At 36.9% G+C, this 72,089-nt stretch overlaps 4 protein-coding genes across 9 annotated transcripts in view; 3 read left to right on the forward strand and 1 right to left on the reverse strand.

Annotated features, from left to right (window-relative positions):
• Positions 1–8,853: 8,853 nt before the first annotated feature.
• LOC117343586 (cell division cycle-associated protein 7-like) lies at positions 8,854–21,081 on the reverse strand. Its single transcript, XM_033906014.1, has 10 exons — positions 20,983–21,081; positions 19,646–19,712; positions 17,454–17,516; positions 16,214–16,423; positions 15,582–15,671; positions 14,575–14,706; positions 14,266–14,352; positions 12,856–12,918; positions 12,078–12,214; positions 8,854–11,719 (listed from the first exon to the last, which is right to left on the reverse strand). Exons 2-10 carry the CDS (start codon positions 19,700–19,702, stop codon positions 11,707–11,709), a joined length of 852 nt encoding a protein of 283 aa, XP_033761905.1. The 5' UTR covers positions 19,703–19,712; positions 20,983–21,081; the 3' UTR covers positions 8,854–11,706.
• A 171-nt stretch (positions 21,082–21,252) lies between these two features.
• LOC117344134 (pyridoxine-5'-phosphate oxidase-like) lies at positions 21,253–37,011 on the forward strand. The gene is made up of 8 exons (XM_033906781.1): positions 21,253–21,422; positions 24,320–24,476; positions 25,179–25,278; positions 25,605–25,658; positions 26,523–26,651; positions 27,644–27,720; positions 30,281–30,437; positions 33,997–37,011. Exons 1-8 carry the CDS (start codon positions 21,407–21,409, stop codon positions 34,174–34,176), a joined length of 870 nt encoding a protein of 289 aa, XP_033762672.1. The 5' UTR covers positions 21,253–21,406; the 3' UTR covers positions 34,177–37,011.
• Positions 37,012–47,891: 10,880 nt separating this feature from the next.
• LOC117343933 (sodium-dependent glucose transporter 1A-like) lies at positions 47,892–59,301 on the forward strand. Of its 6 annotated transcripts, XM_033906499.1 has the most exons (6): positions 47,909–48,076; positions 50,684–50,963; positions 51,431–52,630; positions 55,159–55,349; positions 57,131–57,416; positions 58,079–59,301. In XM_033906499.1, the coding sequence occupies exons 4-6, from the start codon at positions 55,161–55,163 to the stop codon at positions 59,194–59,196; spliced, it is 1,593 nt and encodes a 530-aa protein (XP_033762390.1). In that variant the 5' UTR covers positions 47,909–48,076; positions 50,684–50,963; positions 51,431–52,630; positions 55,159–55,160; the 3' UTR covers positions 59,197–59,301. The 6 variants fall into 6 exon arrangements, with proteins under 6 accessions (XP_033762388.1, XP_033762390.1, XP_033762393.1 ...); XM_033906497.1 differs by lacking the exons at positions 57,131–57,416; positions 58,079–59,301 and having other exon boundaries at positions 47,892–48,076; positions 55,159–55,310; XM_033906502.1 differs by lacking the exons at positions 47,909–48,076; positions 50,684–50,963; positions 51,431–52,630 and adding an exon at positions 57,745–57,790 and having other exon boundaries at positions 52,662–55,349; positions 58,079–58,206.
• Positions 59,302–70,337: 11,036 nt separating this feature from the next.
• The window catches only part of LOC117344135 (sodium-dependent glucose transporter 1A-like), a 1,848-nt gene continuing 96 nt past the window's right edge, over positions 70,338–72,089 (forward strand). The window contains exons 1-3 of the mRNA XM_033906783.1: positions 70,338–70,526; positions 71,197–71,482; positions 71,938–72,089. The exon at positions 71,938–72,089 is cut by the window's right edge and continues 96 nt beyond it. Coding sequence (XP_033762674.1) covers positions 70,338–70,526; positions 71,197–71,482; positions 71,938–72,089 — 627 coding nt within the window. The remainder of the gene's footprint in view (positions 70,527–71,196; positions 71,483–71,937) is intronic.

Genomic DNA, 72,089 nt, shown 5'->3' on the forward strand with positions numbered 1-72,089 from the left:
TATCATAGACAAGTCTTAGAATGAAGTATGATGTAATCGTATATTAATTATTCGGCATAATAACGAGTAGTTACTACATTTACATATATATGCGCTATCCATGTGTATCCTACAGTCTAAACACTGTGAAACGTTTAGTGCCGAACAATCTTATTTATATTGTCTATGTTTTCCGTAGCATATTCAACCCCTCTGCGTTCCTCCTCAAATCTCTTTTTTACAATATAGTTTTATATATGGCTCCTTTCCATGGGTGTTATTTCATTGTTCTTATTTCGCTGTTCTACTCACTACAGTATGATGATCCCTTGATCCACAGTGGCATTGTTGATTGATTAAAACCATTGGTGGTTCTTAACATGCAGTGCAAGTGAGCGTGAAGATGTATTGTCTCAAAAAGCCCTTCACTATGCATTCGCTCTCTATTGTTATCTTTGTTCAATGATAACAGCAATGTAATAAGCAAGTCACACAATAGACCCAGATTTTAGGTTATGAAAATTGTCTTCATATATTGTACTTATAATGCAGGTATAAAAATAAATCATGACGACATTTTAAAACTGATACCTATGGGGTAATGGTAAGCAAGCCAGTAGTGAAGTCTTTATCAATAGCTATGGACGTACAAAACAAAAGCAGAATTACACAAAATATTGTGTATATGAAATCAACATTGTCTCATCTCGACCCAATCATTGATAGATTAATAGAGGGTGGTATTTTTGGTCTGAGTGACCGGAACAGGATCGAGGCAGAATCTGCACCGTACAAACAGTTCAATATTTGTATTGATATACTGGTGACTTCTCCGGAGACAAATGCATACAAGATTTTCAGAAAAGCCCTCAAGTCAGAGGGATATGCTGTCCTCGCCGACAAATTGGATGAAACATCTCCCCGGTCACGTAAGTTTATCAAAAGAACTTATAACTTATATGTTGGAGTGTTTCACTATTATTTCAAATATTTTCGGTCATAATTAATCTAGTTCGGCTGATTCGTGTTTTGTATCATGTTGACAAATGCTATAACTTTACATGTTTAGTTTCTTTATATTGGCTATATTTACTTTGTCAAATCTAAGCTCGTCACTTTATTTTACTGGTAAATAACGAACACAGTGTTTATGAAAAGATATTTTCTATCTAAAAGAAATGACAAACGAATTACAGTGTATTCCTCAATATTGTTAAGACAATATTTTGAGGGGGGGAAACAAACAAACAAAAAACAAACACGTTTTAAATCAGTCTATTCATTAACAAAATGATCTCTATTTCTTTAATATTTGATATCCGTCTTGCTCATTATTTTGACTCCATTCATATGTTGATATTAAAACAGCCAACCGTTCGCGAATTCGAATTCAGTCGGAATATGTGCTGTAGGCTTTATGAAGCCTGTTCCAGTTATGTGTTTATTGTCACGCTTAGTATTGTGTAATTGTTTCTTGTTTTGGCAGCTGCGCCACGAAGTGCGTCAAGTCGACAGTCCACGAGACGTGTCAGCATTGTAAGTGATGTAAGTACTATATCTATATCATCATTTAGTACAATAAGATAAGTAACGAGCCAAACATAATCAGACACCAACATATTGTTTGGTTTGTTTTGTTTAATGTCCTATTAACAGCCAGGGTTATTTAAGAACGTGCCAGGTTTTAAAGGTGGAGGAAAGCCCGAGTACCCGAAGAAAAACCACCGGCCTGCGGTCAGTACCTGGCAACTGCCCCACGTAGGTTTCGAACTCGCAACCCAGAGGTGGAGGGCTAGTGTTAAAGTATCGGGACACCTTAACCACTCGGCCACCGCGGCCCCGACACCAACATAACCACTGTTTATCCATTCGTAATCATTAAGGAAAAACTTGGAACACAGTGGCCGACGGATTTGCAGAAAATTGTGTTCAGAAAAGAATGAAAGAGAAAACGTGAATAGGATCGATATTCGACATACCATTTAATTTGCACATTGCAGAAGACGTTTATCCTTTCGGAACATTTGGTTTTATTTCCAGTATATTCTTTAAATGGGAATCTCCATGTTGTTAGTTTTTTTAGCTAAAATTTTAAATATTCGTTGATATTCCTCCTTTCAGGGGACTGTTCCTGATTCTGCTGGTGCCTCAGGAAAAAGTTCACCCAGTAACAGGTCTAACGACTACCTGACAGATGGTTCGACTGTAAGGAATGCCCTAGAATGTTTCAATAGAAACCAACAGACATTTATGACCGAATTACAGCGACTACGTGAAATAGATTGGGCAAAGATGGAAGAACAGCGCCGACAAGACAAGGAGGAAATGCATCGTCAGATGGGGACGTTAAAAAACTCATATGATCAGGAACATGACGCCACCGTGATAACAAACCGATATCTGGCATTACAGGAAAAATACGACCATCTCAAAGAAGTACAGAAAGGCATGAGAGTAGTAGATTCGGAACGACGCGACAAACTCGCGACACTGAATAAAGATTACGTCGTACTCAACACAAAATATCAACAGCTTCAACAGGCTTACGCGGGTATGGAAAAGGAAATGGGCAACATGCAAGATCTGCTGAGTAACGCAGCTTTCGACAAGGCGGGGGATGTCGGGCTACATACTTGCGAAAATATAATGCTGGTTGAACAGCTGAAGACGGAAAAGCACGATCTGATGCTGCAACTCGAAAAAAAGCTAGCTGAAATAGCAAACCTTCAAAACCAAATTCATGAACAAACTGAACTGATCGAACAAAATAAATCTGGGCATGAAAACATGCGATCAACCAAAGAAATCGAGCGAGAACAGAAATTCGACAAAATGTATGAAATGGTGGAGACAATGGTGAAGGAAAGGACGGTAGTTGTTGAAGATACTCGGAAGCCAGAACAACGCCTAAAAGCATATCCTGCATTGAATACTTCGAGGATGCAACTTAAAGAGCGCCAAGGGGCTAGAACCAAAATGCCAGGTACCAAACCATTTAAAGTTCAACTTGGTATGGACGAGTGTAATTAACAATATGTACTTTAGGTTAACATGTTTAATCTTTGTGCTTTTTCCGCTAAAGGTCACGGATACTGCGATACGGACACAATACTTGTATTTATTGCTACTGCTTTTCCAACTAAAGACCCCGGATATTGGTATTTGGGTTATTTTCAAGAAGAACTTTTGGAACAATTATCTCATTTAGATACGTTTCCGCCTTGTGTACAGTTCCCTCCACACAGCTGGTATCCCATGACAGAACAGCCAAGAGATCTACTTTTATTTCATTTCCTGTTAAATCGGAATTATTAATTTAAACAGACTGCTATATTTCTGACAGCAATCTGCTAAAACTTCATTTTCGATTGATCGTGATGGAGAAAAGCCATTTGGTCAAAGGTGATGAACACGTTCGTTAGTCAATGATTAACTTTGGCATAATATGTAGGTATATAGAAAGGTAAAGAACTTCGTCAGTGTGTAAAAATGTTGCCAAAATCACGTTAGACTATAAAAACAATCAATCCAAGATGTTAACAAGTAGATAAGAGATGGAACACCAACATCAGGGATCCCCTAAGCCAGTGGATGTGATTTAGATGGCAAGGACACCCGTCATCAGAACAATTTTACATCGATGATACGATGGCTAATGTGCAAATTACGGTTCAAATATGTAGTCACGTGATGAATTTTGCTGGAAAATAAAAATGGACATGCTAGTGAGATAATGTTTGAAAAGTAAATACAAGATATAAATAAAAGATACATTTAAAAATGGTTGGTTATTTGTCTACAGGGTCAAATATTTCATAAATACGCGGTAGACAAACCTGTTTCTGACGCGCGGATTTTTCTTGAAGGCAGGATTGTAGAGTTAGTAGTAGATTTTGGTGTACAATGATGTTTGAACACTATCCTCTTCCAGTTTGGCAGCAGTGGTATCTAGGAAGGTTATCTTGGGTTTGCCGTCCTCTTGGGTGAGCTTGATGGTAGGATGGAACTCGTTTAGGTTTTCCATGGAGTTAAATAAGTCGCTACCACGGGTCCAGATAAAAAAAAAATGCATCGTCAATGTTCCGCCAACACACAAGGTGTTCCATTTCAGCGAGTTCTCATTGTTCTTCGAGATGGTTGGTTATTTACGATGATTTCGCTGTTGACGGCCTCGACTCGCGAAGCCCAGTAATCGTTCAGAAGAGATACCAGTGTTTTCTCGAAAAAGAGATGTCATTCCACTTCAGAAGGAATGTTGCGTTGGTGTCAGGTATTTGTGGTTGGAGGCGACCCCAAGATGTTTAGATGCTGTATCTATCAGTAGGCATTGTGAAAGGTTATCACATTGATGTGGCATAGCTAACTTGATAGTGTGTTTCCTGCAAGTCCGTCAATTGTGACATTTTTCTAGACGTTGCCAATGACGGAGTTGGTATTCGTAGTGTCTGGTGTATCGGTCCCTTCAGAGTGGGCTGGAGAGGAGTTCATTCTGGTTCTTGTTTTACAGTTTGCATACGGCAAGGTAAAAGGTAGCTCGATATAGCTCAAGTTGTTTTCCAATATAGCTCAAGTTGTTCTCCGATATAGCTCAATTAGTTGTTCTCCGATATAGCTCAAGTTGTTCTCCGATATAGCTCAAGTTTTTTGTTGTCATGGAGGTGACCATATAATATGGCGCCGGTTGTTGAATCGGGACGGATCCAGCAGATACAAGAGATCTCTGCAGAATGTCTCGGTGAAGGCCAATATATCTCTATAAACAAAACACATAGAATTACATGAGTTATTGGACTTATTTTATTAACATGTTTCTGATGGTTGGGTCACCAGTCATCAAAACAATGGTGCAAATTATAGTTTCAACTATTGATTACAGTGTATTTTGTAATCACGTGATAATACCTATAATCTGTGGAGCTCTATTGGAATATCTCCGGCATCAACCTTCGATTCCTTCACAGACATATATCTATCAATCTGGGGCTGTTCGTTCCTGCGGACAAACCGGTTCGCCTGTTTTTAAATGTAATACTTTAGGCATATATATCTTGACGAACCTGCAGATGTTAATGCAGGCCTCGAAAGTTTTTGCCAAAGTTCGTCTAAAAACTACAAATAAATCAACAAGTCCGTCCTTATTTCATAGAGGAACAACTCCGTCCCTACCGTTTGGACCGCGATAAAACGAAAATGGTCCTGCACATACAGGAAGTTGGACACCTCAGCCTCTTGGTGTTATTTTTTCCAATCCGAGACGTTATGAGACTGCTCGAGAAATAACTATTTCAGTAATAACTTGGCGTCATACATATCGCTGTTCATACCAGATGTCATTTCGGTAACACTTTGAATGAGAGTGTTACACACCTTTGATTTGATAACAGGGATCCTAGAGGCCGGAAAGCTCAGTTTCACACTCATATTCTTTACCGACAGACAAAGCTAGTCACTTTTCGTGACCCCCAGGGCCAACAGTAAAGTTTACCCCCTCCCCAGGGGCAGACGCGGGGCCCCAGGGTCATGAAATCCACAATTTTGTTAAAGCACCTTAAGATCCTTTCATCTATGAAAGTATTTAATTCATCCTTATTTGATCTTAAGAAGTTTTTTTTTGAAATTTCAGTTAATTTTACACTTTTTGGCCCCACCCTTCAGTCCCTTGGGGTCAGTCAGTGCTAATATGAACGTTCTATTCAACAGACATCCCATACTGATAATTCTAACGCAGTATGTATTATTTTCAATGTCATTTGAAACAAGAGGCCCAGAGGGCCTGTATCGCTCACCTAGATTTCATGAGATATGAAACAAGAATGATGATTAAGTACATTTGTCACTGGTATTGCTATGTCAATATATCATAGGCATTTTACATGGGTACGTGAGGTTTTTATGCCAAAAAATGCATTAATCCATGAAATAAAATTGACTTTTGGCACAACCCCATAGGGATGCTACCACACAAATGTGAGTGATATCCATTGCTTAGTTTCAGAAAAGAAGTTGTTTAAACCAATTGACCCCACTCTCTGCACCCCGGGGGGAGTGGGTGTCAGTTCCTTTCTTTATAAAATTTTGAATCCCTACCCAAAAGGATGCTACCAGACAAATATGAGCGATATCCCTTGCTTAGTTTCAGAGAAGTTGTTCATATCAATTCAGCCAAATTGACCCCTCTTGGCCCCGCCCCTCAGGCCCCCGGGGGTCAGCCTCACCATTTGTACAATTTTGAATCCCCACCCAATAGTGATGCTACCAGGCAAATATGAGCAATATCCATTGCTCGGTTTCAGAGGAGAAGTCGTTTATATCAATATAGCCCAATTGACCACATTTGGCCCCCCGCCCCTCAGGCCCCAGGGAGGTCAGCCCCACCATTTGTACAATTTTTAATCCCAACCCAATAGTGATACTACCAGGCAAATATGAGCAATATCCATTGCTTGGTTTTAGAGAAGAAGTCGCTTATATCAATATAGCCCAATTGACCACATTTGGCCCCGCCCCTCAGGCCCCTGGGGGTCAGCTCCATCATTTGTACAATTTTAAATCCCCACCCCATAGTGATGCTACCAGGCAAATAGGAGCAATATCCATTGCTTGGTTTCAGAGAAGAAGTCGTTTATATTAAGAGAGCCAAATTGACCCCTTTTGGCCCCGCCCCTCAGACCCCTTGGGGGTCAGCCCCACCATTTGTACAATTTTGAGTCCCCACCCCATAGGGGTGCTTCTGACCAAATTTGGTCAAATTCTGATGTGTGGTTATGAAGAAGTCAATTGTTGACGGACGGACGGACGGACGGACGGACGGACGCAACGGTATGGCATAAGCTCACCATGCAATTTGTCATGAAAATCATATTGTCATGAAAATCACACTTTTGGTAAACACTCAAGACCCTTCTATCTATGAAGAGTATCCAATTCTACCATATCTAGGAGTTGAGAAAAAGACTTTTGAAATTCAGTCTTCAGCCCTGCCCCTCGGGATTAGGACCATATAATTCACAATTTTGGTTGACCTTTGGTCATTGAAGCTTCCTGCTAAATTTGATTGAATTTGGTTCAGGAGTTTTGGAGAAGATGAAAAATGTAAATTATGACACACGATGCCAGACTAAAGGCAATCACAACAAGAGGCCCAGGGGCCTTAACGGTCATCTGACTCTAAATTAAAACCCTTATATTATTGTAGTATGCATTCTCTGTAGCAAGTATATAGTGGCACTGTTGGCCATGGTGGCCATCTTGGATTTCTGAACGACCCAATAAATAACAACACTTGGTCTGGACCATCTCAGGATCATTTCTGGTAAGTAAGAGCTGAATCCCACCGGTGGAATTTGAGAAAAAGTTTGAAATAGGTGTTGTTCAGGAAAACCATGATTGCGCAATCATGTTACAAAATGGCCGCCATTGCTGCCATGTCAAAGTTTTTACGAGGCCGAAAAAATAACAACACTTTGTTGGCCCTGCTTCCTTAACATCTTCACCAATTTCCAGCTCAATGGCACCAGTGGAACTGGAGAAGAAGTATAAAATGTGTTTTTCAAGATGGCTGTCATGGCAGCCATCTTGGATTTATGGCCGACCCGATAAATAACAACACTTGGTAAGGACCATCTCAGGATCATTTCTGGTAAGTTAGAGCTGAATTCCACCAGTGGAATTTGAGAAGAAGTTTGAAATAGGTGTTGTTCAGGAAAACCATGATTGCGCAATCATGTTACAAAATGGCCGCCATATTGCTGCCATGTCAAAGTTTTTACGAGGCCAAAAAAATAACACTATGTTGGCTCGCCTTCCTTGACATCCTCATCCATTTCCAGCTCAAAGGCACCAATGAACCTGGAGAAGAAGTTTAAAATGTGTTTTTCAAGATGGTGGTTATGGCGGCCATCTTGGATTTCGGAACGACCCGAAAAATAACGAAAAATAACAACACTTGGTCGAGATCATATCAGGATCATTTCAGGCAGGTTTCAGCTCAATAGCACTGGTGAAACTTGAGAAGAAGTTAAAAATGTGTTTTTCAAGATGGCGGCCTCAGCGGCCATCTTGGATTTCGGACCGACCCGAAAAATAACAACACTTGGTCGGGATCATATCAGGATAATTTCAGGCAAGTTTCAGCTCAATAGCACTGGTGGAAGTTGAGAAGAAGTTTAAAATGTGTTTTTCAAGATGGCGGCTATGGCGGCCATCTTGGATTTCGGACCGACCCGAAAAATAACAACACTTGGTCGGGATCATATCAGGATAATTTCAGGCAAGTTGCAGCTCAATAGCACTGGTGGAATTTGAGAAGTTTAAAATGTGTTTTTCAAGATGGCGGCTATGGCGGCCATCTTGGATTTCGGACTGATCTAAAAAATAACAACACTTTGTCGGGATCATCTCAGGATCATTTCTGGCAAGTTTCAGCCAAACAGCAGTGGTGGAACTTGAGAAGAAGTTTAAAATGTGTTTTCGAAATGGCGGCTATGGCGGCCATCTTGGATTTCGGACCAACCCGAAAAATAACAACACTTGGTCAGAACCATCTCAGGATCATTTCTGGCAAGTTTCATGAGAATCCCACTGGTGGAACTTGAGAAGAAGATTGAAATGTGAAAAGTTTACGGACGGCGGACGACGACGGACGAAGCACGATGGCTATAGGTCATCCTGACCCTTCGGGTCAGATGACCTAATAAGTCAACTGAGACTACAAGCTTAGGGGTACAACTCCAGGGTGTGATTACTACATCCACAAAGTTCCACAAAGATATAAGGAGAAATGTGGGATTAAATACAGACTAAGACACAGACAGTCTGAATCCAGTATACCCCACAACTTGGAGGGGCTATGAAAATATGAACAGCACAACTGGGTAATGAGTAAAAAAATATTTATTGTCATTGAAGGAAATTAAAACCAGCAAGGTATACAAAAATAAGTTGGTTGGTTTAAAACATTCTCTTAAAAGAGTAACAAAAATACAATTTTTTAAAAACAGTTTTAACATTGGAAATACTATTTACAAATGGTGGTCTTAGTTTTACAAGATTTTTAATCCTGAAATGTAAGTTTTTAAAACAAAAACATTTTGATCATTGGTGATGCATAATCTCAACAATAATCAGTGATATTTCGTCAAAAGATTTGATCATTATGAAGGAGTCACTTGAGCATCCCTGTTCTTAGGAATACTACCACATAAAACTATTCGCTTTACCTCTAGATAAGTACTCTTCAGATGTACACAAGATAATAATCACAGCATATGCTATGATCTCATACAAATCAATCTACTTGTATTAAATACAATCATATAATGAAATCATTTCAAAACAGAAATTCTAAACATGGCTTCTTATTTACAATAGAACATGTTTATGTCTCTGGATCTTCACTATTTGCAATGTTATTGCCATGACAACAGTGTATTTACAATGTTGTCGTTATGACAACGGTGAATATTTTCATGACAACAGTATTTACAATGTCATTGTCATGACAATAGTGAATATTGTCAATAGCTGACAACAGTATATATCTATTTAACTTTCACTATTTACAATGTTTTGATAGGTGATAAAGGGCTACTTACATTATCGTCTACAGAAATGCAACATTAAATTACAACAGCGAGTGGTTGCCATTTTATTTATGCCACACTGAATTACAACATCAAGTGGTTGCCATTTTATTTATGTTACACTTAATTACAACAGCGGGTGGTTGCCATTTTATTTGAGCCACATTCAGGTATAGGTACAATATACTATTAACCTGCTACCAAATAAAACATTTTTAAAATATAATACAGGATACCTTATATGGCTTTATATCAATTATAAATGACATATACAAATTATTAATGGTCAGTGAAGGATATATATAATGTTAACTTATAATCTGAGAAGAATTTCCCTTTCTGAAGAAAAATGAATCATTCACCTAATTAGAATAATTCCTTTAAACCTCAATGGAAATGTGTACTTCCTTCCCTCCAATATTTAATTTCATTGACAATCTATAGTAATAAATTGCTTAACAGACCTGTGATTGTTTATATAAACCTTGACAATTTTTATCTGTAGGATAATTTTCTTTTTGTGTATCCTATAAATACATCAACTAATAATTCTCTAGAACCTTGAGTACACAGCTATGTACAGGCAAACAAAACAGATTTTGAAGCAAGAATTAAGTTCATCTGTACGAAAGGATGACATTTGGCACAAACACGAAAAGAGGTTCAATGGGTCTGTATCACTAATCAGGTATTCTCTGCTTTGATAATTCTAATTTTCCTAGACTCTTCTAACCTTGAGTATGAGTCAAGGTCATGTATGTGTTTGCAAATGTTCAACGTGTCATCCGGTGAACTTTCCAGCCAAATAAAAATTTTTTCTTGGATATTGGTCCAGGTAATTTATTTACACAAACTTAAGTTCATCCCAAAAATCTACCAGTCTTATATAATAGCTCTTGGCCCATTAGAGAACATGTTCCAAGACAAGTTCAGGTCAGACAAACGACGCCACACCAAGATTAAGTCCTCCAGGCAGGTGATTATGAACTACAAATTTGTAACCAAGATGAGCATTTGATATATATTAGGTAATCTACTTGTTTTAAGATAGAAGATCGCCAGGAATTAACAAACTGTTGCAATTAAGTTAAATATCAACAGTAAATGCCAAAGGTAGTAATATCTACATTCCATGTACAGATCTACAAATGCTGCCCTAGTATACTGCCATACACAAGTCTCTGCTGAATAACCACACCTAGTATATTACCATACACAAATCTCTGCTGACCACACCTAGTATACTACCATACACAAATCTCTGCTGACCACACCTAGTATACTACCATAAACAAATTTCTGCTGAATGACCACACCTAGTATACTACCATAAACAAATTTCTGCTGAATGACCACACCTAGTATACTACCATAAACAAATCTCTGCTGACCACACCTAGTATACTACCATACACAAATCTCTGCTGACCACACCTAGTATACTACCATACACAAATCTCTGCTGAATGACCACAAAATGTTACTAATTCTGTTTCATAAAAATAGATTATTATTTTTAGAGCACAGATAATTTATTTTCTTTGTTATGAAGAGCTTTTTTTAAAAGTATAAAGAGATATATGATATTTTCATGAAAACATGTGTAAATACTTCAGGAATACAAGCAGAATTAATGAATTTAAAAATTATCTTACACTGTTTTCACATGATAATCAATCACATGTAATCAAAATTTAGGAGAAATTAATTTCAGCCAACTCATTATCATTCTACTGATATTTAAAAGATAACCTCGCAATTTTCAAAATGCAAAAATCGCATACGCATGTAATATTCATGGTAAAAGAAAATACTGTAGTATGTTTTTTCATTAAACATTATAAAGTTATATTAATCAAAAATGTTTTTGTGTGAGGAAACCTCACAGATCCTATGTATCTAATATTAAAGAGTTGAATTGCTGTGAAAATGCTCCATTAAAAAAACAAAAAAACACATTCCACTTTAGAGTGAGTGATACTATACTAGGTCATCTTAACATTTATCATATAAACAAAGTACATAGTACACATAGCACTACAATTAACCCGTTACAGTGGTTTTATTCGTTTGGTTTATGTTTCATATTCCAAAAACTTCTACGCCTGTGAGGTTTCTGAATATCCAATCCATCCAACAAAGCTGTTCACCTCTTCAGGCTGGAATCAACAGGAATAATGCAGCATTTAGTAAATTTATTTTTTCAATATTTCATAGTAATATTACGTTGAAGGGAGATAACTCCCAGATCTAGTCTCAAGATATTGCACACTGATCATGATAAATAATGTCCTTAGAAAATTCTCCAACTTAAAATTTTTCCATAGGAGAGCATAGCAGATTTTAAAGAATGTTCCTTGATCAATATTGGTTAAATTAAGGCACAGTAATGAAACTCTAGACTGGTATAAAAATGACGAACCATCAGTTCCTCATGCTAAGATTTACAACTAAATCTTAATTTAACCTGCACAGGATAAAACATTCCCAACACACAAAACTGATTTCTGTACCTACCTCTGTAAGTATGCATTGACGTCACTGAAGCCATGTTGCCTGGCCAAGTGTATGAGGATCCCAGTACAGCCCTTCCCATTTTTCTTCCTACAGAAACTACAGTTACAGATCCTCCGGCAGGGGGGACAACTCCAGGTCTGAACACAAAAACATTAGAGTCAAAAGATATTATTCACATAGTCTAAAACAGATCCTACAGCACAGGGACACCTGTAGTCTGAACACAAAAATATTGGAGTCAAAAGATATTATTCACATAGTCTAAAAGACAGATTTAACAACACAAAACATCACATTATTGTTATATGATAGAGGTTACAGGGGAAATTTTCAACATCTTGTATATGCGAGTGCAATATTTGAAAGAACAAAGAGGAGCAAGGACTTTTTACTAGTATGACCGACTTATCTCACTCTTAAACCGACTAACTTGGAAATACCTTCTGTCACAGTATAAACCACAACAAAAAGCCTTTTGGGTCTGGTTGGATTTGACCAAACATCAAAATAATGTTCATGTTCAATTTCTTAATACGTAGCCTTATTTGTCAATCTCGAACAATGCTATATATGGTTATACTGTGGGGATCCCAACTGCTTAAATTAGATGCAACTTCTTGTCAAAAATTTCTTCAAAGGGGCATAACTTTTGTAAAAAGTGTCTCATGATCAATAAGAAATAAATGTTGGAGCAAAGCTTCAGTGTGTGTCGACTACTGGAGCGAAAACTGTAAATTGCTGATAAAAAATAGTTAAAGCTATTACGGCAATACTCTACCTCATTCTTCAGGGCCTCTTTGGCATCCTCTCCATACCTATTCCTCAAACACGGACCACAGAACTGAAAAAACAGAAGTTTAATCAAATTAAACAAGGCATCTTTAGAGGTACAAATCCCCTCGCTATTCAACATAGAGAAATAAACAACAAAAGATGGTAAGAATGATCCAAATACAAAGCTCTTCAGGAAAAATATGTCACTAAATATCACACCAACAGATGATAGTTGTGGGTAAAAGTAACAGAAGTATCTGATAACAAGACATTTTGATGAATTTGTCCTCCACATGATGTAAAATTATATGTCAAGAATGTAATGATAAATTTGAATTAAATAAGGTGAACCCATACTCCAAGTATGAAGTTCTAGTGACAAGTAATGTTGTGAATGTACATGACTAGCTGACTTCTCTAAACGAAGGTGTTTATGTCACCTAGTCCCGAATGTGATGTTCGGCTGTACGTGACTACAATCAGTGTAGTCTACACCTGGTCGAGCTTGTACTCAGCAATACAGATATTGAGAATATAACATTGTATATTCGGTCATCTTTCACAATAGTAATGTAGGAAAAACGTTTTCCTTGATGTAGGTAAAATGTCAAAGTGTAGGTCAGCTTGACCTTCTTTTAGTGAACCCATGCGCATACGTCGAGTATGAAGTTCCAGTGTCAAGTAATGTAGGAGATTTGGAGCCTGGACAAGATAATGTATGGACAGATGGAATGACAGACGGAAATGATGAACAAGAGGCCCAATGAGCCTGCAACACCTGTCTGGTATTCTCTTGTTAGATGATTCTCTGTCTTTTATGTAATCAGAAGAAACCCTTCATATGTTTGAACAAATTTATTACTGTAACCTCAAATATGGTTTTTGGTGCTCCATCATAGGAATCTACCTGTCAAATATCATGATTTTTGGTTCCTGGCCTTTTGGTTAACCAGAAGAATTTGTTTGAAGGCTTTAAGGAAGTTTGACCCAAAATATGGGTCTTGGTCAATTCTATCAACAAATTTTGTCTGGCCTCACCAAAGGAACCTATCAGCCATATATATCGTTGGTAAACCCATGCCCCACTAAACCACACAGACGTACTAACCTGACCTCTCACCCCAACAGTGTGCTGACCTCTCACCCCAACACAGTGTCCTGACCTCTCACCCCAACAGTGTCCCGGTAAGTCCCTATAGCCCAGTACCACACTACACGACATAGATGTACTAACCTGACCTCTCACCCCAACAGTGTCCTGACCTCTCACCCCCACACAGTGTCCTGGTAAGTCCCTACCCCGGTAGCACATACTACACCACATACACGTACTAACCTGTCCTCTCACACCCAAACAGTGTCCTGGTAGGTCCCTATAGCCCAGTATCACACTACACGACATAAATGTACTAACCTGTCCTCTCACACCCAAACAGTGTCCTGAACGACAAATCGTCTTCATATCATTGGTTTTTTGTCTACACTGGTGACAGGATGTTCCCTGAAACACAATAATTAATTATCTTATTAGTCATCAATCTACAGGCTCAGTAGTTCCTAGGAAACTTGTACCTAAATAGCGTGTCTTGTGACTTGTCTTAAACTGTACAAAAATAGAAAACAATCAAATTTTCACAGGTGATTCAAAACAACATTAAGCCTTAAGTCAGAATAAATTCAAATTATGAAATGTCAATCTTGTTCAAAATCTTCAATAACATACATAAAAGCTGTCATATTTCTTCTCTCGGACATTTTCAGCCACCATTGCTAAATCGTCCTCTGTAATGTCTGCAGCCGGACGTGAATCATGAATTATTCTGTGTGCTCGCTTTGGTAAAGTAAACTCTTCCTCCTGTTAGCAAAATAAAAACGGAATGATTAAAACAAAATTCCAGGGCATTACCTCAATACAAAATGTTATACCATCAGTTTTTATATTTATAACTGTTACTGTCAGATAGATTCTGATTCATTCCAGTAGAAAGATAGCAGGAAAGGTCATTGAAAGCAAATAAATATTTCCATAAAATGATGTTTTCAACCCCAAAACACTGTACCCTCAACCTTTATATATATAATGAGATCCTAGATGCATCATGGTGCCCACCACAGAATGATCTTATCAGATCTACATGTAAAACTGATCTTCTCTCTTCTTTTCTGTGATATAAAATTTAAGAAAGATTCATGCAAGAACTTTTGGAGACACAGAGATAACAAACTTCCAAAAGATCCATCCAAGAACTTTCTGATCAAATTTCAACTGTCAAAATTCAAAATGACTACTTGTTAGCTATTTTGTTTTCCGATCAGTCTTAAAATTAAATATATGCACACCCAAGACCAAGAGGAACCTACATATGAAACTTGAGAAAGATACATCAGAAACTTTCCGAGAAATAATTATTAAAACCCTACAGAGCCAAAATTCAAAATCGCAGCCCGTCAGCCATTTTGTTTTCTGATCAGTCTCAAAATTCAATACACACAACTAAAGACCATGGGGAGCCTACGTATTAAATTTGAGAAAACTCCATGAAGAGAAACAGAGACAACAACTTTATAGGTTATATTTGAAAAGTGCAGCCTATTGTCTATAGGATTCAAATTAGGATAGGAACCAGAAATGTTTATATGTTAATAATTAATCAATAAAATGCATCTTTTACACAGCAAACTGCATAGATAAGGAACCTTATCAATAATTACGGTGGAGGAACGACATACATCATTATCGCTGTTCATCGATTCCGTTTCTTCAGCCTCATCTGGTCGTGCTGTTGATTTTTGGAAAAACCCGAACCGTACAAACAGTTTCTGTAAGAAAACAAACACATTATACCTCTGTGAAGCATGGACCAAATCTTTAGAAAGTTCAAATTTTTCAAATTTCAAATCTGAAACAACTTTCATTTTTTTCAAAAAGGTATGGAACAATGTTACTCTAAAATTACAATGGTGCTATATATAGCATAGCAAATAAATTATTCAACAAGAGTTTCATGAATATAACTGACGCTCTACTGGTCATACTCGAGTGAATAATGATCGATGAATAAGCAAATTATTCATTCAATGAAAAATATCTCCCATTAAAATCTGCAATATAATTAAGAAGGATTATAATCCCGATCGAAGCAAATAAAGGCAACATATACCTAAATTAAGGACCATGGAAATTAAGTATGAATGTGTGAATGAATGGTAGATAATTTTGTGTGGATGTGTTGGAAAATAATAGCAGATAAAAGCCCACACCAATATCACATGATTATACAAAAGTGCTACATGTGATTATTAAGATTCTGCATAAAATGACCAAAATAGTTAAAATCAATATCATGTGTATAATTAATTACATTTGGTGAAGATGATGGCGAAGTGGCGGATGATGAAGATGAAATGGATGAGGACACTGAGCCCCGCCTTTGTCTCATGCTGGTTAAACCGTACTCATCCACGTGGTACGGCGAGAGACTCTGTCTGGATGAATGTGATGTGTATCTGGCATGGCGTGAGGGATTCCGTCTAGTTGGAAGAATTTCTGTTGATTTGGCAGATTTAGTTTTCTACAAAACAAAGATTTAGTTTATAAAAGATTATTCATCCCAAAGAAAGACTTTTTACTTATCAATCGATCTTTACTTTCAACTTGGAAAAAGTTTTAATTAAAACACAGATTCTTTAATCCAACTGTAGTATTAAACCAATGACTGACGACATTTTCTCACTTCATGGAGTGTGGTATACCCATCATATATATCATAACTTACATGTACATTTATATCATAATCCAAAACAATTCCTTTATCTCAACCAAAGCATGACCTAATATTCAAATCTAACACAAGAGGACCAGAGGGCCTTTATCGCTCCATTGGGTATATAACAGGAAATATTGGCAAACACTACATTTGCCAGAAGGATTTGAAAGAATTTGCTATATTTCCTCTACTGGACCCGACTCCTCAGGCCAGACCTTTTTTAGGGCCCAGACCTTCGGGGGCCAGACCCAACATTTATACAAAATTGTTTTCACTTTACCCAAGGATGATTCAGGCCAAATATGGACAAAATCCTTTCATTAGTACAGAAAAAGTATTTTCAAGAATTTGCTGCTTTTCCCCTATTTGGCCCTGCCCTGCAGACCCCTTTGGGTCGGGTGGGGGAATGGAGGCAGACCATCTAAAATTGGTTCCCATTCACCCAAGGATGCTTCTCACCAAATATGGACTGAATACTTTCATTCCCGCAGAAGAGGTTTTTTCAAAAATATTTTTTGGTGAATATTGCCCCTGTTGTAACACCCTCTCCCTTTCATACCATGGTGTTCGGAAATTCCCCCTTCACTTCATACCATGGTGTTCGGAAATTCCCCCTTCACTTCATACCATGGTGTTCGGAAATTCCCCCTTCACCAAAAGATGGTCCAAACGATATTTGGTTGAAATCTGCTCAGTGGTTCACTTGTAGTGTAAAACTGACGAACGACAGATGATGGATGCTGTGCCAACAGAATAAGCTCGTGATCAACAGTCCTTCGGACCATGCGAGCTAAAAAGTGAACACACTTTAATGAACGTTAATCTGGAGACTCACCCGTGCTGGCCTCTCCACCTTCACAGGCATGGTTCCTTTCAGGTCATGTAGAAGTTTGTTAAGCTGTAATTGTTCAGAAAAACACATCAGACACCGAAATACTTCGTCAATAATGAGTAATTATTCCATGGAGTCTAGATTTGATTCAGGGAATTAGAAATGACAGGAATTAGTGTTGGTCCAATAAAGGACACTCAAATACAGGTATTAATAACATTATTATGTCCCCATGGCCATATTATCTACAGTCAGGACAAGAAAATGCACTCCCAATACTTGTACTTCACGAGTAATTCTCCCAGCATAACAATGTATGCATTCAAATTTCTACCAGTACATTTTCTATTTCAAAATGTTGAACATTTATAATTCAAACATCAAACATTCGAATATCATGCCATTCATTTCAAATCTTATGATGATACAGATTTAAAGCAAAATATTGATAAGTTTGGAGCCCTGGTTTCAGTCCACTTTTTTTAATGTGCCTCACACAAGCTTAAGGAGCCTCCTTCTCTTCATTTACCCATTCACTTTCAATTCTTCTCAGTTTGTCTCTAGATCTTTTATAAATACCTCATCTTAATTTTTTGTATATTCACAAGTCAAATATTTCTACACATATGCATTGGTATAAATAATAAGAAGAAGAATACAGCTGCTATACCTGGCCTCATTTTAGAAGTTTATAATTTTAAGCTCCCACATAGATCTATCTAACTATTTAAGTTTAATTAAAATTCAACAGATCACCAGATTGAGTTGTTTTAAATGCATTTTTCTAAAGCTTCCAAGAATGTTGCAATGAGCACAATGAACAGGTTGCTCACATGTTAATTTATTGCTATTACAGCTATTATACTATAACTACCAATTCAAACTAATGGAAATTGACATATTTTTTTTTGGATAACAATGCATGACACCTGAAACTGGCATATTGCTTAGGATGATCATAATTTGCTGAAAGGAAAAGAATTTAAAAAAAAACCAACTAAAACAATGCTCATTTCAGTTTTTGTATTTGTTATTCCATATTCAACTAGTTTCTTAAGTTTTCAATGAAAAGTCTGTATGACTTTTGCTGGAGAGCAAGAAGGTCTCTCCTGGAGAGATCCTCATCCTCATCATCAGACTGGGAATCTGGCGTGAATGTTGTCCCTTCCTGAAGATCTTCCTCATCTACCTCTTCCTCCCCCTCATGCTCAGCTTGGTCCTCATGCAAATCAAGGGAAACTGGGATGACCTCATGCCCATCTGTCCGCTGAAAAACTGAACATTCCCTTGGGGTCTCCGATTTCTGAATAAAGAACATTAATCGATAATATATCTCCTGTTTAAACCATGATACCGTCATTCATAAGGCAAATATACATGATATGAAGGCAAAACAATTTCTATGAATTCTTGACATATATATTTTCAATAAACAAATAAAACAATATTATAGTTACCCAAAATAATATTTGAACGTTACATAAACTCCAATTAATTTTGTTGGAAACAATACAGCAAATATTTTCATAATTCCGATGAAAATTTATTGCAATATCAGGTTTGAATATTGTTTATGAAAGACCCCCAGCAAATTTCATGTGTCACTTTTGACTGCATGCATTTTTATCTCCAAACTGTTGTTTAATGTCAGTTTTATATTATATAATTACCTGTAATAGTGATATTGAGTATTTAGCGATAAAAATGTGTATGACCTGATGAATGTCCAGGCCTTTTTCTCAGTTTTGGGATGGGGTATTTTTGTCTCATTTTGGGAAGAAAACTGGTGAATTGCGAAGGAGTAAACAGAAAATTTTCGGAATTCGGCTTTAAAATGAAATAATTCCAATTGGGAAATGGGGCCCATATTAAGGGCCCCAAAAAGCCCTGATGTCTCTTCTGAAAATCTGTCGGCAACACAGGTTTGTATATATAATGTCACCTTACTAGTATGATTAGCAGTAATGTCCCTTTAGTCTAGTGGTAGGATGTTTGCCTACATATCAAGAGAGGTCGAACCCTAGCATGGCTAGAATATTTTTCATATTAAACTCCATCTTATTACAGTACTAAGTGAATTGAAGAATACACACAAAAAAGACAACCATGGGTTACCAACGAGGATGAAAGTCATAAATATACTGGAGGTAAATACTCCATAGGTGTCCTACAGCCTGGCTACATGTACCAATTACCATTAGTTTGTTGTCCTCCAAATTTCTGTTCCGGAGTTCTTCATATTGACTTGCCATTTTGCTTTGACTACAAAATATGAGGAAATACATATAATGAAACAAGAATTACATGTAATTATATGTCTTGCTTGTCCTACTTTGTCAGTATAGTAACACTTTAAAAATTCACTAAAATTTCTGTAATTTGTTCAAAAACTAGAAAAAAAACTCCCTCTACTTGACAGTATGGAAGCACCCTGTATACAAAAGGTCATGCATCCTCGGGAGTAGGTTTTTGATGTTTCTGATTCTCTAAAATGAGAACTGACTTGCTCCTCGAAGAAATTGGTCTATTTGACTATTTTGACCTGTCGATATCCGAGAAATAATTATTTGACTTCTGAAATTCATAAAAAATCAAGAGTCAACTGGATACCCTGATACAATATAGACATGTGTATTGATGCATTACAAAACAAATACCAAATTTCACAAAATCACCCATTGCCAAAATCATCTAAATGTCAGTTTAACCAAAAGAAAACACGTCCGATTTATTATAGAATTTATTCCAACGTACAATAATAACTTGGCTATAAACTAATTTGTTATTCATTTCTGAAGCAATGAAATGTAGCAATTTCTAAAAACATAAGGTTCTTAACCCAAAAAATACAACCCAAAAAAATCAAAATTCATGTAAACTGTATGGTTTGTTGAGATGTCCATACTACAATGCAACAATATTCCTGGCTTGGTAGAAAGGCTGTATTGAGATGTCCAATGTTATATATATATCTAAGTTTGGTTTAGTTGGACTTGTTTTACTTTCAGCACCCGGACCTAAATTGCTAAAATTCAAAACTTTAAAATGAAATGTTCATGACGCAAACATTAGATTCGAAAACAAACATCATAGTCACGATTTGCGACTTCGGTCGCAGGAGAAAAGTATTCTTAAAAAATGCATTCAAAAGTTAAATCTAGAAAAAAAATAGCAATGATGCTTTTCGCGTGTAGTGGTAGCGATATTAACCATATCATGAAAATAAGTTCCTGCGATGAATGTCAGAATCATGACAAAACTCACATTCAGAGATTTATATAACTAGTATACAGATCTCTGTCACATCTAATGCGGAAAGGCAGTGAATAGAGGAATAGCTGCATCTGTGAGTTCATTCACTGAATTATTCAGTTACCTTAGGCCTACTTGTAAAAATTTTCCCGGGAAAAATCAGGGTCGGAAAACAAGTAACGCCTTTCGGTGATGAATCATTTTTTTCTGTGGCGGACACAACAAAAATGTTGCTATTTCACTAAACAACATTTTGATACACATCATTCCTTTTGCTTACCTTATTCTGTCAATTGTGATAGGAAATTTATATTTTAAACTGTTTCGATGATTAGGCCTAAATGTAGGACTCCTACTGTGTGCGTGTTGCAAGCTGGCCCACGTGATCAAAATTTGCCGGGAAATCCCACAATTCATCAACGTAAACAATAGTCACGTGACGTTTACATGCTTCTTTACTTAGCTTACTTTGCGTCCAATTTAACCACTTTGTTGATCTAGATTTATTTCGGTACCCCTCGGCTCATTCGGCAACCTCGGCTGTCACCATTCGGCCTAAGGACAACTCTGTTCAGATTGAATGAAAAAAAAATATGCGCGTGGTTTCATAACACGTCAAGCTGGCACATATACTATTCCAACAGGTTTTGCTGCGACTATCGCCAGCTGTGTCTTTCAGATATTTATCAACAGCGGTTGCTAACATGGCGGACGTAGCTGGTAATTACAATGATATTTTTTCTAAATATTCGTCTACACTTTACTAATTACTCCAACAACCATGGGGATGCATGTTAGAGGTTCAACACGGAGTTAATTTTTGACAGGCACCGTATCGACACAAACAAATCAGATAATAAATCGGCCGATAAGCAGGTTTTAAATAATAATAATATTTATCCGGGCAAATTCATTCAGTAGAGTACATTTTATCATATAAGGGTTGCACACTATTTTCAACATTTTCTTAATTAATACAGTATACGTAATGATTAATAGAAACTTATTAATAAATTGTATCACATCAATGTTGTTGTACGTGTTATCACAGTTGGTAGTTTGACATGTATACAATTCACTTTATTATTTATTTTTGGCTTTACTGAGATATCCTCGATATTTTGTTTATATAGTACATATCGAGGATAATTTTAACTCTGGTGTTAATGAACAGAAACATGTGCCTAACGATTGCCCTGAAAGCCAGAGTGCAGCTTATTTCCAATGGGGTCCTCGAGTAAAAGGAAACAAATTCAAAATATTCATTTAAAATTTCACAAAATTATAGCCACAAATTGTCCCGTTTCAGTACATGATAGTGGTGTTATATGATGGTAAAACTTACACTCTTATGTACTAAAAACTAAAAATGGAGTGTAGGTATATCAACAGTAGTGCAGGTTGAGTTTAAATTTCCATTGGGGATCCCCCTACCAGCAAGGTCTGCTCAACATGAACCACCGGCAAAGAATCGCAGAGTGAATTATTAATGAAATTCATAATCATTAGATGTTAAATTATTATGTAAGTATATATCTAGAATAGATGATTCCATATTTTGATCATCATTAAAAAAAAATTGAAACGAATAGAACAAATTGAATTATCAAATATCTATAGGAGAGCTTGAGGCATATTCTCTAATTACAATGTAACTATTTGTTGCTGTGATTTACGAACAAGTGAGAACCTGTTTTATTATGGTGCTTAATTATACTATCATTGTTTCGGTTATAATTGTGCCTAGCTATAGGACACTAATAAAATGTGGAACCTTCCACATGAGTAGAAGTTTAAAGGCCATGGATTGAGGTGGAGGGTCGGGAACTTTCGTAGGAGTTTAAAGGCCATATATTGAGGTGGAGGGTCACAGTTATATGATTTAAGCCAATTATGATCAATTACCGGTAAATTTAATTTTGTCCATGATCGATTGTCCTCCCTATCAGACCAAACTTTGTTGGGAATTCTGAATCTTTTGACTTTTAGCAGTTTGGAAGAATTTGGATTAACATTTTAAAGCTAAAATAATTTATCATGAAGCATGATGGCTACAACTTATCATAACATTAACCCATCAGGTCAGATATGACTGGAGAACAAAATGTGCTCTCCTGGGGGCCATGCTCATGTTAGACTTGTCTAGTTGAAAGTGATTTATGTACAGGTATGAATGATCTTCATCAAGATTGTAGATCTCATTTCAGATAGCTAATCCAACAGGAAATAGACTTGGCTAACTGTTACCTTTTCCAGATTGGATGACAATTATAGTGTTAATTACACAGGTGCCTGTATCTATATCTACAGATAAGATTTACACCTGTTTTTTAACCCTAGGCCTGTGGCCAAAGAGTGTCAGTCACCTGATTTCTCACCTTGACACTCACTGATAGATGACTTTAAAGATAATAGAAAATAAAATGAACATGAATTTTTACCTGCATTAATACTTCATAATTACTTATATCAGTGTCATAATGTTTAGTTTGTCAATCATAATATGTACTTACTGTATCCCACTGCCCACAAAGAAGCATATCTGTCATTTTTTCAGAATCATATAAAAAGTCAGAGGTTAATCTTGACTGATTATACTACCAAAATTAGGTAGTATTCCCCACTGATAATGTTTTCCCCTTTGAATAAAAACAAATTCCCCATCAAGAAAAATTCCATGAAATGGGTGAAATTCTCCAAAACAGGAGAAATCCCCCAAATTTTGATGAAATGTGTAAGAATTATAGCAAAGAATAGCTCCAAAATTTTGAAGTTTAAAGAATAACACTGCAACCCTTCATTTCCCCTAAATGTCATAATGGGTAGTATTCCCCAAATACTAGATTAACTCCTGAAAGTGGTTCACCAGCCCCTCCTCAAACTTCTATATTAGTGAGGGGGCCTAATTGAGGATAAATGTGGTATACATAATATCTCGGGTAGACATTTACTGTAAAATATGTTTTTGACCCCAACTGGGGATCAAACCAATATGCCCAACTGTCTTGCATATTTGATCATATAAATATACCTGGTAACTATATCATAATGAAAAATAAAAAAGACATTCAGTTTAATAACTATATAAAACCCTGGTAGGTATATATTATGCAGAGCTTTTACAAAATTATTCTGATTTATGGTCAGACATTTTTTTATTCAAAGTGATTACATCTGAAAAAGAAAAGCAGCTTATATGTTAAAGGGCCCATGCTGCAGGCACTTTAGTATAAGATTATCATAATATAATTATGGAGGTGGGTAAAGGGTATATCTACCCTTTAAGCTTTGTTTGGTTGGTTGTTTGCTGGGTTTATCGCCCTGTGAATATCCAGGGTCATATTGAGGCGCGGTCTCCTTGTAGTAGTTGGTGACCACCTCACTGAACAATACACAGGAGGCCAGTAACATGCCATCCAGAGAAATAAGGGTAAAATGACTTGCCCAAAGACGCAAGTATATTTTCATTGTGATACCCTATGGAACATGAAATAATGAGATCATATTTAACCCTAAAAGAATTGTGAAAGGAGCTGTCTGTAAGTACCAGTTCATGCATAAATTTATATACTGTATATCACAGATAATAATTGACATATTACCTTAATTTGTTTCAGGTATGAGATCTCCATATCGCAGTACATCAGACACATTTGACCTGGATGACCTAGTTTCCAAAGATCCATTTAAGCAGTTTGAGAACTGGTTTGATCTAGCTCGCTCTCATCCCCGAATTGAAGAGGCCAATGCTATGGCTTTAGCTACAGCTACAAAGTAAGTATTTTACATCGTAACTGATATTTACATCCTCTTCTCTACTGATAACGGGTGGGTTATCAATTATTATCCCACACTTTCATGGTAACAGGGAATATTAGTTTGGGTTGGTCCGTCCATCTGTCTGTCCATCCATCGGCCATCTATCCATCTGTCATGCTTCGTTTCCATGCAATAACTGCAACAAATGTTTACAGTTTTCCTTCAAACTTGGTAACAAGTTTTAAAGCCTTAACGGCTTAGCCAAGTTTGCTTACCACTTTTGCTTGACTTTATTTGACAGTTATGGCCCTTAATTAACTAAAAACGTTTCTGCCATTTCTGGAAATAACTGGAACAGATAACAAAAATTGTGTTTTCTGCTGTTTCCATGCATGAAGATTGCTTATTAAACATGCAGCAAAGTTATATTATATCAATATTTTAATGTGTCTGTGCTTTTACTTATTGTTCAAAGTTTTGTTCACCATATTTTAAATTTAAAGCAAAATTGCAAACTTCGATGAAATTCAGAAGACTGTAAAGTCCCTTGGGCCTTTTGTTAGTTCACCTGATCCGCAGGACTGGTGAGCTTATGCTTTGGTGCGGCATCCTTCATCAATCTGTTTTCCTTTAAATCACTCCTTTTCATAAACGACTGAATAAATTTTGACCATATTTTGTGACAACCAGTGGCTAACCTTTTGTTGTTTGTTGTAGAGATGGTATGCCGTCTGTGCGTATGGTGCTGATGAAGGGTTACGACCACTCGGGGTTCCAGTTCTTCACCAACCACGGCAGTCGTAAATCATCAGAAATTGTATGTTCTGGTTAAGTTAATGGTACATAATCAGAAATTAAAGACATTCTTTATATTCCTAAATCTAATACTTTTATAATTTCTCTCGAAAAATCAAAACAACAATTTCAAAAGAAACATTGAACTGGTTACCTTGGTTTTATAACAATATACAGTATTCAGCCTGATAAGAGCACCTGCCCTTATCAGTGAATCTGTACCTATTTTCAGGGAAAATATGGGTGCGCTAATTGCAACAAATAAGATATTTCTTAGTCACACCTCACTGATCTGACCCATGATATTAAGGTATAAACTGAAGGATGTAGTGTTAACTCTATTTTCAGAATGAAAACCCAAAATGTTCTATCATGTTTTACTGGGAACCACTCAAAAGAAGTGTGAGTATGTCCTTAATCTGCATATAAATCATCATTTCATCAAATTACTGGCATGTTTCCTGGGATGACATACAGCCATGTCATCAATATCGTAAGACGTGTAATAACACTAATGTGATGACATAATTGTCATGATGTCACATTACTGTTTTCAAGGAGAAAATTTATTTTTTATTTAAATTTTTTTTTCTTAATTAGCCTGTCTTATGAGAAAATGTTTGCTTATTTTCTGAGGTTATGTGATAAATAAAATCTTGCACTTATCAAATGATTGGAATATGTCAATTGTCTAAAGACTCAACTTTGTGAACACATTTCATTGAAGTACTCCCTGCTTCTCGTGTCTAGATATTTGGGTCTGAATTTAGTGTCTTTTCTCAATTGTGTGTTTTTCCTAAATGAAGAATATCTTAAAGTATGATATATTTTTATGTAAGGACATGAAATCTAGCAACCTTTGAAAAATTGGTCGCTATTTCTTCCCTTATTTTACACTTAGTTATGGTACCCAAAAAAAGCTCACACTTAATTATGGTATGCAAAAAAAATCTTAATTTCTGTCAGAATAGTCCAAAATAGCTAGGAAAAACACTGATACCTCCATCAGTCTTCAGCTCTTGTTAAAGACTGCAACTCTCAGATGACAAGAATTTTGAACTTTAATAGGAGCATCGATTCCTTGTCAAGGTGTATATGCACTGCTGTGTCTATAAAGACAACCTCCCCACCACATTTAGAGGCATAATAGTATTATAGTAGTGGAACAATACACGTTTCATGTCTATTAGAAATTAGAAATAGAAGAGTTTTCTGTTAAAACATTTTAGAGTTGACAAATTTAAATACAATGTACTGTGTTTACAGGTGCGAATAGAAGGCAAGGTTGAACGCATGTCAGAAGAATATTCTACGACCTACTTCCATTCCCGACCACGGACCAGTCAGTTAGGGTCCACTAGTAGTCAGCAGAGTACAGTTGTGGAGAGTAGGCAGGCAAGTATCTCAAACAAGTAACAAGGAGAGTGTACTGACAAGTCAAAGGAACGGTAACTTTAACTAAAAATCAGGTCTATTTAACACAGAGATACTTAATTAGTACATGGTCAACAGGACCATAGGGTTGTACAAATGTAATAGGAAAGTGATTATTGTGCCTCCACTGGGGATTGAACCAGCGACCTAGACTTGCCAGTCTGCCACTCTGCCAATCAAACTAAAGAGGAATTCCTCCTAATGTTAAGCTGGATGATGACTGTATCACTGTGAACGCTATTTTTAATTCAAACCTGCTACATACACTACTCCCCTCTTTTCAAATGTGTTTGTAGTTTGTAACGGAACACCACATCAACCAAGGTTCAAGCTCAAACAAAACTTCTCAATGTCACTTCTGCAATATCTCAGTGTTACTTGATGTAATGTGAAACAAGATAAATTATATTGACTTACAAAATGTTGTTTAGCTCACCTCTTTGAAGAAGGGTGAGAGTTAACCTTTGTAATCACCCCAGCATCAAATTCGGGTTTCTACTAGGTCATGTATAATTTATGATAGGGTGCAGGGATGGAGAGGGGCTTCTGTGGTGTGCAAAAATCAAAGAAGTGAATATTTTTGGAAAAAATATAAATTATTAATTGCTTTAAACACTTTTTGCATGAAAAACTAGGTTAAGTCTTCGGTTCCCCGCTGGTCTGCTTAACAATTTGGACAATTCATTAAGCTTCAACAGTTCAGAAAATTCATTAAGCTTCAATTTGGGGAATTTATTTAGAAATGAATAAGTGCCAACATAATGGGTACGGAAACAGTATGCTTAAATTCTTACTTTTTAGTTTTATGGTGTAAACATACTCCTATAACATAAGAGGCCTCTGGTTGGCAATTCTGATCTTACATTTTTGTTCCAATAACTGTCAAAAGTTTCTTGTCATGTTGAACCTCTAACATTTTGGAGTAGTTATGACGATGATACATTTTTTTTCAGTGTCTAAAGGACAAATATGAGGAACTGATAGAGGAATACAAAGATGATGACAAAATTATTCCTAAGCCAGTCTTTTGGTAAGATACAAATATATTTTCTTCTGAAAATAACTCACGAGAGGAGTATATATTAACACACACAGTACACCCAGTTACCACTGACCAGCTATACACCGAGTTACCACTGACCCATCAGTACACCCAGTTACCACTCAACATCTGTACACCTGGTTACCACTGACCCTTCTGTACATGTACACCCAGTTACCACTGACCAACTGTACACCCAGTTACCACTGACCAACTGTACACCCAGTTACCACTGACCCATCTGTACACCCACTTACCACTGACCAACTGTACACCCAGTTCCCACTGACCATCTGTACACCCAGTTACCACTGACCAACTGTACACCCAGTTACCACTGACCAACTGTACACCCAGTTACCACTGACCGATCTGTACACCCAGTTACCACTGACCCTCTGTACACCCAGTTACCACTGACCAACTGTACACCCAGTTACAACTGACCTTCTGTACACCCAGTTACCACTGACCATCTGTACACCCAGTTACCACTGACCATCTGTACACCCAGTTACCACTGACCATCTGAACACCCAGTAACCACTGACCATCTGTACACCCAGTAACCACTGACCATCTGTACACCCAGTTACCACTGACCCTCTGTACACCCAGTAACCACTGACCATCTGTACACCCAGTAACCACTGACCATCTGTACACCCAGTTACCACTGACCCTCTGTACACCCAGTTACCACTGACCCTCTGTACACCTAGTTACCACTGACCCATCTGTACACCCAGTTACCACTGACCATCTGTACACCCAGTTACCACTGACCCTCTGTACACCCAGTTACCACTGACCCTCTGTACACCCAGTTACCACTGACCCATCTATACACCCAGTTACCACTGACCCTCTGTACACCCAGTAACCACTGACCCTCTGTACACCTAGTTACCACTGACCATCTGTACACCCAGTTACCACTGACCATCTGTACACCCAGTTACCACTGACCATCTGTACACCTAGTTACCACTGACCATCTGTACACCCAGTTACAACTGACCATCTGTACACCCAGTAACCACTGACCATCTGTACACCCAGTTACCACTGACCCTCTGTACACCCAGTTACCACTGACCATCTATACACCAAGTTACCACTGACCGATCTGTACACCCAGTTACAACTGACCATCTGTACACCCAGTAACCACTGACCATCTGTACACCCAGTTACCACTGACCCTCTGTACACCCAGTTACCACTGACCATCTATACACCAAGTTACCACTGACCGATCTGTACACCCAGTTACCACTGACCAACTGTACACCCAGTTACCACTGACCAACTGTACACCCAGTAACCACTGACCCTCTGTACACCCAGTTACCACTGACCAACTGTACACCCAGTTACCACTGACCGATCTGTACACCCAGTTACCACTGACCCTCTGTACACCCAGTTACCACTGACCATCTGTACACCCAGTTACCACTGACCCTCTGTACACCCAGTTACCACTCAACATCTGTACACCAGTTACCACTGACCCATCTAGTACACCAGTAACCACTGACCCATCTGTACACCCAGTAACCACTGGCCATCTGTACACCCAGTAACCACTGACCATCTGTACACCCAGTTACCACTGACCATCTGTACACCCAGTTACCACTGACCCATCTGTACACCCAGTAACCACTGACCCTCTGTACACCCAGTAACCACTGACCATCTGTACACCCAGTAACCACTGACCATCTGTACACCCAGTTACCACTGACCCTCTGTACACCCACTTACCACTGACCAACTGTACACCCAGTAACCACTGACCCTCTGTACACCCAGTTACCACTGACCATCTGTACACCCAGTTACCACTGACCCTCTGTACACCCAGTTACCACTGACCCATCTGTACACCCAGTAACCACTGACCCTCTGTACACCCAGTTACCACTGACCCTCTGTACACCCAGTTACCACTGACCCATCTGTACACCCAGTTACCACTGACCATCTGTACACCCAGTAACCACTGACCCATCTGTACACACAGTAACCACTGACCATCTGTACACCCAGTAACCACTGACCATCTGTACACCCAGTAACCACTGACCATCTGTACACCCAGTAACCACTGACCCATCTGTACACACAGTAACCACTGACCATCTGTACACCCAGTTACCACTGACCCATCTATACACAGAGTTACCACTGACCCTCTGTACACCCAGTTACAGATAACACTACAGTGCCCCATCTGTACACACAGCTACAATGTACCACTGCAGTGGCTCCATCTGTACACAAAGTTACCACTGACCATCTGTACACACAGTAACCACTGACCCTCTGTACACCCAGTTACCACTGACCCTCTGTACACAGATAACACTACAGTGCCCCATCTGTACACACAGCTACAATGTACCACTGCAGTGGCCCCATCTGTACACACAGCTACAATTTACCACTGCAGTGGCTCCATCTGTACACCTCTAAATGTAATTGATATTTGTCAGGAGTGCCTACTTGGTAAAACCTAATTATAGTTGATATTTTTCAGGGGAGGCTACCTGGTAAAACCTAGTTCCTTTGAATTCTGGCAGGGACAGACTAACCGACTTCATGATCGACTCAAGTTCCGTCTACAGAAAGATGAAGAAGTTACTGACCCTAAGTTAACACATGTTGCAGATGATGGTTGGGTAATCGAACGATTATCTCCATGATATTCTTGTGAAAGAAGCCATAAATATACCATATGCTAAAGTCCTTATCAATTCCATATGCTAAAGTCGTATCAATTCCATATGCTAAAGTCCTTATCAATTCCATATGCTAAAGTCGTATCAATTCCATATGCTAAAGTCCTTATCAATTCCATATGCTAAAGTCCTTATCAATTCCATATGCTAAAGTCCTTATCAATTCCATATGCTAAAGTCCTTATCAATACCATATGCTAAAGTCCTTATTAGAGACTAAGCTAAGCAGTATTACATGTACATTATTTGTAATTAACTTATTTTTTAATATGTAAACTAATTACATTCTTGCCATTTTTTTTTCAAATTGTCATTGGGAAGATTGTATCAAAAGTTTAAGTCTCAGAAAGGGACGTTTGTTTTGATATTCTAATACATTTTTAGTTAGTTGATTTTTACCAAATTTAGTCTGAAGTGGGTGAACATACTTCGTATACAGACTCTGTTCATTCATCTCAGTTAACCATAAATATTCACTGCATGATATTGTAGTCCTCTTTAATGATTAAAATCTTAAATCAGTCATAATCTCCTTATACCTATATTATCAGTCTTTACAATGTTTGAACAAGTCCTGATATACCATATGTCTACTGGTACTGAACACGATGTAGTTCTTCAGAGAAGACGGCATTGTTCTAACATATTTGTTATACAAACATTCTTGACAGGCCTTTTTCAACAGACATATTTTTTAGCTCACCTGGACCGAAGGTCCGGTGAGCTTATGTCATGGCGCAGCATCCGTCGTCCGTCCGTCCGTCGTCCATCCGTCCGTCCGTCAACATTTGCTTCAAATCGCTACTAGTCAAAAAGTTCTTATTGGATTTTGACCAAATTTTGCCAAAAACATCCTTGGCAGAAGTGGAACAGATTTTGCATAAATGGTGACTCTGACCCCCGAGGGGCCAAAGGGGCGGGGCCCAATAGGGGAAATATAGGTAATTCCTTTAAATCGCTACTAGTCATCAAGTTATGAATGGATTTGAACCCAATTTGGTCTGAAACATCCTTGGGGGAAGGGGAACAGATTTTGCATAAATGGTGACTCTGACCCCAGAGGGGCCAAAGGGGCGGGGCCCAATAGGGGAAATAGAGGTAATTCCTTTAAATCGCTACTAGTCATAAAGTTATGAATGGATTTGAACCAAATTTAGTCAGAAATGTCCTTGGGGGAAGGGGAACAGATTTTGCATAAATGGTGACTCTGACCCCCGAGGGGCCAAAGGGGCGGGGCCCAATAGGGGAAATAGAGGTAATTCCTTTAAATCGCTACTAGTCATCAAGTTATGAATGGATTTGAACCCAATTTGGTCTGAAACATCCTTGGGGGAAGGGGAACAGATTTTGCATAAATGGTGACTCTGACCCCCGAGGGGCCAAAGGGGAGGGGCCCAATAGGGGAAATAGAGGTAATTCCTTTAAATCTCTACTAGTCATAAAGTTACGAATGGATTTGAACCAAATTTAGTCAGAAATGTCCTTGGGGGAAGGGGAACAGATTTTGCATAAATGGTGACTCTGACCCCCGAGGGGCCAAAGGGGAGGGGCCCAATAGGGGAACTAGAGGTAATTCCTTTAAATCGCTACTAGTCATAAAGTTATGAATGGATTTGAACCCAATTTGGTCAGAAACATCCTTGGGGGGAGGGGAACATTTTGCATAAATGGTGACTCTGACCCTCGAGGGGCCCACACCTAGTTACCACTGACCGATCTGTACACCCAGTTACCACTGACCATCTGTACACCCAGTTACCACTGACCCTCTGTACACCCCAGTTACCACTGACCCTCTGTACACCCAGTTACCACTGACCCATCCTATACACCCAGTTACCCCTGACCCTCTGTACACCCAGTAACCACTGACCCTCTGTACACCTAGTACCACTGACCATCTGTACACCCAGTTACCACTGACCATCTGTACACCCAGTTACCAATGACCATCTGTACACCTAGTTACCACTGACCATCTGTACACCCAGTTACAACTGACCATCTGTACACCCAGTAACCACTGACCATCTGTACACCCAGTTACCACTGACCCTCTGTACACCCAGTTACCACTGACCATCTATACACCAAGTTACCACTGACCGATCTGTACACCCAGTTACAACTGACCATCTGTACACCCAGTAACCACTGACCATCTGTACACCCAGTTACCACTGACCCTCTGTACACCCAGTTACCACTGACCATCTATACACCAAGTTACCACTGACCGATCTGTACACCCAGTTACCACTGACCAACTGTACACCCAGTTACCACTGACCAACTGTACACCCAGTAACCACTGACCCTCTGTACACCCAGTTACCACTGACCAACTGTACACCCAGTTACCACTGACCGATCTGTACACCCAGTTACCACTGACCCTCTGTACACCCAGTAACCACTGACCATCTGTACACCCAGTTACCACTGACCCTCTGTACACCCAGTTACCACTCAACATCTGTACACCCAGTTACCACTGACCCATCTATACACAGTTACCACTGACCATCTGTACACCCAGTAACCACTGACCCATCTGTACACCCAGTAACCACTGGCCATCTGTACACCCAGTAACCACTGACCATCTGTACACCCAGTTACCACTGACCATCTGTACACCCAGTTACCACTGACCCATCTGTACACCCAGTAACCACTGACCCTCTGTACGCCCAGTAACCACTGACCATCTGTACACCCAGTTACCACTGACCCTCTGTACACCCACTTACCACTGACCAACTGTACACCCAGTAACCACTGACCCTCTGTACACCCAGTTACCACTGACCCTCTGTACACCCAGTTACCACTGACCCTCTGTACACCCAGTTACCACTGACCCATCTGTACACCCAGTAACCACTGACCCTCTGTACACCCAGTTACCACTGACCCTCTGTACACCCAGTTACCACTGACCCATCTGTACACCCAGTTACCACTGACCATCTGTACACCCAGTAACAACTGACCCATCTGTACACACAGTAACCACTGACCATCTGTACACACAGTAACCACTGACCATCTGTACACCCAGTAACCACTGACCATCTGTACACCCAGTAACCACTGACCCATCTGTACACACAGTAACCACTGACCATCTGTACACCCAGTTACCACTGACCCATCTATACACAGAGTTACCACTGACCCTCTGTACACCCAGTTACAGATAACACTACAGTGCCCCATCTGTACACACAGCTACAATGTACCACTGCAGTGGCTCCATCTGTACACAAAGTTACCACTGACCATCTGTACACACAGTAACCACTGACCCTCTGTACACCCAGTTACCACTGACCCTCTGTACACAGATAACACTACAGTGCCCCATCTGTACACACAGCTACAATGTACCACTGCAGTGGCCCCATCTGTACACACAGCTACAATTTACCACTGCAGTGGCTCCATCTGTACACCTCTAAATGTAATTGATATTTGTCAGGAGTGCCTACTTGGTAAAACCTAATTATAGTTGATATTTTTCAGGGGAGGCTACCTGGTAAAACCTAGTTCCTTTGAATTCTGGCAGGGACAGACTAACCGACTTCATGATCGACTCAAGTTCCGTCTACAGAAAGATGAAGAAGTTACTGACCCTAAGTTAACACATGTTGCAGATGATGGTTGGGTAATCGAACGATTATCTCCATGATATTCTTGTGAAAGAAGCCATAAATATACCATATGCTAAAGTCCTTATCAATTCCATATGCTAAAGTCGTATCAATTCCATATGCTAAAGTCCTTATCAATTCCATATGCTAAAGTCCTTATCAATTCCATATGCTAAAGTCCTTATCAATTCCATATGCTAAAGTCCTTATCAATACCATATGCTTAAGTCCTTATCAATACCATATGCTAAAGTCCTTATCAATTCCATATGCTAAAGTCCTTATTAGAGACTAAGCTAAGCAGTATTACATGTACATTATTTGTAATTAACTTATTTTTTAATATGTAAACTAATTACATTCTTGCCATTTTTTTTTCAAATTGTCATTGGGAAGATTGTATCAAAAGTTTGAGTCTCAGAAAGTGACGTTTGTTTTGATATTCTAATACATTTTTAGTTAGTTGATTTTTACCAAATTTAGTCTGAAGTGGGTGAACATACTTCGTATACAGACTCTGTTCATTCATCTCAGTTAACCATAAATATTCACTGCATGATATTGTAGTCCTCTTTAATGATTAAAATCTTAAATCAGTCATAATCTCCTTATACCTATATTATCAGTCTTTACAATGTTTGAACAAGTCCTGATATACCATATGTCTACTGGTACTGAACACGATGTAGTTCTTCAGAGAAGACGGCATTGTTCTAACATATTTGTTATACAAACATTCTTGACAGGCCTTTTTCAACAGACATATTTTTTTAGATTAAAAACTTTTTTTTTATAAAAACATATCTAGCCTTTTGATATTCATTTGATATATTTAATTTGTAGTTGGTTATCAGAATTTGGAAGTACATGTAAATGCTTAGCCGCCTTTCAATCACACAGAATTCAGACTGAAGAACTAGGAAAAAATTCCTTAGACAAAAATTCCTGTAGTTGTATCTAATTGTGATAACAGTGTACACTTCATTAATTGATTTCAAAATGGTTACAGGTGAATCTTTGGTTGTTGGTTAAGGCTTTCAAAGTGTGTCCATATTATATGTTGTACCCTATGTGACAAAGTAGATAATTAGATCAACACTGCGGAAATGATGATTTATTAAATACTGTCTTCCATAGGTTCCTGTACACTTTGCTGACAATATTTTTTAAATTCAGTAAAATAATTATTATTATTGTGTATTGCAATTTTTCGTTTGATATTATCTTATCATAATGTTTTTTATAGTCCCATTAATAGTCGATACTGTTATTGATGATCTACAAATCCTCAAAATACAATATTTTTGCAATATTACATCTTTTTAGAAATTTTGTTAAATAGAGAGCATATTCACAGAATAAAGTAAGTTCTGAAGGGATAATTAAATGTGTGATGTAATGGTACATCTTTCAAAAAATTATGCATTTTTGGAATATCTTGGAAAATAGGTGATCCTCCCTGAAACTTCATCAAGGATGGGTGATTTTCATTAAAATTATCCCATTGTCACTGACAAATTAACGATATTAAGAAATTGCAAAGCTTAAGGTTGTGATGCATTATAATAATTCAACCGGTCAAAAGAGTGTATACTTTTTGTATTTATAGCGGTGTATACTGTAGTTTGAATGAAGAAATATAAACTTTTAAAAGTGTTGTAACAATGAAGTTATAATTAGATTACATTTTGTATGATAATGTAATCCTGTACCAGAAAGTTGTCATTATATCTCAATAAATGCAATGTAACTTCTGATAGGAAGCTGAATAGATGCATATCGTAGAATTAAGGTGCCTGCTAAATGTTCATGAGATTAGTAATTATTCTCCTAGATTTGATTTTAAGTTGGAAATGAAATTCATTTATAGAGTGAATACACATTGATATGTCTATGGTAACAAATGCTTACTACTTTCTGTAGAATTCTTGTAATAGGAGTCTGTCTCTGTTTGATTTATAAATGTTATAATTATTTATAGCTTTATATCTATAGCTTTAGTTTCTTGGTCTATTTGTATAAATTATCAACACCGTGTTTAATTGAGTGTGTGTGATATAAATGTCAACCAACCATACCGATCTCCTGTTAAACTGTTTACGGTCTCTCTGTTTTAAAGCACACTGCCGGGTGTGCAGTTAATGGAGGAGATGTTTGTTCTTTACTGATCTCCTTTTTTGTTGTTACTGCCAATTATTTATTAAACAAAATATGTTACCACTTTATTTATTATCCCTTTTTCACATTTCACTTGATTGTAAATCACATGACAAAATACTGACTCTATTGGCTAAGCACATGAGTACTATGAGGGATAGTGTCGCTCCTTTGTTCACTAAGGAACGGACACTATTCATTTTTGGTGCAAGATTAGAGGTGAATCTGTTGTGACTTCACTGTTACTGTTGTGATATTGATGCAGATCATGGCTGATGCTGCAGTGGATGTGGTGAAATATTCTGTTGAATATTGCAATTAACAAAGTAAATGAAGTGTGATTTACTAAAAAAAACTATTGCCTTCTTTTAAGGGCACTATATGTTCTGATATCAAGATGGAATAGTACCCTCACCTCCGGCTCAGATACTATGCCGTCCCTTGACAACACTTTCAGACCATAATGCCCTCACATTATGTCATCCTTCGACAACAAGATCAGATCATAGTGCCCTCTACTATGCCATCCCCCAACAACACTATCAGGACATAGTGCCCTCAGAAGAAGGCAATGGTGTAAAAATATAGCTGTGTTTACCCTGTTCATGATGTTTTGAGGAAATCTCGTGTTTGAATATGTAAAAATGCTAGTTAACCAGGAATACTCAGGGTGTACCATATCTAAATAGGAAAATAAACATATTTTGTGTATGATATACTTTTGTTCTTATTTACGGTCCCCATGGATTTGTGCCAGGGGCCTGTTCGTTTATGCTGACAAACTGGTTCATCAGTTTTTAAATGTGTATATATACAGCCCATGAGAGTCTTTGTCAAGGCTCATCTGAAAACAATATAAAATCATCAGGTCCGTCTTCATTTCATAAACGAACTACACCGGTCCAACTGGTCCGTCCGTTTGGACCGCAAAAACGAAAACGGCCCAGATCACAGGGACTTGAGTTCCCACAACTTACGGTCCATAGGATGGGAATTGTACCAAGTCCCTGTGTCCCCAATTACACTGTTTTACATATAGTGATTTTTTTTTCTGAAATAATAATTTCACCAAGTTCACCAATGTGTTAATTGTTTCAACTCCCACTTTTCTGTCCTGATGTTCTGTACCCGTAGACATCAAAATACGTCGGCGTTCAAATAAAAAAATCATTTACCGGTACCTTAAGTCTTGGTGAAACAAACGGACATGTTCGAACAGTACATCTCCTTGGAGGCACGGTGGTCTAATGGTAGGACGGAGGGCTACATGATATGACCGAAGGCTGAAGGATCACTTGTTCCAGTACAGGCGCTGTACATGTGTTGTATCCTTTAACAAGTTACTTTACTGTGTTCCAGTCGACTCAGTAAATGAGTACGTGGTAGGCACCTCAAGAAATGTTGTTTATAAGCCGTTAGCGACAAAATGGCAGCTCCGTCTGTATGCTTCCAGGGGAGTTAAGAAATACATTGGCTGCGTGGTTGCTAAAGGCTCGGTGATTACGGGTAATAATTTTTAAACCTCTTTAAGACGGCTATGTTGCTATGATACAGTGTATATACACTCCAAATTGCTATCTCCATGAATGGTCAATATGGTTATATCTATTGGTTCGTATGAGGCTAGGAACTATACATAGTGCATATGCAACAGAAACCCCAGGGTCGATTGTAAAAGATTATGGGACGCAGTGGTTAAGGTTTCCCCGACACTTTATCACTAGCCTTCCACCTCTCGGTTGCGAGTTCGAAACCAACGTGGGGCAGTTGCCAGGTACTGACCGTAGGCCGGTGGTTTTTCTTCGGGTACTCTGGCTTTCCTCCACCTCCAAAACCTGGCACGTCCTTAAATGACCATGCATGGCTGTTAATAGGACGTTAAACAAAAACAAACAAACAAGTAAAAGATTAGGAGTGCAAAAATCTTTGCCTATTGCAACTCCATGAAGGGCTATCAGCCCTTGAATGTATATGTTTGATAATATTATTATAAAACTTTATTTATAGTCGGTATACATATCACAAGTCAACATTAGCTCTAATGAGCTATTAAAACCGACTCCAACCAAAGACGTGCACAGATACAAAATAAATAAAGATGAATAAAAATAAATAAAACACATGGGTATTTACCTAGAAGTGTATAGAATAATATACCTGTTTAAAAAGTTTTTGACAATGTAGCACAGCCAGAGTTCACTATTAATTAGATTAGCTATGTATTATTTATGTGTGTATATATATATATATAGGGTACGTTTATTATGTTAAATGTAGTACATGTACTTGATAGTGAGAACAGGTCTAGGGTCACTGAGTACAGCAGATAGAGGAATTATTTACTATAGAAGTAATGATGATTGTGTCATTTGATATATATATGTGTGTGTGTGTGTGTGGGGGGGGGGGGGGGGGGGGGGTCAGTACCTAGTTTAATATCTAGGTAACTGCATTTTACTATAGCTTAATTTAGTACTAGAAGCTTCTAGAAGGACAACAAGTGCAGACTTGTTGATTAGATTATTATTTTAACCAACTTTTGAAAGTCGTTTGTTTACAATGATTGGACGGTGCCAGTTCATATGTCACCAACTGGGACGTTATAAGCCTTTGTTTTTGTTTCGACTAGCTCGATTACAGAATGTATTGGGTCGGATTCAATATTAGTACCTATGTGACAGCTGAGGTCATTTTGAGTCAACTTTGAGGGAAGGGGGAGAGGGAGAGAGAGAGCAGCATTCGGACATGGATGCCAGTCAACAAAGGACCATACCATATTTTGTAACAGTGGAATTTATATATGTATTATCAAGCTCAATTGTAACGTGTCACATAATCTTGACATCTGTTGTGTATGTAGGTTGTATGGGTGTTACAAGATCACATAATTGTACAGTCTAGGGGAGATAATCCAACTCTATATGCGAGTTATTCCCCTTTGTTGTAATTCTTTTCGTTTGTGAGATACATTTTGTGAATTCTTTATAAAGACTTGGAACAGAAAAGACGTTTGTTGTTTTGCCTGACGATATCATAATGTAGCGTAAAGCGAGTTCCCCATACCTCACAACAGTACATGGTGGAGAATCTAAATTGAGGACAGCGAGACGGAAAGTGGTAACTTTACGGTGCTTTGGATTCTCTTTCAATTTAATTTGTGTGTTAGCTGATCCATTTTCGTTCTTTTTCGCGCCATGTAATGCCATGTGACATTTTTTTTCTCGTTATGACTACAGTCATTTTGGGAGACTCGCGTCTTCGTGGACTAAATAAAACTGTTGTTAAACCGAATGTTTTTTTGCAATATTGTACCAGGATCCAAGATTTCTTCTCATTTGACTTATATTGCAAATCATACCAGCCAGTTATCAGTTAAATTATGTATTATATGCCTTGGAATCAATGATGTACCTGACAATATTTTCGATCTTCCCCCACATGTTTTAGATCGGCTGTATAGAAAAAATTACAAATGATTTTCATAGATTGATTTCTGCAGTGTCTCCATCTGCTCGCATTGTTATTGGAACAATTGCCCCTAAACATCTGTATGAATGTGCAAGCACCTTTCCTCATATATCAAATTTACACATAAACAATATAACTTTTGATCATCAGAAAGCCTTTGAAAAATTTGTTATGCGAATCAACAATGACTTCATTCACAATTTCAATGAAACCCACACAGGCCAGCATCTTCAATTCCTTTACACACAGATATGCGGGTACATAGATCTAGAGGCAGGACATCTCGTTTCTTCTATGGTGCGATGGGAGACGGAATTCATCCAGACCAAAGGTTGAAGATGGCCTGGTTCACAAAAATACAAATATTGTTGTAAAGCCCCCCGGCCGACATATTTGTAAATGGTGTCATATAACTCTGTCATGAGCTTAACATGTGTATTATAAACATTAATTGTGATATGTGTATACAAATAATGTTGTAAAGCCCCCCGGCCGACTTATTTGTATCTTATCATCTTACAGTGTCATTAACTTATGTTATGAGAATTATAATATGTGGGATATTGGCAACTTATGAACAACAACAGTACACATCAATTATGGAAAACTATTCACAATAATTATCAAAGGAAGCAGTATGGAACGCCAAATTAACATATATTCAATTAATTGAACCTATCTTCAATTTTTTGAAGATAGGTTCAATTAATTGAAGATGGGTTCAATTAGTCTTATTTAAACCTATCTTTAATTGAATTGTACCTATCTCTAATGGAATTGAACCTATCTAATTGAATTGAACCTATCTCTAATTGAATTAAACCTATCTTTAATTGAATTGAACCTATCTTCAATTATTTGAAGATAGCTTCAATTAATTGAATATATGTTAATTTGGCGTTGCATAAAGCAGCAAATAATTATCTGGATGTACTGTAATTTCATTTAAATCCGTTGAAAAAACAGTTATAAAACCACTTACTATTTGTTTAGGCACTTTCTAATTTCTATGACGTTCATTGATTAACTAAGATTGGTTTAGACCCATTCTGATTTCTATTACTTCCTATCTGGGTTCCCCACTTTTAGATTCTGGTACCTCTCACATCTTGTTTGGCAGCAGACCTCGATCAGGGCCAGACACGCGCCTCGCTCCTCAATGCACCAATTGTGTATTGGTGGTATTGACAGATTCGGTGAGTGTTTGTGGTCAGGGAACATGTACAGTCCGACAACAGGACTCTGAATAAGCCATACAGCATCGTATGGAAAGTTGTCATTTATTTATAGGACAATGTTGATCCAGTACTTATCCAAATCATATAATATATCTTATCTAAAGTGAATGGGAAGTATACTGCCGAAGGCATCCGGCAGGACACCTCACCCGGTCACATGATGCTGCCAGCTTTCGAACCAGTCCCACTCCGAAAAAAGGTGAGCGTTAAAGAGGCGTATAGTAGCTACCAAATTTATAGACTCCGGTATGTCTCAGCCAGGGGCCAGGATCCAAAGCCTTCTTCACAAGGGTGAACGCTCAACTAAAGGCCAAAAGTGAGGCAGTGTCGAGGGAGACATTAGGAAGAAGAAAGTTGCTTTTGAAAGATGAGAAAGATAAGATTCCTATTTTAGTCGCCTCTTACGATCATGCAATGGCGACAGCAGGTACGCTTACATGATACATAAGATACCATGTATACTATAAAGAAAGGTATATTAGATATCCTGATTATCTATCATTTTAAATAAAGTATATCTTATACAGTACATAAATTATCCTTATAAAGTACATAACATATATTTATAAAAAAAATACATAAGATTTTATGATTTAATAATATACTTATATAATTTGGTTTTGTACTGGATAAACACGAGAGTATCTCGGTGAATAAATGTTAGCTTGGCTTGCAATAAGATCTGCTTATAACTTCCCTCTGGCACACATTATACATGTATAGGGCCACCAATGGGTTTCCATTCTAATGAGATTAGTCTTAGATTTTTATTTCATTTTTGAATAGAGAGATAGCAAGCAGTACGAAGACTTCGTGGTGAGTTTTATAAATCTCTATGATTAAATAGAAACGAATTCAAAACCCATTTATTGTATGATCAATTTTGCTTGGTATTCAAATAAGAAAGTTTTTCGAAGTCGGTCTTTTAATCGCAAAAGATCTGCTTCTTTCCTCGTAAAAATCGTCTGTTTAAATTCATATAACTTTGACGGAGTTTTTGTTGGTTTCTGTCAAATACAATATGGAGCTATTTTGTACGGTGGCTGATTTGTGCCATTTCGTTATTTCGTCTTTTCGCCCCGAAAAGACGAACATGAAATATCTTAATTCTCGTCTTTCGTCTTTTCGCCCCGAAAATTAAGGTTTGTTAAATTTCGTGTTTTCGGGGCGAAAAGACGAGAATTAAGGTTTGTTCAATTTCGTGTTTTCGGGACGAAAAGACGAGATTTTTAAACCCGAAAAGACGAGAATTAAGGTCGCTAATTAGCGTGCATTAATTTCGTCTTTTCGCGTATGACTTGTCGTCTTTTCGGGGCGAAACGACGAGAATTAAAGTTTGTTAATTCTCGCCTTTGGGGGCGAAAAGACGAAAGAACGAGAATTTAGATATTTCATTTTCGTCTTTTCGGGGCGAAAAGACGAAATAACGAAATGGCACAAATCAGCCACCGTACTTTTGTCATATAGACGATTTCTTTATTTCCTCCAATAAGAAGGGTTATATAACAATGTAGTTATAATTTAGATAATGAAAGAAAGGAGATATAATCATTTACACATTTAATCTCAACCTTACATAGCCACACACACATGTATACAGACAAATACACACATAAGTGACATAATTTGACTGCCTGTATTGAAAAAATCTAGTAATAACAGCTGAATTTATTCTAAATTTTTCCAGCTCATATAGAGCTGCAGTAATACACATGATATTATTAATTCATACAGTACAAACACTATTATGACTGGTAGTAACACTTGTCAAACAGGATAGCAACTGCTTGCCTACCAATTTGAGTACAATTTTCTCATCGTGGATGAGATATCATGGCCACCTGCGATGCCCCCTCGATCTCATCCACGATGAGAAAATCGTTCGAACGACAACCGCTTAAAAAACAGTGTGACAATCTATAATTATTATCTTAAATCATGAACTGCTTTGTGGAAAACTTTAACCAAGTTTACATACAGCATAAGTTTGTATCTTATAATGTAAAAGAGTGAAGCGAGGTAGGTCAATATCATCGTTCATTCTTTCACAGGATTTAAACTGTTCATATTTTTAATTGTTACATGTTTATTGACTAAATATTTCCATTGGCATTTGTTTGGAAATGAATCACTTTTTCAAAAACAACAAAATAAAATTTTATTTTCGTAAATTATTGACAATGTCGGGAACAAAAAACTCGTTTGATAAAAATCTCATACATATTCTACCAAACATTTTTTACGCTGATGTATGCTTCAGTTGAAAACCAACTAGGTAAAAGACATGCGTATAGTAAATAGAATTATTTTGTTTTTGTATCAAAACCTTGGATTCATTTGACAACAAAGTTTTGTGTTTTTTCTTGGATGTTAATTGAATTTTGCTTTTTCACAATTCACACCAATACAGCACTGAGATATATACTTTACAATTTTCCAGAACAAATGAAGAACATGACACCACCGTTTAATTTGGAACGTTACCTTGCACTCAGTACAAAAGTGAACTGCCATTCACAAGCTTGTCATGTACACTTGAGTTAACACTGTAGTGCAGTGGAGTTAGCACTGTAGTACACTGGAGTTAACACTGTAGTACACTGGAGTTAACACTGTAGTACACTAGAGTTAACACTGTAGTACACTGGAGTTAACACTGTAGTACACTGGAGTTAACACTGTAGTACACTTGAGCTCACACCGTCGAGTACTTCAGTTCACATTGTCGTGCACTTTTACACTGTTCAGTACACTGTTTAGTCTAGTGCACGACCTCGTTCACTATGTGCGCACTACAAGGTGACTAGATACTAAGTTTAGTTTGCTCCTAACTGTAGTTTCTCTCCATATAAATTATATCGCAATGAACCCCATATTGTAAAGCTCATAGAATAGGCCTCCTTAACATATAGAATCGAATGCTTTATTGAAATCTAGATTAGCGACAATTACATCAGATCTATTATCTAGGTTATAGTATTTCTTGTACATGAAATGAAGTTGATAAATGACATAGATTTTCACGATTGATGCCTGTTCGGAAATATGAGTATGGGTCTGGACTTACACAGGTAGACAAGAGTATATCAAAAATCTTGAAAAATAGGAGTAAACGTTATACCCCTATAGCTGTTTGAATCATCGTTTGGTTTCCGCTTACTTTTATACAAATTGCTCACAGTACCAAGATCCATGATGTGTGAATATGCTCATACTTAACAATAAGATTGAACAAACATATAATATGTCTGATCATGAGACTGTTTCAGTATTTAATATGCTGATATGCAGAAATTCGGTAGTGATATGATAGAAAAATGCCATCGACAAGCCTCGGCTTTCAGCACATTTTGTGACCCTCGGGTGGAATATCCCTATCCTACATCCACACGTATGAAAGATTCTCATATTCTTCGTGTTTTTCTACAGTATGAAATCAACGAAATTAAAACGGAAGGGTCTTCCGTTTGAATTTCGTTGATTTGCACAGTAATGACGGAAACTGTACAGGTATGTATATGTCGTTTAGCAAGATGTCTAGGTGTTGTGTCAATTACTTTATGGTGGTTTTGGCAATTAATGAATAACTTTCGACCGGTCCCGATGTCTCACCTGTAGGATTATGTTTTTTCCGAGAGTTTTTTTTTACCTTTTGGTCTGTTGTTGGGGGTCGTGGGGTCTTTTTGGAGACATTATGCCGGGGAAGGGGAGGGGTCTTTACGGTTGATGATGTGGATCCGATAGCAGAATAAACCTGTTTCTCGCCTCATCTTGTTGATTAATCCCATGTATATCATTTTATGCAGTGCCCTGTCCTTTGTTCTTAAGTTGTCGTTTAAAGTCAGTTATTTGTTTCTGTGTGTTGTCTTATAATTTTAGTAAGGATTGTGTTGCGTTTTCCACCCCATGAATGTCGTCCTGCTTTGTGGTATACATAGAATGTTTAAGCTATTTTAAAGACTCTCAGTACCGTTCATCTGATTGCTACCAAATCACATCTAAGATCTATTATGTAAACTTCAGAATGCATCCGTTTAAGGGATGATTTCTGAAGTTTACATATCTGTTTGGTCATTTCTCATTTCTCCTGATGTAAATCCTGAATTTCGTATGCAAGTACCGCGACGGATTTCTTAAGTTTAAAGCTTTCACCTGCGTTACAGATGCGGCGATTGTGTTCGTTCTCTTTTATAAATTTGTTCGTCTGTATTCTCATTGGTTTTATCTTGGCTTTTGTAGTGGTTTTTCCCCTTTGTCGTCGTGTATTTCACCTTTTTCTTTTCTCAATAATCCATTTGTGCGGTAAGTAAGGTTTGATATCTAAAAGATTCACATTAACGGTTACAATGGATTCCTTGACGATTTTATTGCCTCCTTCTTTAGACATCTGCTGTGATTTGTTTACCTCATCCTGTTCTGCGAAATAATATTGACATATTATCTGTAACGTAATAGCACTTTACTGATTCGCTGAACTAACAAATCGCGTGATAAAATAACCAAATCATTCCGAATAGTATATTGTAGATACTAGGTTACACGTGTTGTGTTATGTCGCGTGTTCGTGAGGAGTGTAGGGACACAACAAACTCACTGTAGTCAGTTAACGTTGTTTTTAATATGGCCGCCTCGCCAACAACATCTGGTGCGCATATTCACAAAACTAGACACGGCTATAGTCTGTTTCATATAAGCTAACGCTACAGCACCCATCACGTTCACTTCCAATTTCCATACAAGTTGATAATGACTGGGGTCAATATTCATATAGTACTAGTTAGTAGATCCAATATCCGTTTAAAGAAGCGATTCCCAAACAACAGACATCACAGCTGTAGCTTACGTGCAAACAGTAAAGCTATAGCTTAATTATGAATTTAAATGATGATCGCACCCAAAAATAATAGTATTCGCCTTATATCAAAATAAGTGTAAAGTTCACCAACAAACAAGGTCGAATCATCGCACCTGTTATCAGCGTGACCTTGAATGGACAACACAAATACGTGTGAGATAGACCGCTTTCACGTGAGTAGACATTACTGAGTGCTTGCATGAATCAACAATTCAGATTGGGGTTTATTTTACAAACATACGTTTAATTTGCTGGCTTTTTATACTGGGGGCAATGGGGGGGGGGGGGGGGGGGGGGGGGGGGGGGGGGCAGTGATGGCAGTGATTCAAGCATTGACGGACACTCAAATCGCCAAACTTATCAATTACAGGATAAAGCTTTCTGTAAACGTTAAATGCAATGTATGCATTATCTGTACATAAACAATATCATTCTTACACTTGAATCCTATGTAATAAACATCCCCGTAACAATGTCTATACCAATCAGATGATAATGCCACATTTCAAGAACATTTCAGAATCTTTATACCTACATGTAGATATCATTTAAACTCCGTGAAACACCGTTTACGTCTTTTACTTTTTTAAATTCTAGGGATCAGTTGTTTTGGAGTCTGATATATGCATATTTAAATATTTTTTTACCTACACTCTTTAGCACAATGTTTCTAGTTGAATATATTTTAATATTAACTTAAGCTAACATTAGATGATGCAAAATACTTGATAAAATCTTTCATATATTATGTTTCTGCATTACCGTAAGATAGTAAATAAATAAATAGATACATAAATAAATAAACAAACAAACAAACAAACAAACAAACTGCTCCCATCACAATCATGCCTTATCAAGTACATGTATATAGCAAATAGTTAAATGTCTGCGATATACGGTTGTGTAATACGTATTTGTTTGATTACAGAATTACCATAACATCATGCTAGTTTTGCTTATCAGACTTCAGATGGAAAGGTAGATGTTACTTAACAGACCTAGAAATGACCTCGCATATTAAGGTAGAAATTTTTTAGCAGGCGTAGAATTGACTTCTCATATTAAGGTAGATATTACTTTAAAAAAGATGAAGGATTGACTTTACATATTACGATAGATATCATTCAAAAGGAATAGAATTGAATTGACTTCAAATATTAATGTAGACATTATTTAACAGGCATAGAATGGACTTCACATATTCAGGTAGACATTATTTAACAGGCGTAGAATTAACTTCACATATTCAGGTAGATATTATTTAACAGGCATATACATGTAATTGACGTCACATATTAAGATAGATATTATTCAAAAGGCATAGGATTAAATTAACTTCACATATTCAGGAAGATATCTGTATCCTAATGGACTACTCATATAGTCTATTGATATGAAGCCAATATTGCCATACTCTATTGCGAAGATACCTTTCATGTTTTCTTTATAGATGTTGTTATTTCGTTTACTTCAATATAGTATCAAGCATATGATAACGGATACGTTTCCAAACAAAATAAAATCTTTATCAGTTATTAAGGGTTCTTGATATCATTTTATCACAATTAAAAAAATGGATTTAGCTGCTATATCTGTACACAAACATCGCCCTGACCTAAGACGTAAAGCTAGTTTATGATATATAACCACGCCTTATTTTCAGAGTATGTTTATTACTCCTCAATTACATGGAAAACTCGTTTTTTCATCGATCACTGCCTCTTTATTAATGGTATTTCCAGTATTGTTCGGATATGGCCATAATTTTCAATTTTAATGTCATATCATTAAGGCGTTACAGGTTTCCAATCTAAACAGGAAATCAATATTTTCCGCTAGATTTAGAATTAAATAATGAAGAGATAAAAATATTGTAGAATTTTTTTTATTCTCCTGAATTTCCTAGGTTTATGGTTGAAAACTAATTGTTTAGAACTTCTATATTCAATATTCTAATATTCTTATGATTCTATACAGAGGTACAATTATTGTCATTAAGTTCATATAAAGTCTTTCATTTCTGTTGAAGTTTTACCTGTTCAAAATCGACGACGCGTCAACAATATGATCGATGAGGCCAACGGCTGCGAGGGAACGGAAAACATACAGGGATCTGTATGTGGCTGTCTTGGAGTTTTGGTGAAGAAGCTAACGAATGATCCAATTTACAGAGAGAAATGTGCCGTTACACTCTGCATATACATTTGCTTTGTCGTAATGGTATGTTTTTAGAGTGAGTGTGTATCTGTTATAGTACCTACAAGGACAAGACAAGTAAAGTTAACACAGCTTAAAGCGACTTTATGGTTAAAACCACTATGATAAAACGATATATAACACATTATATTCTCCGGGAGTATGTTGCAAAACTAACATTTCTGTTAATTACAAAAATTAAAAGTCACTGCAACCATTTTCGATAGATATCTAAAAATAGTGTAAACATTGCGGTTTTGATCTAATTCATACATAACCGCTCTATTCGGCTTTCCTCGAAATAATCCAAGCGTGTTTACAAACAACACTCAAGAGAGATAATGTTCCTACTCAGAAAATATGTACAAAAACATCAACGTTGACGGTATAGGTGCGTTTATCGCTTAATTATGAATATATTTTGCCATTCCTAGACAAAATTCTACATTTTCCGAGATTGAAATTTAAGGTGATAATCGCCTTAAAGACTTAAATTAACAAGATGCCGTGTTCATCAAGTGCAGATTTTAACACCTATCTATCTGGTGTACGGGTTGTCGAGTTTGACCTAAGTTGGTAACTAAGTAAACTGAGGTTGCAATGATGGTATGTAAACCTGTGGTTTAATACATGAATTTTACAGAAATGACATTTTTGCTATTTCACAGAGTATTCACATATTCACGAAAATTTCTTCGATGAAAACAAAAGACTTGTTTATATAAATAATAAATACTGCCCTGAATATATCAAACTACTTTCATTTATGGCTATCTGCACTACCAAGCTCCATTTAGATATATCAAATGACATATGAGAATGAAAATATAATAGGATTTGGATCAAAAATATGCACATGTTTAAGCTTGACATCTGGGGTTATAGTTAACATATGTTTGAAACGCGTGTGTAAAATATTCACATATCGATCGCAAAAATTTAATCAGTATGAAGTTAGTGTCCCCATCTTGATTAATACTGCTGTATATTTACATTTGCTCCGCATTCCCCCATTGACACAATGCTAAGAGGCAGTTGCCACCATACGCCTATAACACCCAGTGCCTCAGGCTATAACACCCAGTGGGTCATGTGACATTAAAAAAGGCGGGATTTTTTGTGCTGGTTTAGTTTTTTTCAAAGTTGACGAAAATGGTAAGACAATGTAAATATAAGTATTGAACAGTGGTTTTAATGTTGTAATAGTCGATATGGCAGCAAGATGTATGGTGGGCAAATGGCATGGGAACCCGTTTAGCATGGAAACCCTAACGGGTTCCCATGCCATTTGCCCACCATACATCTTGCTGCCATATCGACTATAACAACATTAAAACCACTGTTCATTGCTTAAATGATAGGAGCGAAACTAAGGGAAATATTTGAATAATAGAAGAAATACCGTCAAAACAAACAGACACATTAATACTTGTCAACAAACACGGTATTTAAAAAGTAAAAATCTGATGTCATAGTGGATGCAACCACAATGTCAAGTTTCAAACATATGTTCATGGCTATTACCCCTGTGGCCAAGCTTCAAACATGTGTAGTTTTCACTGGATTTGACAAAGATTTGTGAGACGGGTGTCATTGACGTAGCAGAAGACGCATCCCCTTCCGAGGCATTTGTCTTACCCCTTGACATTTTTTCATTCAAAATTGATTTTGTTGTTCATATTTTGCTCTCGTTTAATCGATTATGACTTAGAATTATGCTTTTGTTATTATGTCGGCGAGCTCCACTGTTTTGGCTCTAAATCCTTTTGGCAAAATGGTTCGCAAATGTTCTTTAATTCCCAAAATGTGGCAACTGTCAACTCATATGACATATAGGTTAAACTTCCAAGACATTGCGATAATGAACATCTATCGATATTTATCTACACCACATATCGGCTCTCTCTGGCAAGTACTGTATTCATTTGATTCAGTGTTATTTTTTACTTAACTAATCCTGCTGTCAAGTATCTAGATTAATTCTGTGTGAAATAAAAATGCATTTATTAATTAACCGGAATCAAGAGATCTTTTAATTATGTCTTTGAGAAACTAATCACTGTTTAAGTTTACTTAAAGTTAAAACGGATTACATTCCAGAGAGAAGGTGATTTTGGACAGTCTGTAAATAGGTTTTCCCGGCGATTGTACAAAGTTACTGCAAACATTCTACAAAATAATTGCAAATTAAATGTGTTTATCAATTAATAGATTAATCAATAATAATACATCTCTCTAGGTCTACAGTAAAGCGCTGGTGAATTTTACAATAACTGAACCAGCCCGTACCAACATACCAACCAACTGCCCTCTACTTCCTTTGATCTATTTCGATATTTTGGTCGCCTTCTATTATCAGCAATTTGGACCCTCCGTATCACTAACGAGTCCTAGAAGGACGACATAGCTGTATGATGCCTCTAGCATCACTGACGAGTCCTAGGAGTTATTAGCTGTAATCATGTCTCTAGCATCAGTGACGATTCCATGAAGGACTAAACAGCTGTAGTATGATGTCCCTGACATTACTGGCGATTCCAAGAAGGACAAAACAGATGTTCTTATTCTTTCTTTTCCTGCTATATTAATAACATCCTATATGAAATATTTACTGATCTATGTTTGTCCCAGGGAGGCGTGAAAGGAACATTGGGTCCAGCCTTGACGGACCTGACTATGATTTCCCAGGCTGACACCGGAACTCTGATTGTGACGTTTCTCTACGTGGGTTTGACTATCGGGTCACTACTGAGTGGAGTTATATACCACAGAATTAACCATTGTCTCCTGTTCGCCGCCTGTTCTTTGCTGGAAGCGGTCATCACGGCAGCAATACCTTGGTGTTATGTATTTCACCTAATGCTAGGTTCTCATCTTCTGGTCGGGTTTGCCCAGGGTATCGCAGATACAGGTATGTTATGATACTTCATACATTTAATTCTTTTATCATACAATATATATATATAATGTCTAAAATCTCATTATCCATATTTGAAATAGATTGATATACATATATTGAATACCAATGAGCGTTGCAATTCATTTAACACAGTTCAAACCTAGATATGAACATCCTTTATGATAGTAAAGCCGTTCTGATTGCTGCGTTCGCAATTATTCAGTCATATTCTATTGACACGTGCCAATTTAAGTTTCATAATTTTCATCAACAAGAAAGACCAATGGATACTCTTGAGTTGCTGTTTAATACGAACAGTGAACGTAATAACCATTGATAAAATTATTTTATTAAACGTAATGTATGAATTGTATACACACGAACAATGAAATCGCAGTACCAGTATTACACTAACATCTTAATAATACATATTCTTTCATGCTTATCGTATAACTTTTCTTTCCTAATTGTTTCCGCAGCTGGAAATACTGAAATAATTCAGTTGTGGTCAAATGATGGAGGAACGAAGGTAGTTGGTCTTCACCTGATGTTTAACTTTGGAGGAGTAGTCTTTCCTATTATCATCGCTCCATTTCTTGTAAATAAAAAAGACATTCAGAGCTTAACGAAATCTCCTCCACTGCTTTCATCAAACGACACTTATACAACTGCAAGCAATCAGTTTGATGTCGCTACACTCACTGGAGTAAACGTCATTTCCGGTATAGGATCACAAAGCTTCAGCCCAGAGATATTACAAACGTCAACCGATGGAGTTATAAATGCAACAGATTCAACTGAACGTGAGATTAACCTCGATTTGGGCACGTACACGTCACGTGTCTACGTAGCTTATCTAATATCGGCCTGTTTGTTTGTTGTGATTTCAATATTCTTCATTGGCGTCTACTGTTCAGTGCAAAAACGTAATTGTAGCAAAAAAGAAATATCCGATTTCCAAAAACCGGTTATTAAGGACTCGCACACTGAAAAAATTAACGGATATTTGAAATGCATTGTTCTTTCGATAATGGTCACTATAGCAACCATCAGTAGAGCAATTGATAATGCATTTGCTGCTTATTTGACAACTTTCTGTACAGATACACTTGGATTAACACCCCAGCAGGGTTCATTTGTGACGTCATTGTATTTTGTGTTCGTCGTGATCGGACTCGCGTTTGGAACAGCATTAACAAAATTGATGACGACATTGGTTTACGAGGGCATTCAAATCGGTTTGATGGTAACGGCATTAGTTTTGTTGACCGTTAGTGCCTCGTATCTCTTCTCAACCGGAGTGTGGATTTCGGCATCTCTATTGGGGTTCGGGAAGTCGGTGGCGTTGCCGCTTACTCTGTCATGGACGAATGATTCCTTTCTGAAGATTAACGGGAAACTGGCATCCGTCTTTTTTACCTCCACTATGATCGCTAGTACAACTAACCCACTACTGCTAGGATTCCTGATGGAAAATTTCACAAACATGTGGTTTTGTTACTTGCTTCTCATTGAAAGTTGTATTCTCATTACTTTCTGTGTATTTGCGGTTATAATGACGAACTACATCAGAAAATACGTTCGTGTATCCGGAGAGGATATTGATAAAGAAATACATTTAAATGAAGACATGCATTAGTAAAAAGTATCCTTTGGTACCTGATTGTGAATCAACGCTGGTAATTATTAAAATCCAATTCAAAACATTTTAAGTAAAAAAGAAAAGAAAAAAGGGTTCATATATGTCAGTCATGCATGAAAACCTAGAAAAACTAAAATGTAAAAGTCAGTATGTGACATGATATTATTTGGGAAATGATAAAGTTCCCTTTGGGATATGAAATCCGCCTGGTAAATCCGTTGTCATCAATGTTCTGAGGATGTGACTTAAGCTGGTTTTGACATAGACTAACGTTCTTTGATGGAGCAGAAGACGCTTTCCCTTGAGGAAAACCTGAACCTGTTTCCTTGTACTATTTTATGGGTTCCATGCAAATCTGTACTTTGTTAATAGTTTTTGGTGGTTTTTTTTTTCATTTTTGAGTAAGAATTATGGTTCCGTTTATATGTCTGTTTAACGCTTTTACCCGTGCAGTCCCTACTTCTGACACCAGTTGTTACGACGAAATATCAGTATTCTGTGTTTGTTTGTGTATTAACCTTCACAGTCTATAAACAAACATACTGTGTACTACCTATAGATGAGTTTGTCTGAAAAGCATTCCGGGGGTTTCTCTAGCAGAAGGTTAGTTAGCCCTGTCAACTGGCCAAAATTATGCCCTCGTTTAAAGAGTGAAATGACGTCAAATTATTGTCATTGACATCCATTTGCCTTTGAATTGTCTTTACTTAAAACGAAGTTTTAAAAATCCTTTAAAAAGTGGGAAATCTTAAAAGAAAATCAATATGCCACTCTTCCATCTATTCTTCCATTATCCGTTTACGAACACCTGTTCATGGAGGTAAGGCACGTGTAATATATCTGCTATATCACGTGACATTTTACCAGATCAATACACTGTCACTGAGGCATCTTATCTTCACAAGGTTACCAGAAAGGCGCTTACACACGTGTGTGTTGGACTCCACTGTTATCTGATCGCTGTACGTGTGCGATTAAATGGTGTATATACACGCGTAGTGCAACACATAATGTTGATAAAGATATTGATCGGATAATGTCGGCGGAATGAAATTGTCGTCACTGAAATAACAACTTCGTTTGAATGATACCACCAAATTTAGGACACTTATCGATATATATTTATAACTGCATTGTGCCGTGAACTGTGATACAGTCATTATCCACATGGTCACAGCGTAACAACAGTTTCCGTAAAGTCTATTGATCTCTAACTGGTGGTGAGGACGCAAACACTGGGCAAGTACAGAAGTCTTTGTTTGGGGTTTGTCATCCAATGTCAAGGCACGATCGCTTGGCAAGTACTTAAGTTATTCGTTTGATAGCTAGTCTCAACACATTGAATTGTTTTGCGTATGTTTATAATGGATCTTAATGATATGTAATTTGTATGTTTTTAACTGTAGATATTTTTTTAGACTAGACTTGTATATACACGTTTTACATGCCTGATGATGTTATGGGTTTACTTGATGAGCTTGTATATAGATAATCATCGGTGAACGGGGCTGCATGAATAATTAAAACGCTATAATTACCATTGTATTCAATTGAGGTCAGATACGTCCCGTAAGTGATGTTTAGCTGTAGCTATAAATACACACAAAAATACACTGGACAGATACAGATAGGTTAATGGACACCTGCATGTAACTTATTTGGCAGTTACAGGTAGTACTTATAAGAACATTATACCAGTCATCCGGTATTCATACAGTCTAATTAAAACCATGTCTAATTAAAATCATAGATCTATGGTGGTTATCGTTGTGAAATGAGAGATCTGACTTATTATTATATCTGTATGGTAGTTATTGTTTAATGAGAGATCTGACATAAATCATATCTATATGGTAGTTATCGTTTAATGAGAGATCTGACATAAGTCATATCTATATGGTAGTTATCGTTTAATGAAAGATCTGACATATATCATATCTATATGGTAGTTATCGTTTAATGAGAGATCTGACATAAAGTCACATATATAGGGTAGTTATCGTTTTGTAATTAGAGATCTGACAATAAAGTCATATATATAGGGTAGTTATGGTTGTGTAATGAGAGATATGACATAAATCATATCTATATGGTAGTTTACGTCGTGTAATGAGAGATCTGATATAAAATCATATATATATGGTATGTACTCGTAAAAAATATCAAACTATTAGCCCCACTCATGAAATACAATTGGCATTACTGAAGACACTGATCGATATCCTCTATGTAGTTAGACATGACATACAGTCATATGTATATTATAATAAGCATTGTGTAATTAGAGATAAGCTTTTAAATGTGATCTCCATAGTAGTTAATCTAGTGTAACAAGAGACCATCCATTTAATGCATTTTGTGAGAAGCAGAGTATACTGTCGCCGATGTATCACCATTAAAAAAGTCGTCTACGTCAAGATAAGGTTTAACAGGTAGCATCAACTGTAGAACATCTGTGATGCTTGTGTAATATGGAAATATGATTTATATATATAGCTAGTATTATCTACATTGTATATGCTACATTAAGAATGTTTATAATATATAGATATATTTATTTCCTAGTCATGTCCTCCATCCTCTCCGATTCGAACATGAGTCTAGCCTTCCAAAGTAACCATGACATCAGTAGGAAGCATGACGTGGTTGACACCCCGGATGTTCCAACCACTTTCTGCTCTCGGATTCGACACGACCCCATCTACAGGAAAAAGATCCTCAACACAATGTGCTTATATGGATCCTTCCTAGGAATGGTAATTATTTATTTTTGGTAACGATTATTGACAATAAGGACCATTCGGTTTTGAAAGGTAGGATTTTAGCAATCGTCTAATTTCAGTTCATACTTTCTTTTGCCCACACTGTTTAGACAGGCTGCAAGGGATGGAGTCTGTATATTGACGAATACCCTCACACAGGAATGGTCCAACTCTCCAAATATAACATTCACATTACTGCCCATGCATATGTGTCAATACATCACTTACATCTTTTGAAAACACAATTGTTACAAATATGTAACATTTACTTCAGGTTCGACGGTATTGATGATAATATAATTTAGAACGTAGACACCAGTATTGCATTTCAAGTCGCTTTCGTATACACGAGGTTTGAAGTACCCGAGATTACTATCTGTCGGTTTTATTACATTTCCATTCACTTCACGGCGCAGTACATCTGCACAAAAACCATATGTCGTGGCCCCCGTCCTTTGTCTGCTGGTATTTCCGACAACACGCAAACACACAAACGACACCTTATTAAACAAAAGCTGTTGGTGATGTTCCCATGATTTACTAGGTATCATCGGCATCTCAATAACTGCACAAATAAGGGAGATATGACAACTACCACTGAAACAACACACTATCATTTAAAGTGTAATTGCATTGGAGATTAGACGATTATCGCCCATAGCAGGTAGGCTTCAACTAAGCTTCTAACCAATGGTATCATCCTAATGTCACTATTGCTTACTCGTCGTTATCCAGAAGAAGACTCTGCCTTCTGTTACCGGAGGTTCAGTAATTCGATCGTAATTTCAAACAATGTTAAACATAAAACAAACTAATGACAAAATAATTGCACGGCAGGCAAAGCCTATTTAAGTACTCTCCAGTGATTGGGTATTAATGTAACAGAGCGCATGATCCGCTAGGGATCGAACTCGGGACCTCTGGCTTATTAGTCTTAGGCTCAATCGATCGAGCTAAAGAGAAGATCTACTTATCGACTGGTATATTACGGCTAGTACTTACCGGGGTTACATACTCCCCCTCCAGGAAAGAACTCGTCCTTGAGTTTCCAGGGGTTACAGTGATACTTTCACAAGTAACGCTAAGTATAATTCCTGAGTCCCTACATGGACGCCAATATAACGCAGCGCATGATTAATTAGATTTAAATCACTGCCTCCGCTAGGGATCGAAGTCGGGACGAGAAGGGCCTGGCATCATCTTTACCTAACTTACGGTTCTTTATTTGGTGAAGAAATACACGATGTTTAAGTAACGGAATATTATAGTATCTGCTTTCCTGTAATTTTACCTAACGGCTCTTTTTTGTTTACATCCTCTGTCCCTAATTTTGGCCTTTTTAAACAATCTCTGTTATTTGTTTTCCACCTGTCGGCGTGGAATTCATTATTACAGTTCATGTTTGAATACACAGTATATGATAAAGGAATGTGACAGCTGCTGAGTCATCCTGTCAATTACCTGTTCATAGCGTAGTGTGTTCAGGATGGCTGGAACATAAAATTAAAAAAATTAATGAGAGTACACAATTCGTTCTATACTTTGATTGCATGCACCACGCTACGGTTTACTTATTACGGGCGAAAGAGTAGCGTAGCGTAGTGCAATCAACCGTGGGTACCCGACGATGGGGTAATACCAGAAACTGATGTCCAGCAACGAAATATTTTCCGAAGAGAAACATACAAATATATAGATAAATGACAAGTTCTTTATACCTACTGGAGGTGTACTTTACCTTTATTTCTTCGATGCCCTTTTTTCTTTTGTTCCAGAGCTTTGCGAAAGGCCAGATTGGACCGTCTTTCTTGGACTTACAAGCTATCAGTGGAGTGGGTCTGAAGGGTGGATCTGGCATGCTCACCACCATGTACATAGGTTATATGTTCGGGGCCTTATTAGGTGGATTTCTGTACGACAAATTCAAACGGTCTCTCCTGTTAGCTCACTCGAAGTTTATACTAGCTTGTGCTACAGTAGTCATACCGTGGTGTTCCATCTATTGGCTAATGGTAGTGGCATTCTTCTTTCTTGGAGCAACAGTAGGTGCCACCGACGCCAGTAAGTACTATTGTAGAGGGGGTTTCTCCTATCATGGATACTACTTACTGTAAATTACATATTTTAGCGGTAATCTTATTTTAGCGCTTATGGCGTTGAAAACCTTCCACTAAAATATATATGAAAAGATATTCGCTGAAATGTTATTGCGCCAAAATCAGTAGTTTTACAGTATTAACATTAATTTGAATTCACAAAAGTAGCCGATTAGTTGTCATCTCTACCTCTATATTACTAATTTATTGTCATTATTTATGAGGAGAATTTTATTAATAACTTAATAACTATTAAGTATGAAGAGACGTGTATATGACCAATTACTTTCCAGGCATGCCGAATATAAAACATGAAATGATTCGGGGAAAAAGAAATATGTAAGTAACTATAATCGTTTCTACTGTTTTCCATCTTCGTACGTTCACACGAGTGACCATGGAATCAGTGGAAAATTAAATTAATGTGATTATTGTGTCCGTCTTAATTTTAGTTTTTACAGCAAACGATCAAACCCAGTGCGGCGAAATCTAATAGCAACAGATATTTTTCGCCAAAATATATGAACGCTAATATTACAATGTTAACAGCTTATTAACCCATTCAACAGAATCAGGACAACGGCTTCTCAAGTCGTATTGATATAAATATTATTCTTATCTTTTCAGTCTGCAATGCTGAGATACAGTTTATATGGGGTAAAGATGGCAGGCGTTTTATGCAGTGTCTACACTTCATGTATTCGTTTGGAGTAGCTGTAACACCACTAATAGCGATTATATTTCTGGAGCAAGTCCCAGATTCAACGTCATCGGACATACAAGCCATACCAGATTATGAAATTAATTACACAGCGATAAACTCAACAAATAGTCTCAATACATCTGAAGAACTGTCTTTATCTACCCATGGAAACGCTTCTCGTAATGGAAGCTTTACTTCTATTAAAGATAATGGATTTGTGAGAAGTCCGGATATATACAAAGCTTTTATCATTACAGGTTGTGTGGTAATGGTTGTCTTTGTTATGCAAATTATGTTCTTCTTTCGTTACGACAGAAAATCCAAAATGAAACAAAAGGCGTCAGAAAGTATTACTGAAACGAAATCAAGGCTGCCCTTGTTTACGAAAGTTCAGGCCATCCTCCACATGGCAGGAATACTGGCGCTGATCTGTGGCATCGATGATACACTTGTGTCGTTTTTAGCTACGTTTTGTGTCAAAGAATTCGATTGGACAAAAACTCAAGGATCATTATTAACATCTCTGACGTGTTTTGTTGTTGCAGTGGGAAGGTTTATTTCGATATTTCTGGTTGGTATTATATCACCCGTAAACCTAGTAGGACTACACGCCATCTTAACCATGCTGGTCTTTGTCGGAACTTATATTTGTGTTTTGTATAAGTCTGATCTTGGACTGTGGATAATCATGCCAATATTCGGGTATGCCAAAGCGCCGATCTTTGCTTGTATATTTACCTGGACAGATGAAGTATTTTTGACAGTGACAGGTAGAATTTCCTCTATGTTTTTCCTCGTGATCACAACAAGTATGGCTATCAATCCTTTGATTCTAGGTTTTCTGATGGACAACTTCTCCAACTTGTGGTTTTGTTACCTGTTCTTTGGTGAAAGTGTTCTGATGATTTTGCTGTTCTGCTCGGCCTATCTACTGACAAGACGGGTAAAGCGGTTATATGGTACAAACCACGACGACGAGACTATTGAAGTGAAAACAGCTGAAAACCTTTTAGACCAAAATCACGATATTGTAAGTCAATAAAAGAAGATGTCAACAGTATATTACTGAAAAGCATTTGAACAGCTTGGGTGTTGTGCGAAAGGGTGATGAGCCGAATGGCGCAACGTAATAAAGAATTGAACTGAACTATCTTGTCACGGCTTCCAGTCCCTCAGTTTTCTTACAATTCCTTAACTCCATGAAATTCCTTTACCTGAAAACGTCTTCAAGAAAACCTGGTTGCATTTCGCAAACTTTCCGCAAATTGTGAAATACGTTCGTTTAAAAAAAGTGGGAATTTCCCTGAGTTAAGGAACGTTGATAAAATTGGAACAAAATCAAAATAATACTTTTGAAATATAAGTCGATAATGTACAGGTACTAGAGATAAAGATTGAACATACTGCTACAATAAGATATTGTTTAAACATCAGAATTTACTCTTATCAGTATTACTTTAGAAAAGTTAATATTAATCACACCTAATAAGTATTCCATCTAAAATAATATATACATGGACCTGTATCAAAAGCTTATTGGGACTGAGGCAAATGGTAAAGCTTTCGATGACCTCTCACACATTTGACAAATCCAACTTTGAACAATTAAAAATGGTAAAGCTCTCGAATACCTATCCTACATTGATAAATCCCCCTCTAACAAGTAAAAATGGTGAAGTTATTTGACTACCTATCCCACATCCCAAATCCCCCTAATAACAAGTTAAAATGGTAAAGCTTATGACTACCTATCCTATAATGACAATCCTCTTCTAACAAGAACAAATGGTGAAGTTTTTGACTTCCTGTCCCACATTGACAATCTCCTTCTAACAAGTACAAATGGTGAAGTTTTTGACTTCCTGTCCCACATTGACAATCCCCCTCTAACAAGTACAAATGGTAAAGTTTTTGACTTCCTGTCCCACATTGACAATCTCCTTCTAACAAGTACAAATGGTGAAGTTTTTGACTTCCTGTCCCACATTGACAATCCCCCTCTAACAAGTACAAATGGTGAAGTTTTTGACTTCCTGTCCCACATTGACAAATCCCCTTCTAACAAGTACAAATGGTGAAGTTTTTGACTTCCTGTCCTATAATGACAATCCTCTTCTAACAAGAACAAATGGTGAAGTTTTTGACTTCCTGTCCCACATTGACAATCTCCTTCTAACAAGTACAAATGGTGAAGTTTTTGACTTCCTGTCCCACATTGACAATCCCCCTCTAACAAGTACAAATGGTGAAGTTTTTGACTTCCTGTCCCACATTGACAATCTCCTTCTAACAAGTACAAATGGTGAAGTTTTTGACTTCCTGTCCCACATTGACAATCCCCCTCTAACAAGTACAAATGGTGAAGTTTTGACTTCCTGTCCCACATTGACAAATCTCCTTCTAACAAGTACAAATGGTGAAGTTTTGACTTCCTGTCCTATAATGACAATCCTCTTCTAACAAGAACAAATGGTGAAGTTTTTGACTTCCTGTCCCACATTGACAATCTCCTTCTAACAAGTACAAATGGTGAAGTTTTTGACTTCCTGTCCCACATTGACAATCCCCCTAATATCAAGAACAAATGGTGAAGTTTTTGACTTCCTGTCCCACATTGACAATCTCCTTCTAACAAGTACAAATGGTGAAGTTTTTGACTTCCTGTCCTATAATGACAATCCTCTTCTAACAAGAACAAATGGTGAAGTTTTTGACTTCCTGTCCCACATTGACAATCTCCTTCTAACAAGTACAAATGGTGAAGTTTTTGACTTCCTGTCCCACATTGACAATCCCCCTAATATCAAGAACAAATGGTGAAGTTTTTGACTTCCTGTCCCACATTGACAATCCCCCTCTAACAAGTACAAATGGTGAAGTTTTGACTACCTGTCCCACATTGACAATCTCCTTCTAACAAGTACAAATGGTGAAGTTTTTGACTACCTATCCGACATTAACAAAATCCCTTCTAACAAGTACAAATAGTGAAGTTTTTGACTACCTGTCCCACATTGACAATCTCCTTCTAACAAGTACAAATGGTGAAGTTCTCACATTTGATAAATCCCTCTTTGAACAGCATCCTCTTGACGTAGAAGCACGTGCTTTTAAACAATGATATTGATAACAATAGTATTTTCAGTTGGTATAAATTTGTAAACAATGCATCAGTTATAATTAATATGCAGGATTTAAAATAAACAGAGTCCACTGCTCCTTAATGTAATGAGATTAAAAAGAAATATAAAAGATAAAGTCACGAATAAACATAACCAATTACTTGGTTACAAACTAAGTTTTGTAAATCTCAGAAGACTCCTCACTAAGTTAGATTATGTGAACATGACCTTGAAATAGCTAAAGGTAGATTAAAGAATCCAAAGACTATGAACAACCTGTAATTCATATTCATGTGATGTTGAATTTCTTTTTCCATTGTCTCATTACCCAATCGGTTAGATTCAAGTCATATCTCCAGATTGCGTTTAACCCAACCCTAAGTGATTCTACAAATACAAATATCATGTCGTCGTCAAATACGAAGATCATACTTCAGACCTGTTTATTAATTAAACAGACATTAGAGGTATGGAAGACAGGCCCCATTCCAGTCTGATATGATATTTCGTATGCATTTTATAGTTATTTCCTTTTGCCCATGTTTAGCCATCAAATTACATCTGCAATTACCAAAGTGCTAATAAAGTTGAGTTATAATAAATATAATATAAATCCAGGTCACGTTCGTTTCCTTTTACATTTCCATAATTTCTTTCACAAGTGACTTCTTATTCAATTGACTAATTACTGACGATAAGGTTATTTTACTTAATAAAAGGTTTTTTTCTGTCTATGTTATTTACACCTTTCCAAGTATGTATACAGTAAACAAGGTTAACATTGGGTTAACCGTCAATCAATCAGATTTCCCATATGTGATCAAAAACATGAAATAAGGATGATGTTCTTTCACTTGCCAGTTCAAGAATAAATGTAGGATCCATACATATCGGGCCAAAATCGGCTCTCAAGCTATAGCTATACCGCCCAACAGAGTGAAAGGAAGGGAAGTAACACTGATAGATCAGTATGTACCAGGGTAAGTTTTCAGAGGAAAGTCATAAGTATTTGTATTTTATTTTAAATGATTCAATCATTTAAAATAAAATACATGTTTATATTTTGAAGCTCCGACCTCCTGAAGATTGAGGAAATCTAAAGATCAATTGTGAAACTGTACATAGCGCTGTTAAGTCTAACACTGCGTCGGAATCTTAGTTGGACTAAATGGACCAGTTCAATGCTCATTTCAAATGCAAAATGATAAAGTTGTAAAACATGGTAACAACACTTTACTTTTCTATTCTCAAAACAAAGATAATGTCTTGTCATTAGTCGAGGCCTTGCAACAGTTATGAAATAATGTTGATCAAACTATCGGCAGTTGGGTGCTTCGACCACAAAAACAATATTGACATAATTAATCAATATATTGATATAATTTAATCGCAATACTATAAGTGATATAATTAATTTGAATTCATGATATCAAGAATTTTCGGCATTTAGTGATATAACTGATTCTAATGTGTGATATCATTAATTCCTCTGTAACATGTTTGATGTGGTTCCTCGCGTTAATTAATGTTATTACCAAAGTCCCTCGGACTGATATGGTGGTCGCGGGATAATACCGGGACGATCTAGAAATACACATGTTCAAATTGTTATTATCTCTAAGTATTCGCATTAAGGATATAATTTGATTCATCGAATAAGTGATATGAATGAATTGAATTAATGTTGTCGATCATTTGTTCGAATTCATGATATGAATAATTGAACAAGGTCTATTTGGAATGGGAGTCGTTACGGAAAGTCCACAAAACGCCAGACAGAAATGTTGCGGTTAAGGTCAAAGTCTTTTAATACAACTCACACGAAATGACATCTTAATTGGACCTTGGTGAAATGTTGACCAATCAGATCGTACGGCGGCCATGTCGGGTTGGAGGACGCGCAGTAAAAGGTTTTCGTTTGCGTTCCCTCAAAATTCTTACATACCAATTTTTCGACCATTCAGATGCCAAGGCGGCCATATTGGTAGGGGGATGCGAAAAAACGAATGCAACAGGCACATCTACACTTGCCAAATAATTTTCCTACAAGTTTCATCGGGATTCAACTGACGGATTTCAAGAAATGTATCGGACAAGATTCAGGCGGAAAAAAGGAAAATAATAAAAAAAAGTAACATATAATGTGACCTTTGACCTACGGAATTAAAATGCAAGCCTATGCGTCCACTCTTCATATAGTATCTGTAAGACTAAAGATGGACAGAATTGGTCAGTAAGAAAGAAAGTTAACGTGGAAAAAAATCTATTTTTAGTAACATATGTAACCTTTGTACCTGTGTACCTCAAAAACATGCATGTACATCCCCTCCTCTCAACCTTTGTACCAAATATGGAGACGATTTGTTAACAAGAATACAAGTTATCGCACGGATAATAACATTTTCAGTAGCATTTCATGTGACCTCTGACTTACAAAACTCAAATGCAATCCCAAGCATCCCCTCCTCGCGGGAAACAAAGCAATATGTCTCCCTGAAACTTACGGGGGAGACATAATTAATTATAATTTTAGTCGATATATTTATATAAATTATTCCATTATTGATATAATTAATTCAAGGAATAAAGTGATATCAATACGAATTGTTGATATAATTTATTCATTAAATGATATCATAAATTAGAGTTCATGATATCGTTGAATCATTTAATGATACCATAAATTCGAATTAGTGATATCACAAATTGTAGATTTTTTTATTTTTTTATTTTTTTATTTTTTCACAAGTTTTATTTTATTCCGTATGCATCAGCATAAAGGATTATAAAATACATACACATTATAACATATTCCATTTTACAAGATGGCGGAGAACACAGTCAGCTTAATTCAAAACATAATCAATGCATCATAGCATGACGTCATCATGAAAAAGTTCATATAATAAGTAATATAAACCCTCGTTTTGGACAGTAGGGAAAACATGATCATGGATACAAAAAAAAACTGTTGATGTCATACAATAAAAATTCAATACATAACGTTAGAAAGATGGCAAATATGAACAATATCTTAACTATTTAAAAGTAATTTTCTTTTAGCCGTAGCATGAATTAAATGTCTTCCAAAATTTCTTGAAGTTTTAACATTATTGCTAGAGAACAGTTCTGTTATTTTGTAAACCGATGGTCGACAGTAAAAGTATGAATTGATATATGTAACACTTAATTCTGAATAAGTTGGATACAACAATATAAAACGAGTTTCATCTCCAACTTCATAACTTCCACTTAGCTTATATAACCTTCAGATCTAGGGATAAACATTTTTTTTTTTTTTTTGTGACCTTTAGTCTTTATTTTGTCAAATATTGTAATTTTGTATTTGTTTTGGGAAAGGGCGTTGATAAGTTGCACAAACTTGTGCCCAATCCCTTTGTATTTTTTGACAATAAAATATGTTTGAATCAAATCTTATGTACAAGAATAAAGCGAGAAAAATCACTGTCAGTATTCATTCTTTCACACAATTTAAACTGTTCATAGTGTATTACATGGTTGTTGACTAGACGTTTCCATTGGCATTTGCTTGGAAACACACCATTTTTCATAAATACATCAAGAACATGATACAAATTATACTTTTGTAGAATATTAACAATATCAGGAACAGATCCTCTGCTAAAGTGACACAAATTGAATTCAAAAAGACGCTTAATAAGAATCTCGCGTGTTAAACAGCCAACCTCCATGGTACATATTCTACCTAGAAATAACATTTTCCTTATGCTAATGTAAACCTCTATGGAAAACCAGCCAATAAGGGACGTACACATATCTGTTCTTGTTCCTACATTAAGACCTTGGATTGATTTCACAATAAAGTTTTGTGCTTTTTCTAACATGTAAAATATCATTCTTCTTTAACTGCCACAGTTCACATCCATCTAATGCTGACGGATATACTTTACATTTAACATGAAAGATTAGTAACTCCCAGACAAGATTCATAGAGTAAATTTTCAACATCGTGGGTATATGGAGGCAACTTAGGTTTTTTTTTTTTTTTTTTTTTTTAACAGCTCAAGAAATTTGTAGATTAATAATAAAACGGTACTGGAGGAACAGTCTAATCATTGACAGCGAATAACAAGGAAGGCCTTTGGTAACAGCTCCTTAGAAGTTTCCTACAATTCCGCGTATTTCTATGTTTCCAAGTGCCAATGAAACAACTATTCAATATTATTCAATGAAATTGTAATTTTTTTTATATGTGTTGAATAAAACTTAATAATACTTAGTAACACCAATTAAAGATTTTTCCCCAGTCGTCATATAGACATTTCAACTCAACAGTAGAAGCCATATTGAAAAACAAAATGGTGTGTGAAATATACTTTGCAGTTATTGCTTTGTTTGTGTACTTTAACTATACACATATAAATACACCAACTACAAATAAAAACTCATATATCCCTCCATGGACTCACATTTCGCGATATCTAGAAAGTTGTTTTTACAAGCTAATTGTCATTTACGAAAAGGGTAAAAATAAAGAAATGTACCATAAACGACAATTGCGTTGTAACATTCTCTCTTAGAGGTTACAACACAACAATTTCTCGTAATTTTACAACACCAGTCGCGTTGTCATCCTTTTTTTCCCAGAGGTTACAACGTATGCAATATTTTCTTAAACGGAACTCGGAACTGGTTCCTAGTTTCGTTTTTTTTTAAACAGAACTGAAAACTAGGACCAATTCCCGTAAAATTTATGCCTGACTGATATCTGACTTTGTACCCATTGACACATGTAGTTTTTCTTCTTCAGATTCGGGTCTCATGTTGAGATAAAGTACATAGAATATTTTCTTAAACGGAACTCGGAACTGGTTCCTAGTTCCGTTTATCTTAAACGGAACTCGGAACTGGTTCCAAGTTCCGTTTTAATTAAACAGATCTCGGAACTGGTTCCTAGTTCCGTTTTAATTAAACAGATCTCGGAACTGGTTCCTAGTTCCTTTTTCCTTAAACGTAACTCGGAACTGGTTCCTAGTTCCTTTTTCCTTAAACGTAACTCGGAACTGGTTCCTAGTTTCGTTTTTCTTAAACGGAACTGAAAACTAGGACCAAGTCCCGTAAACTTTACACGTGACTGAAAACTGCCTTTGTACCCATTGACACATGTAGTTTTTCTTCTTCAGATTCGGGTCTCATATTGAGATAAAGTACATAGGATATTTTCTTAAACAGAACTCGGAACTGGTTCCTAGTTCCGTTTTCTTAAACAGAACTGGTTTCTAGTTCTGTTTTTCTTCAACGGAACTCGGAACTGGTTCCTAGTTCAATTTTTCTTAAACGGGACTCGGAACTGGGACCAAGTCCCGTAAAGCTTCTACATAGTAGGGAACTCGGAACTGGTTCCTAGTTTCGTTTTACATAAACGGAACTCGGAACAGTTTCCTAGTTCCGTTTTATTTAAACGGAACTCGGCTCTGATTCCTAGTTTCATTTTTCTTAAACGGAACTGAAAACTAGGACCAAATCCCGTAAACTTTACACGTGACTGATAACTGCCTTTGTACCCATTGGCACATGTAGTGTTTCTTCTTCAGGGTCTCATATAAAGATAAAGTACATAGAATATTTTCTTAAACGGAGTTCGGAACTGGTTCCTAGTTCTGTTTTTCTTGAACGGAACTCGGAACTGGGATCAAAACCCGTAAAGCTTCTACATAGTAGTTCCATGTTTCTTAAACGGAACTCGGAACTGGTTCCTAGTTCCGTTTACGTTAAACGGAACTCGGAACTAGTTCCTAGTTCCGTTTTCCTTAAACGAAACTCGTAACTCGGAACTCGGAACCAACTTCAGGCTCCCTGCATCTGTTGCGTCCTTCTAGGAAACATTGAAATGCGCCCAAACAATTGTTAGAGTGGTTGACACTACACGTCACTTATACACAATTCACAATGTGTAATAAAAGTGTAGTCAACCAATCAATCAATCAATCAATCAATCAATCAATTTGTATATTAAAGTGTCATATATCACCATTACATAGTACAAGTATATAGTTACAGAGTATAAAACATAGTTTAATATCGGGGATAAGTTATCTTAATCATAATCAAATACAAAATATTGATATCCTAAAAAAAGGACTGCTACAATAAGTTTTTTTTTTATAAATAAAACAAATCACAAATTCTAATTCAGAGAGCAGGTGATTAAGACAGCCCCTAACTACCAAAATCTCTGAAATCGTACTTGCATATACATGCATGATTAATAGACTTCTTTTACAATTACTGCATTAAAACATGTCGTTTAAAGTAGTATTGAATGAAATGAATGTACATAAAAATAAAAGTTTCTTGCACTACATTGTTGTGAATTGTAGTTTCCCATGGGTTAGGGTAAGCCCTACCAGCGTGGTCTTGTAATTTCACTCTATCCATTAGCTAGATACACTTAACTGGAATATTACTATTTAAAAAAAGGATATACTCCAAAATTTATGGGGAAAAACATGTTATAAGTCTTGACATTTGTAAATGTATATAAATCGATATGTTGAATTATATTTTCAATGGCGACGTCAATTATACAAAATAAACATAAAATGTCTACTAACAGTATAGTTATCGCATTTGATATTATGTAATTATTCACGTTTAGAATAAACGGCCTGCTATCCAGTGAATTTGGTAAAAGTAATTACGTAATATTTTTAAAAATAAGTATTTCTATGTAAAATAACAAGATCTACCAGTATATATACATGACTTGGAACGAGAAGTCGTGTTTTTGTGAGGCCATTGTTATTCATCGCCATGTAAGGTTGTGCCCAAATTTATCAAGAACAGCTCACAGTAACGTGAGCTTATTTTGATATCGTCCATATGAGCCTAGAAGCGTTAAAGGTAAGACATTTGTTTTGTTTTTGTAAGGAATTATTATATATCTACTGCAGAGCTATTCAATGACTTACAATTATATACCAGAGTATGTATCATTGGTTGCCGGACAACAATATAGTAAGATAATAGTTTACTAATTCCCCGCAAATATATATAATTAATTTTTCTTTGTTTTCATGGTAAATACTCAAATATGATTGGTCGAAAAATTCTTTTCATTCTTCTATGAAAGGAATTCCGAGAATGGCGCAAAAAATGTGACGTCACAATACGACAATTGACGTTGCGTATTGATTTGAGAAAAGAATCCCATTTAAAACCAGTAAAATTGTACATAAAACATGTTTTAAATTAGAAAATCATTTTCAAAAATTAATTATAAGCGTTGATGTCAATTTTTTTTTAGTTTCATCGGGGTATGAAACAAATTTTGTTGAGAAGTTTGCAAATAAAATTTGTTTCATACCCCGATGAAACTAAAAAAAATGACATCAATGCTTAATATATACCATTAATTTTAATTTGTTACTGGATGTTAAATTGTTATTATCAACTGTCAAGAAGCATGCATTTTTGTTGTAAATCACTCCGTCTGTCCACTATAACATTTATATCTAAGACAGTCTGTCCACATATTTATGTCGAGGACAACCTTTTATCAGTTTATGGACTGACCTTGGTTAACTGTCCTAAGAAAACATCCCGAAGTTCAACGGAAAATGTCCTAGTCTGCTACATAACTCCATGTTTACACAATACTACCTGTATATTTCTAAATCACCTGTGTGTGATATGATACGTCGTGCTAGAAACTGATATGTACAGATTCCTTTAAAATGACGTCGGCGAACTGCTGTATATCAAAAAACAAAATATTTTTTCAACAAACCGGATTGGATGGAGAAAAAACACGTTATATGGCAGTTGAGCCCATACCTTTGCACGTCTAACCGGGGAACTCGACGGCCTAGGTAAAATAACTCTGGCTTTTGTTTGGTGTCCACCTAGACAGATGCCCTTTAACGACTCTGGCTGTTGGCCTCTCCTTGACACCCGTCCTCATATAACCCTTGTTAATGGTGTCTCCTTGACACCTGTCCACATATAACCCTGGCTGTTGGTGTCCATCTAGACAGTTGCCCTCATATGACCCTGGCCATTGGTGTCTCCTTGACACCCGTCCTCATATAACCCTTGATAATGGTGTCTCCTTGACACCCTTCCACATATAACCCTGTCTGTTGGTGTCTATCTAGAATGTCGTATCTCCTTGACACCCGTCCTCATATACCCGCTTGCTAATGGTGTCTCCTTGACACCCTTTCACATATAACCCTGTCTGTTGGTGTCTATCTAGAATGTCGTATCTCCTTGACACCCGTCCTCATATAACCACTTGCTAGTGGTGTCTCCTTGACACCCTTCCACGTATAACCCTGACTGTTGGTGTTTCTTTGAAACCCTTTCATATATAACCCTGGCTATTGGTGTCCACATAGGTAGTCGCCCTCATATAACCTTCGATATCGGTGCCTTCTTGAGATTCATCTCATATGTTTCTGGCTGTGTGTGTCCGCCTATATGTTGTGTACAGCTACAAACCCGAACTCAAATGATTTTAGTTATTGTTGACTTCTCCTCCACACAGCAAACGTCTGTACCAGATGAAATTGACAATACATCGTGAAAAAGCGAGAGGAAACAGACAGCCGTCTTGATATTAAACACAAAACATGCAAACGTCTACAACCACATAGATTATCATTATATATCTTATTCAAAACGAACTTACGCGATATATTTTGTAAGGTAGCATATTATGATCGAAACGACGGTTCAAACCTTGATAATGGTGTCAGTTTATGTCTTTAATAAGCCTGTAGTAGGTGCAGATTTCTTAAAGATAGATATGTGTTTAATATAGATATACATTTTCGTCCTTTGACTCTCAGTCTCAGTATTGTTAAGAAGATTCCGAGGTTCGAGTCAGTTAAGGATACACTGTAATGGTTTTGTATATTGATATTTTTTGAAATGATTGGTTAAGGCTTTCCTTGCTATTTTGGCTATGTAGAGATTAACGTATTTCAAAAGGTTTTCTAGGGCAGTATTTACCATACATGAGATTTTGACAAACATCCTCAAACAGCCTAATTTATTTGCAGGTCGTCGTTAAGCGATGTCTGGAACGGCCCCTAAATCCCGCAACAACACAGCTGTCAACAGCAACGAAGCCAGCACTGAGGAGAACAGAAATGAGGAAAACGCTGAATTATCGACAGGAATGTTTGACAAAATACGTCATGACGCAGTGTACAGGAAAAACATAATCAGCACAATATGTCTTTACTCGTCTTTTGTTGCTATGGTAGGTATAGCGTATCACAGGGACCTGGGCATTTGTTGCGTTTGTACCTACCATGTGTATAGAGCAGGGACATGATAATGTGTTGAATCTGTATGTATTTAGACCTATCCTAATGTGTATGGCACATTTACGGAGATTTTGGAGAGCTGGAATAACAATTGACAAAACAATAACAAAAGTAAAAATTCTAAAAATGCGCTTACAAACTAGAATAGTTTCTAGTACGCAAAGCCAGTAACAATTCTCAGGTTGCTGTGATATAAGAATTGAAAAGTCATATTAAATACTAAATGATGGCATTTTTTCTTCTTTTTGTCTCCAATGCATCGCTAACAAAATGATAATTCTGGTTTACAAGCAACCGGCCGCGCGAAAAAGTTTATCGTCTTTTCGCACACGGATCGCAATAACGATGGTTAGTGTGGCGAAACCCGATAAACAGCAGGGCGAAACATTTCGGATCGCTAAACAGCGACTTCATTCATTTCGTAATTTGGTGTTACAGGTTTCGCTATTTTTCCATTTTTTTGCACTTTTTGAATGGCACATACCAACCACCATATCCATCAGAAACAATCATTGATTAATCGGAAATAAAATGATTAGTTCGAATTACTACTAGATATCTTTTTTATTATTATTATTTTAATAATGTTTGTTTATATTTCAGAGTTTTGCAAAAGGTCCCGTTGGCCCGTCGTTCCTCGATCTACAGGCCATCAGCGGTGTAGGACTTGAGGGCGGCTCGAGTTTTTTCACCACCCTATATATAGGTTATATGTTGAGCGCCATTGTCAGTGGGTATTTGTTTGATAAATTTAAACGATCGCTTCTGTTGTCCATCGTCAAGTTTATACTTGCATGCACAACCATTGCCATACCTTGGTGTTCATTTTATTGGCTGATGATCACGGCGTTCTTCTTCCTTGGGGCGATGGTTGGCGCTACCGACGCAAGTAAGTATGGCATATGACATTAAAATCCGTTGATGCGGCATTAAACATAAACTTATATATTATCATATCGATTATTCATTTGGTTTTATCATATTGTTCTTTATAAAACGGTAATATCGAGAGTCAGATGAGATAAATTCGAAGAGGAAAATGTAGCTTATTTGGTCAGATGTATCAGGATAATACTTTAAGAAAACTGAATTAAGTATTTTAAACATACAGGAAAGAAATAATCTAGTTGCTTCTCGTGTGCATGGGCTCCTTTAAAATAGTTCTGAAGTATGTCTTTGATGTAGGTCAAAGGTCACAAGGTATATAAGAGTTACCATGAACCCATGTTCCAAATATGAAGTGCTAGTGGGAAAGTGTAGGACATGAGCCCGGTCACAAGTCGGGGACTAAATATGCGTTGATACAATGTCTTAATAGTAATTTTCTCACTCCTTTTTTTTCAGTTGCAAATGTCGAAGTTCAGCGTATTTGGGGTAAAAATGGTAAACCGTTTATGCAAGGCCTACAGTTTATGTACTCATTTGGAATGTCCGTGGCGCCACTAATAGCAATCTTATTTATGAACACTCCACCAAAAGTCGAAATGGAAAATGCT

This window comes from Pecten maximus, chromosome 15, assembly GCF_902652985.1.
Source record: "Pecten maximus chromosome 15, xPecMax1.1, whole genome shotgun sequence".
Classification (NCBI taxonomy): Eukaryota; Metazoa; Mollusca; class Bivalvia; order Pectinida; family Pectinidae; genus Pecten; species Pecten maximus.

Excerpts from the sequence above, each read along its gene's own strand:
- LOC117344134 (XM_033906781.1), top strand. Across the intron at positions 24,477-25,178 it reads GCTTTAGCTACAGCTACAAA|AGATGGTATGCCGTCTGTGC; the intron begins GTAAGTATTTTA and ends TGTTTGTTGTAG. Across the intron at positions 30,438-33,996 it reads GTTGGGTAATCGAACGATTA|TTGATATTTTTCAGGGGAGG; the intron begins TCTCCATGATAT and ends ACCTAATTATAG.
- LOC117343933 (XM_033906496.1), top strand. The coding sequence starts at position 55,125 with ATGTTTATAATATATAGATATATTTATTTCCTAGTCATGTCCTCCATC. Across the intron at positions 55,350-57,130 it reads ATGGATCCTTCCTAGGAATG|AGCTTTGCGAAAGGCCAGAT; the intron begins GTAATTATTTAT and ends CTTTTGTTCCAG. Across the intron at positions 57,417-58,078 it reads AGTAGGTGCCACCGACGCCA|TCTGCAATGCTGAGATACAG; the intron begins GTAAGTACTATT and ends TTATCTTTTCAG.
- LOC117343586 (XM_033906014.1), bottom strand. The coding sequence starts at position 19,702 with ATGGCAAGTCAATATGAAGAACTCCGGAACAGAAATTTGGAGGACAAC. Across the intron at positions 17,517-19,645 it reads TGGAGGACAACAAACTAATG|CTTAACAAACTTCTACATGA; the intron begins GTAATTGGTACA and ends GAACAATTACAG. Across the intron at positions 12,919-14,265 it reads GTTTGGGTGTGAGAGGACAG|TTCTGTGGTCCGTGTTTGAG; the intron begins GTTAGTACATTT and ends CTGTTTTTTCAG.